The sequence below is a fragment of the Halichoerus grypus genome, chromosome 7 (genome assembly GCF_964656455.1).
Source record: "Halichoerus grypus chromosome 7, mHalGry1.hap1.1, whole genome shotgun sequence".
NCBI classification, from domain to species: domain Eukaryota; kingdom Metazoa; phylum Chordata; class Mammalia; order Carnivora; family Phocidae; genus Halichoerus; species Halichoerus grypus.
In genome coordinates this window covers 134,482,511-134,554,599 of record NC_135718.1, presented here as the reverse complement: position 1 = coordinate 134,554,599, position 72,089 = coordinate 134,482,511, and positions in this window count along the sequence as shown.

Below are 72,089 nucleotides of genomic sequence, written 5' to 3'. Positions count from 1 at the left end.
TTTGGAGAAAGGAAGCCAGAAGGAAAGGAAAGGAAACTCTTTTGGAATAAAAAAAAAAGAAAATTTCTTATAGGGTCAGTCCTTCTTACACGACATAGTTTTGCCACCACTCTGATTCTTTACTTTTTTATAGAGAAAATCATATCATGGTAGGCATGGTGGAGAAGAGGAACCAAAAAATAATGATCAAGGCAACTTCTAAATATTTTAAGAAGTTGAGGGAGGACAACAGACAAAATGTTAGTCTATTCAAATTCCTTAATAAAATTGAATTCTAATTTTAAAAAAATTATAAGATTGGATTTTATTTGTCCTACATACTTGAAATTTTTTGAAAAAACTTTACACAAAGATTATACTTTAAGGATGTGATTGAGAATATTTTCTAACATGTCTTTTGGGTGTGCAGTCTTGATGACATTTATAAGTTATTTATGTAAGGGTGAAGAACTATGTTATTGAAGAACTGTGAGTAGGAACTAAATTCATAGCTACTGTGTTTGGTTAGGGATATACCTTTCTAACAAATTAAAGATCTTCAGTGCCTGAATTGTTCTCATAAACATATAGGTATGTTTTCATATGCTTTTTGACCCACTAGGGATTTAAGCAGCAAAGACCATTCATGGCCTCCAAAAACATACTGTGTTTAATTGACATGTAAAATGCTACTTTCACAGTCAACTCTACAGGGTGGGATGGAGGGGCAGTTTTGCCAAAAACAGAGAATGATTAAAGTCAAAGAAAATTTTAAATGAGCCTATAAATCTGGCTTTTTCAGAAAAGATAAAAAATTTCAGACCTGTGTGTCAGGGAAAAACATAGGGGAAAACAGTCTACTTTTAAAAAAAGTTTTAAGACTCACTTTACAAATCGCTGAATATCAGATTTTTTTCCAGGAGATGTAATAGATATTTCATCTAACTGCAGTGGGTATTTGAGCAAAGAATGAATTGAAAGTTTTATTCAACTTGCTACAACATGTTGGTGTCCTGGGAGACTTTTCTACTTAGAGGAGAACCCATTAAAATATGCCTGGATGGAAAGCAAAAGAGGAAGGCAGAGTTAACTAAAAATCCATTTCTCATAATTTTGAAATTCAGAGGCTGCTTTTTTTTTCTCTCCTTTTCTTCCTCCTCCCCTTCTTCCTCCAGTTCTCTTTAACTTTTTACAAAATCAGTTCATTACATTCACTACAAATGCTCTAGATTTGATAGCTTGCTAAAACCATACTAACTTACAAGAAGATCCTTTTGTATCTTTGCAAAATTGGTGGTTCGTTGTGTCAGCAAATTGTTTTTCTCTCAATGGAAAAATATTATCACGTGGTAAGTTCTGAGTTTATAAAAATAATGATAAGTTATTTTTTCTTTTACTGCTCACTCTTTTATTTGCTCACTGGTGATCTTGCTCTAAACATTTCACATTTAGAATCCTAACTTTCCATCTTTAAAAATAAATGTGTTGGATGAATTTAAGTGATTCGTACTTAAAAAAAACTTTGCTATGCTTTTAAAATGTCACATGAAGCATGAATTATATTCAAGAGTTTGTTTAATTAAATTCATAATTAAATCTCTTGAAATATTCCTCATTATATCTGTATGCCTATTATATGCACACAAATAAAAAATGTCTGTGATTATAGTAGGTTACTGTCAATATTGAAAGTATACCTGCTTGTGTTTTTTTATACTAAATAATTTTAGTAAATAAAGTATAAGTATTGCAGATATGTTTGCGCACACAGACGTACCTTTGGTTTTGCTGATCTTTTCTATGTCCTTTGTGCTTTACCCACATGTGAAGTTTTTAATTTAACTTTTAGTTACTACATCTTGCCCTGCTTTAGGTTGTAAGCTTATCAAGGGCAAGGATTTTGTGCTATTCACATGTTATCACCAATGCCTAACAGTGTATCTGGCGCTTAGTAGGAGGTAATAAATGTCAAAGGAAAGCATGGATGTGGACTCTTGTGTAGACTGAGTATATCAGATCTTGTACCTAAGTTTGCTTAACACACATTGAGAAGGAAGTGAGCAATGTGATTTAGTCACACAAGGGAAAACCTGATCTTCTAGAAGCATGATAGCTGTCACATCCCATTTTCCCAAGGCAGCTTTGGTGAACTTCTGTCATCCAGTCCCAGATATCATAGGTCCTGGACAGCAGTGGTGTTTTATAGAACAGCTCTGTATTGTGCTTGCACATTAGGCTAGCTAGTATTTCTAACTGGTTGTATACAAGTCAAGTTGTCTGACCCTCTTGGAGATTCCTGAAGCTACCTAATATATTTTTATAACTCTTTTTTGTTAAGTTAGCTGCATTTATATTCTGTCATTTGAAAATATGAACACTAATCAATCCCTAGGAATGCAAGCATGTGATTATAGCACATCTCTATGTACTCTAAGCTATGAATTACTTTACTTTTCATTGGAAAATGTGGAAGATGATAGAGTATGTGTGAATGAGTGTGTCTGATTTATTTTTTCATAAATTCTGTGTCAAACAAATTTTAGTCTGGAGTACATATATGTTATTTTGATGTTCAGTCAGTATATTTTATTACAGAGTGTAAGTAGCAGTGCCTTATACTGTGCTGAATTTTCAACATTTCTCAAGTGCTTTTGTATGTTATTTCATTTGAAAATTATAAAAACCCTAAAAAGAGTAGGTATTGCCCATGATTTCCAGGAATATCAGAGGAAAATTCAGGCCTAGATATAAGTGTCTCATTCTTAATTCATGCTCTAAAAGTTATTCTCTGTATGCTTACTTGAACTATAGTTGACCTTAAGTATGTGGACAACCATGTGGCATCAACTTTTGTTCCAACTTTTATTTAAGGGTCAGAAATATTGAATGTGAGTATTTTCAGCTTGAATGACAGGAAGCCTCTATAAGTTGATTAAATTATTAACCGGATATGTCAAGTCATTATCTCTAATATGTGGAGGCTGCCATAGCATTAGACATTACTCTAATCTATATAGTTTTCAGTATATTCCTCAAAAATTAAGAACATATACTCTAATTATTTTCATTTAAACCATCTTATTTTATTGCATGTGAAAAATGATTTTTAAGTCTTGTCTGTTCATAAAGTCTCAAAAAACCCTGAATTCATTTTCCGCTAGTACTGTCATTAAGAAAAGTGGTGATGTGACATAAAATCTCCATTAATAAGATTTGCAGTCATCATTGCTACAAAATCATGATAATAAGATACAAGTGTGGTAATAGAATTCTGTGCTTACCTGTGTATTATGCTATTCCACGATAAATTCACAAGAGCTTTTCTTAAATTACAAGCTCTAATTTTACAAAGACATTTCTGTAATTTATGAAAATACTGTGTAAACAATGGAAATACAGAAAATAGCATATGTGGGCAGATAACAGATTCTAGTAAAACTTGGTGGTCATGTATATATTCACTAAGTCAAAAGGCATTTTTATGACTAGTTCAGATGATACTTGGAAAACATACCAGTGATTGATCTTTATTTCTCAAGATTTCAAAATTAAACTTTCAGCTTTGATCTGGGTGATGTTATTTCCAGAAAGAATACATTTGGTGATGCTGAAGTCATATATATAAATTTCTAGATCATGCTTCTGAGTAATTGGTTTGCCAGGTTAGTGAGAGACATTCGGAAACACATTAATATTCTCATGTCGCTAAGATGGGAATGATGCATTGTCATGGTAATTTCACAAATGATACCCCGGAGTGTTCAAAGAGCTAATGCCATCCAGACAGTAATTAATTACATCCAAGAGAATGTGAAATATTTCACTTGATTATAAAGTATTTTTTTAAAATATAATTACTTCTGGGAAACTATATGGAAAAATATGCCATTTATTTAAAAAGGCCTGAAGTCAGACATCCTGAATTGGCTTAATGTTAAATGATTTTGAAAAAAAATCTGCAAATGTTGGCAGCGGGTTTGTTATTGTTGATGTGAGTTTAATCTTTTCCAGAGACTTGTTCAAACTTTCAGTGGATAACTAAGAATTCTTACCTTTATACATGATAATATATAACATAGGTGATATAGGAAGATTTGTTTACTCATGAATTCTAGTCAAATACTCTATCATTTGCATATTTCAGAACATACAAGAGAAGAAAGTTGATGGTCCACTGATAATTTTAATTTTTGAAATGTTTTATTTCTCCTTATTTTCAAAGAACTAAATATAAGGGCTTATATCATACAACAAAAATTAAAGTTCTATGATGAGAGTGAGAGAAGCATTCCAACTATATCAGGCATTTTATTATAATCTTCTATCCCTTTGTATTATTGAAATCTAGTCTTGATTAGATTTATTTTTTAGAGAAGAACAACACCAAACAAAATAATGTTCACTGGCTCATGATGTGAGTAGTATATAGGATACTCTGGCCCAGTGAGGATGTTTGTAAGGTAATTGCTTACTCTCTCAGTTATATAGAAACAAATCTGGGTTGGGGGTTATCTTATAGGTAGATAAATTGGGGGTAGAATACCAGTAATGTTTTCAGGATCCTCATAAATTCTGAACTTCTGTGTTCACCTCCTCTCCCGTCATTCTATTACATGCCTAAAACACATCCACTTTTCTTACACGGTTCACTGATTTTTAAAAATTAATCGTTAAGGATATATCTAAAACCTTTGTTTTTCCTCATTAAGTAGGTATCATTGGTAAAAACAATTTTCTACTAGGCATTTTTACTTGCACTTTCATGAGGGTATCAGATACTGTTTTTTTTTTTTAAAGATTTTATTTCTTTATTTCACAGAGAGAGAGAGAGAGAGCACAAGTAGGCAAAGTGGAAGGCAGAGGGAGAGGGAGAAGCAGGCTCTCTGCCGAGCAGGACCCTGGGATCATGACCTGAGCCGAAGGCAGATGCTTAATCAACTGAGCCACCCCAAGGGTATCAGATACTTAAGTGATGATGTGATGTAGGAGGTCATTGTTTCTTCATTGGGAACAATGTTACTGGAGATAATAGTGTGAAGGATTTGAGGTCAAGAAATTAAAAAAAAAAAAAACAAAACATTGTGGGGAACAAAGAAATAATTCACAAGTCTGTCTAGAGCTATCTAGGAGGGAATGACATTTACGTATTCACTACAGAGTAAATGAGAATATCCCACCTGACTCAATATTTAGACTCAAATTGCTTAATAAAGTAAGACTAGGAGAATGGTAAATAATTGGAAAAGAAAAATAAAAAGGGAACTGCATAGGAAAATAAACAAATTAAATGGATTACATTTTAAAGAAAATCTCATTACCTTATTTATTAGCTATCAGAGGAAGTTGTAAAAGCATACAAAAAATAGAATTAAGATGGAAAATATGACAGTAATACAAGGAAACTTTTCTAAATAAGTAGTCAGGTATTGTATTCAATTCTTGTTCCTCCTTATAATGCTTGTATATCTTTTCAAAACTTAAGGAGCCAATGAAGAAGGAATAAATATTCAATATAACTAAGAACTTTTTTTTTTTTTTTTTTTTAAAGATTTTATTTATTTATTTGAGAGAGAGAATGAGATAGAGAGAGAGCATGAGAGTGGGGAGGGTCAGAGGGAGAAGCAGACTCCCTGCTGAGCAGGGAGCCCGATGCGGGACTCGATCCTGGGACTCCAGGATCATGACCTGAGCCGAAGGCAGTCGCTTAACCAACTGAGCCACCCAGGCGCCCTAACTAAGAACTTTTGACTCCTTGAGGCATTTTAAGAAAGACTTCTGACTCACTGATACATTCTAAAAAGAAGGTGAACTACAGCCTTGGCTTATGTTTTTTGTTTTTTTGTTTTTCCCCTCTACTAATTTTTAATGAATTCATTGTAAATCCATAAGGATGCTGAGACCCAGTTATATTTGTCAAAGAAAACTGCTAGCTAAATAATTCGTTGCTATTCACCTATACTTTTTCTTTTGCAACTCCTAAATCCTTTCTAACCTTTGAACATATTCTTTCTGAATTCATTAACTTTTAACTTTACTGTTATTTTTAGACAGTTCTGTAGTGCCTCTGTGAGATAGTTCTTTGTTTATAGAAAACATCTGTTCAGAGATTAATGTTCAGTGTGTAGCTTAATTAAGATTTAGCGTATATGATGAATTATTTCAGAATAAGGACTGTTGAAAAATAGTATCGTAGTGGACTTAAGTATCTCTTGATCATACAGAGAGATTAGTCTTATTAGAGACTTTAATAAAACCACCCAAACTGATAGACAACTAAACAAACAGACACTGTAAGATGTCAGAGAAACAAGTATCTTTAAAAGTGACAAGATCTATCATTATTTAGAATTTCTTCACCCTCTTTTGAGCTATTGAAGTCTAACATGATTTTTTAACGGTTACTTATTATATGCTCTTTCTTGTTAGGTTACTCATTTAAAAATGAAAACAGTGTATTTGTGGAATACAGTAGTAATGCTACATTTCTGTTTCTTAGCTATTATGGAGATAGTTCTCTTTAAATTTTAATTCTAGATATAAATGTATATTCCACCTGTTCTTAAAATAGAATATGTGGAAGTTGTGCTTACTAAGGACTAATTACCTTCAAGAATGTAGTAAGTAGTTCAAGCAAGTAATGATACCAAATAAGCAATTCTACAGCTTTTGCAAGTGTGATTAGCATGTTGTAAGAATATACATATTTAAAGCTGACTATGTCATCTCTTTTTCTCAAGCCTTTTGCTGTGATTATTTTTAATGTCATTTGAAATTGACTTGGCTCACTATTCTACTAGCTCAGGAATAAGTTTGAAAGTGTTTAATAAAGTTTCTTACTTTAGACCTCAGGAATATGTACTAATTAGATTTGTATCTGGAAGAAAGTAGCATAAAATGTTATAAAGCATCACAAAATAATTAGTGCGTTTTTGTTATTTGAAAAGCAATATATTTTGAAATATTAGACATGAAAAAATAAAGCCACCCTCAAAAATGACCATTTTATGACAAAACTGTGATTGCTTTTAGGAGAGCAGATTCATCTTGTTGTTAGGTTAGAAGTGTGAATTATTCTTCCCCAGTCGGTTTTTGTTTCAGAATGTTGCAAGTGGCTGATTTCAAGAAGTTTATATATAGCCCTGGGCTGGGAGTTATAGCCCAAGGATTTGAACTTAAATTTTAAAGAGACTTGACACTGAGTTCTTTAAGGATTTATGCAAATATCCACGAGACAAGGACTTACTATTAATTAAAGGATGATCAAATAGTTGGGTTTCTATATATAACTATGATGTATAGAACCTTTTGAATATCAAAATGAAGCAAATTAGTCCTCATTTTATCTCATAATACAAAAAAATCTGATCGAAAAAAAATATTTATTACATTCCATGTATCAGCCAGGCTCTGTGTCAAAGATTAGTATTAATCCAATCAACAAATATTTATCAGAAGCCTACCAGTTAATTATAGGCATTCTGTCCATACTGCAAATACCACAATAACCAAACTAGACAATGATTCTGAAACTTATGATGCTTAAGTAAAACAAAGCAACTAGAAATTATGATAAACATTTTAAAGGAAATGAAAAGGATGATGAGAGAGAAAAACAGAGTTTATAAGAGAAAGTTTCCCTGGGAGATGGTATTTAAGCTGAGATGTGGAAGATGAGAAACTAGAAAATAAGGATGAGCATTCCCCGGGGCATCATGTGGGAAAGGGCCATAAGGGTCTGAAACAAGCCAAGGTGTTGGACGGACTTAAGAGTGGAATGGCTGGAGATGGGATTTGAGAGGTGGGCCAGCTACTACAGCATTCAGACTTACTATTTACAGACCTTAACATACAGTTACCTCCTATATATTTCCCCATAGCTTTCCCACAGGCCCCTTAAACTCAAAATGTCCAAAACTTACTTAAATACTGTCATGCTCCTCCTCCTTTGTTATTATATCTGAAAACAGAATTGTATTCTACTTGGTGTTCTCAGCCCAAGACATTCTTGGAAGTTTCTTTGCCCTCTTTTTTTTTTTTTTTTTAATTTTTTTTATTGTTATGTTAATCCCCATACATTACATCATTAGTTTTAGATATAGTGTTCCATGATTCATTGTTTGTGCATAACACCCAGTGCTCCATGCAGAACGTGCCCTCCTCAATACCCATCACCAGGCTAACCCATCCTCCCACCCCCCTCCCCTCTAGAACCCTCAGTTTGTTTTTCAGAGTCCATCGTCTCTCATGGTTCTTCTCCCCCTCCGATTTCCCCCCCTCATTCTTCCCCTCCTGCTACATTCTTCTTCTTTTTTTCTTTCTTAACATATATTGCATTATTTGTTTCAGAGGTACAGATCTGAGATTCAACAGTCTTGCACAATTCACAGCGCTTACCAGAACACATACCCTCCCCAGTGTCCATCACCCAGTCACCCCATCCCTCCCACCCCACCCCCCACTCCAGCAACCCTCAGTTTGTTTCCTGAGATTAAGAATTCCTCATATCAGTGAGGTCATATGATACATGTCTTTCTCTGTTTGACTTATTTTGCTCAGCATAATACCCTCCAGTTCCATCCATCTCGTAGCAAATGGCAAGATCTTATTCCTTTTGATGGCTGCATAATATTCCATTGTATATATATACCACATCTTCTTTATCCATTCATCTGTTGATGGACATCTTGACTCTTTCCACAGTTTGGCTATTGTGGGCATTGCTGCTATAAACATCGGGGTTTCTTTCTATCCTATCTCATGAAGTTTTCTCTGTTTTGCTTCTTTAGCATCTCTGAACTCTGTCCTCTAATTAGCCCATCCTCTTTCATCATAGTTGCTTGGAACGCAGCAGCAGTCTCTTAGCTAGTTTTTGGTCACCTTGTGAAGGGTAGAATCAAACCCCAACTCAAACTTTGGTTAGAACGTAGAGACTGAACTCCCACACATGTGTCAAAAAGGTATGAAAAGGTGGTAACTCACATAATGAGGCTTTCTAAAGAGAGCAGGGCAGGTTCTCAAGTAGATACAAAATTGGCTTCAGAGAGCAGGGAAAGGAGACCTGACTTTATTGTCCTTAGGAGCTAGGGCTGGGGCAAGGGTTCTGTGCAGGAGTGCAGGCTTGCTTGTATGGTTTATGCCTCTGGTGGTGCCAAGGGAGTAGACGTGGACTTTCTAACCAGCCTCCCCAGAGGTGTGTGAGAAGAGGAAGAGAGAAAGGTGAGACTTGCAAGTTGTCAGCAGTCAAACATCAAAGATGAAGTCAAACACTTAATTACACTGGTCCTCATGACTTAGTATTGTTTTCCTAAATTTATTCCCATGCTTCAGTCTAAGTAACTGTTCTAAAATTTAGATTATTTAATATTTTTCTCTTTGCTTATTACTCCACTGTCAAATACAGGAGTCCCCAAGTTTCTTAATGTGGCATATGAGGGCCACCATTACTTGCATTCTGCTCACATTTTCAAGTTCCCTCACTCTTCTCACCTTCATACTGCATTTTCCAGCCACACTGGATAAGCTGAAGCATCATAATGTGCTTTGCTTTCACACTTTTGCATTTTTGTATGTGCTGTTTGTGATACCTGACAGATATTCCCTGTTCTGGCCCCATATACTTTTTCTTTTCTAATTTTTGATTTCTAGCTTGAGATATAATTTACATAAAACAAAATTTTTACCCTTTTAACTGTAGAGTTCAATGAAATCTGATGAACATGTAGAGTAATGTAACCATATAATCAAATATAGAGTGTCTCATCCACTATAAAATGTTCTCTTATGTCCCTTTTTTAGTCAAAGCACTCCTGTATTCCCAGCCCCTACTGATCTGATCTGTGTCCCTGTAAGTTTTGCCTTTCCCACGTTGTCTTGTAAATGGAATTATGAAGTAGGTATTGCTTTGTTTCTTTTTCAATTTAGCATAATGCTTTTGAGATTCATCAGCATATTTGAATATATTCAGTAGTTCCTTTTTATTTCTGAATAGGTATTATGGTATAGATATACTATAATGTGTTTATATGTCGATCAGTTGATAGACATATATATTATTTCCAGTTTAGGGCAATTACAAATAAATTAACTATGTTTATTTTTTATACAGGTTTAATGTTTATTGCTATACAGGTCTTTCTGTGTGGATATAAGTTTTCATTTTTTAGATAAATATGTTGGGAAGGAATTGCACATTCTATGATAAGTGTTTACTTTTATAAGAAATTGTAAAACTTTTCCAAATGTTTGTGCCATTTAAAATTTCTACCAGCAAAGTATGGAATCTCCTTTGCTCTTGTATTGATATTGTTAATTTCTTAAAAAAATATTCTAGGTGGCATGTAGTGTATGTTACTGCATTTTTTTAATGGCTAATGATGATGAGCGTCTCTTCCTGTGCCAGTTTGTCACTCATTCATCTTCTTTGATGAAGTATCTGTTCAAATATTTTTAACCACTAATATTAATTAGGTTGATGGTCTTATTATTATTGAATTGCAGGGCTTTTTATATTCTTAGCAAGATCCTTTTGCTCAGATGTGTTTGTAAATATATATATTTTTTTCCCTATGGCAGACAACTTTCATTTTTACTCTCTGCCCAGCAGCAATGGTCCTTTGCCTGGATCTGCTGCCTGCCCCACCCACCATCAGGAAGCTTTTGATTCTACTCCTCCATAAGAGGCAGTAGATTATTCTCTGGGACCAGGGCACATGAGTGTTCCTGCCTTTCCCCCAGTAGCTTACTGTTATTGCTTGGTATGCAAGAAGGAACAGTGGAATGTTGGGAATTTTGTGGTTTTGTATCATAAAGGACGGAGGCAGTCACTCTTAGGTCTTCTATTCTGCTCCCTGTATTTCTCATGAGCATTAGTGAAGCTCTTGTAAAGAGCTGGCAAATGACCATGGACACCTCTCATGTCCGGGCTCCTGAGAATTCCAAACTCTCACTCCAGCTTAAACTTAGCCTTTATGTATTTGTTAACAATTAATCGTTTTTCTTTCTCTGATACGCTGGTGGCTGCTTCTTTCTCCCTGACCATGCCAGAAGTAGAAAAAAAAACAAAAAACAAACAAACAAAAAAAACAAAAAATAACAAAAAAACTTGATATATGTTCTCTCTTCTCAGGGGGCCTTGCTTTCTTTCCAAATTCAGTTTCTAAGTTGCTTTGGTCTTGCATTTTTGGTCTCATAGAGTAGATCTTTTTGATGCCTCACAACAGAAAAGTCTTGTTGGTGGAAGAAAGGTAAACTGAGCAGATTAGGTTGCTCAGACAATCCTGTGGTTGTGGGTGGGAGAAGTAGGTCACAAGGAGAAACATGGCTTGTTTTTGTCTGTATAGATATCCTGATGCATATTTTTATATACTGATAACAAAGGAGGGAGACTGTAAAGGTCTTTGTATTATACCGAATCTCTGTTATTTTACTCAGGTAAATTCAGTTTTTTAAATTCTAAATGAAAAGTTTAAAATTTATTCACAGTTCACTAGCTACTCATTTAAATTCCAACAACTGAAAGCTAAGAAAAATAAAATGCCTAGTGAAACACTTTGTTCTGTTGATACCTCAGCAATTTAGCCGTTACTGTATTAACCAAATAAAATTATACTGAAAATTGAGTTTCCGTATTACATTCATATTGCATCATATATATTAAATTTATAGTTAGTAAATAGCATGTATTTATAATTATAGTCACAAATTCATTAAAATGATATATTGGGTTACTTTCTTAGTAAAGTCTGATAAAAATAAATGTATTCTAAATACTGAATCAAAAGTTTATTAAAAAATCCATCAACAGGGGCACCTGGGTGGCTCAGTCATTAAGCGTCTGCCTTCAGCTCAGGTCATGATCCCAGGGTCCTGGGATGGAGCCCCGCATCGGGCTCCCTGCTCAGTGGGGAGCCTGCTTCTCCCTCTCCCCCTGCTTGTGTTCCCTCTCTGTCTCTCTCTCTCTCTGTCAAATAAATAAATAAAATCTTAAAAAAAGAATCCATCAACAGTTCACTTCCACTCTTTTCCTATAATGCACAATTTTGAATCTTTCTGACTTCTAAGAATTCAGTCAATCATTAAAATGTCTGATAATTTTGAATACATTTGAGGGATTTCTTTTCTAAATTATGGACTTCCTCATAGAAGTTAGCCTCAAGTATATTTTGTTGCAGTCCACACAGATTTGTTCCTTGTTTACAAAGATGTAAAGACCAAGTAGAATTTATCAGCTTAGGGGTGCCTGGGTGGCTCTGTCCATTAGTGGTGTCCGACTTTTCGTTTTGGCTCAGGTCGCGATCTCAGGGTTGTGAGATCTAGCCCTCTGTTGGACTCCACACTCTGTGCAGAGTCTTCTTGGGATTCTTTCCCTCTCACTCCCCCACTGCCTCTCCCCCTGCTCACATGTGTTTTCTCTCTCTCTCTCAAAAAAATAAATAAAATCTTAAAAAAAAAAAAAAGAATTTTTAACTTAGACACAGGGAATAATAGTTACTACTACATATTATTATGTAATAGTTGATATATGACCTGGAAGAGAACAGAGATCAGAAAAGATGATCACCAAAGCAGCTATATAGCTCTCTAAATTTAGAAGGTGGATTATAAGTACTATCATGGAATCCCTCTTTTCATTCCAGCAACTCTCCTCTTCTTCTGGGTCCTTTCATCCTTTATGGATGGCAAGCATGGGCAGCATTGGAGTACTGGATGACAACAGTTTAATATCACAAGCCCTTTTCCACCCATCCCACTTTTCCTCATCTTGACTTGTGTGGGACTCCTGGACTGTAATGTTTGTTCCTCCATGAAGGCATCGACAGGTGACTGAATGTGGGCCAGGCCATGTTTGTTTTGATATACTTAATTCTTTATAATATCTCAGGTGTATTCAGTTTTGCCAAAAACTTGGGGGACAATTAAAAAATACAACTCAAAAGGGAGGATTTCTTTAGAGTGTATATTACATGTGAGTAGTTTAAGTGGAAACTTGGTAACCATTCATAGATTGTATCCTTCACAGGCATCTACTAGTTAAGGCTCATTTTTCCTCAAGTTTTCATCTTCACTTTGATCCAGGAGAAAAACCATGTCCCCAGCTTTGGGCTTTGTGTTATGATCCATCTTACTACTTCTTCCCAGCCACCAGTATTAAGTACTCGAAGGCCAGATGCTCAGTCATCTTACTCCATGGCAATGGGGTGGAGAGTGGGGAAAAAAGACTTGGGAGACTGTGCGAGGGAAGACTGGCCACAGCAGAACAATCCCCCAGTGAGGTGTAGCACTCCATGACCCAAAGAACATTCCAGGATGGTCTTTGTTATGCTAAGTTCAGTTCCGTGGGCTCCTGGGTGGCTCAGTCAGGTTAAGTGTCTGACTCTTGACTCTTGATTTCAGCTCAAGTCATGATTCAGGGTCCTGGGATCAAGCCCCTAATGGGGCTCTGCACTCAGCAGGGAGTTTGCTTGCGGATTCTCTCTCCCTCTGCCCCTCCCCCTGCTGTCATGCTCTCTCTCTCTCTGTCTCTCTCCCCTTTTCTCTCAAATAAATAAGTATAACTAAGTTCGGTTCCCTTCAATACCTGTGATGCCACCACTGTGAAGTAGAGAGTTGACATTCTTCCCAGTTCAAGTGGGACCCGTTTAATTAAACACACACACAGGTCCACATACACAAATGCCCTACATACAAACCTCTCCACACAAGAACTTTCGTCTCCAAAAGGAAACATTAATTATTTATAAGTATACAGTCTCATTCGTAGGTTTTAGTTGGAATAAACATAGCACAGTTAGTAGACAAAATAATTTTGGGTCCTATAACAAACATTTTCATTCTATTTTATTAAATATCCAGTATACTGTTTTTTTTTTCCAGCTTTGCAATATAATTGACATATAACGTTGTATAAGTTTAGAGTATACAATGTGATGATTTGATATACATATGTATTGTGAAATGATTATCACAATAAGGGAGCGGGGCTTTTTAATTTACATATACTGTTTTCTGGCCCAAATTAGTGCTGCGTCTCTTGTCTAGCTAAGAATGTATCCTGTACACCTACTCCAGCGTGTAGTATTGGGGCGAGGCCAACAAATAGAGGCCCTGCTCAGGTGGCCTCTCGTGGTGTCTTTGTGTGGCGTAGGCAGTGAGAGGTATGCCCATTTAGAGTAGAAAGAGCCTCACTTTAGCCATGAACTCAGTCACCCAACAGGCTCCCGTGCAGTTATAAAGGCTTCCTGGGTTTGTTAAGTGGGTGTGTTTTAAGTGCAGGAAAAGATTACTGAAGAATCAGATTTGTGGCTCAAATCCAGCAATTTCTCTATGTTAGATTTCTGGTTAGGATCAAAATTTTAAAGTAATATATTCTCGGGGCTCCTGGGTGGCTCAGTCGTTAAGCGTCTGCCTTCGGCTCGGGTCATGATCCCGGGGTCCTGGGATCGAGCCCCGCATCGGGCTCCCTGCTCGGCGGGAAGCCTGCTTCTCCCTCTCCCACTCCCCCTGCTTGTGTTCCCTCTCTATGTCTCTCGCTGTCAAATAAAATCTTTAAAAAAAAAAAAAAAAAAAAAAAAAAAAAAAAAAAAAGTAATATATTCTCGGTAATACAGGACTATCCACTTTAATAGAACTAAGGACTACCTTTAATAAAACTAAGGAAGTCCAAACAAATATAAATGTATTGCTGATTATAAACAGCTGCATTCTTCTCATTGAAAAAATAGTTTTTACAGAAATTGCTTTATTACTTTAGTTTCATTTTTATTTTTAATTTATGCTTTTTTTCGATGTAATAACTTTTTCTTTTCTGTGTATTTATGGAGATCTTCTATTTATTGTGAATGCTACCTGTTTTCCCTTTGTGGTTGTAATATTTGTCTTAATTGGTTCAAATACAAAAATGCTATTTAACTAAAAGTAGTAATTGAATACTAATATATGCAAATACATATATGACAAAATCTGAACGTTGTTTGAGAAATATATCAATTTGAAAAACCCTGGCTTTAGGTGGAGAAAGGTGCAACTGGGAGGTGGTATGAGTAGAATTCTAAGCACGTTGCCTGGTTATGCATGCCAGGTCATAAGGCTTCCCAGGCCTCTCTGAGTGTCAGACCTGCGACCCATTTCAGAACTATCAACCCACTGAAGTCTCCACAAGAGTCTGCAAAGTTTAACCATAACCAGTTCTCTGTAACTTGGGTCAAATCTCATTTCTAGCTAGGGCGTCTTAAAAATACTCTTCCACATGGTGTTGGGAGGAAGAGTCATTGTATAAATTGTGCATTTTCTTTGGAAAAGTCTGCATTTTAGAACAGAAAGAGTCAACTTTGAAACTAGTAGATTTGGTTTTGAATTTCAGAATTCCAGTTTCATGTCAATGTGGGGGAACTTGGGCAAGACTTTCAAACTCCCTGTGTTTTCCTGTGCTTCTTATGTGTCAAATTGCAATAGTAATTCCAAAGGTAGTTAGTATTAAATGAGTGTGTGTGTGTATATATATGTGTGTATGTGTGAGAATAAATGGGAATATGTAAGTACATATATATATATAATTGTAATACATATTTCATTATGATATGTGATGTATAGGTGTGTATGTATATAACACACACACACACATAATATATATCATCTTACTTTATTAACCTGAAGAACAAAGGGGTTGTTGACCTATTATTATTTTTGTGAAAATGCTCTTGAAATACACCTACACAGTCTTGGGGGAAAGAAAGGACTTCTTCCTTTGATTCATTAAGAAGAAGATCAAATAGAATAATTATTGTTTCTTTCAGTTTGGAAAGGATGACTTTACCACACTTAAGGTTGAACATGACCTAGGAAAAAGGAAAATATGATATGATAGAAATTCTTGAGGGAGAAATAATATGTGGAGAGCTCATTGCCCTCTAGCCAGGTGGATTCAGGGAAGGGATAAAGTAGCAATTTTGAGACAAAGCAGGCAAAGAGATGCATATGATACATCTCTAAGTCAAAGCTCTTTGAGTGGGGGGTCGGAAGTGAGGACCTTTAGTAACTTGAAGGGAAATCTGAAAGAAAGGGATTATGAGTGCTCTCTACATAGAATACTGGGGGATATGTGTCCTTTATTAACTTGACTGTTGTCTAGGTAGATATGACTGAGAAGGTTTTCCTGCTTTCCTGTGACAGCATGTGTTGGACATGAGATGTAGAATTTCCCCATGTGCCATTAAGCAGCTACAGAGCGGCTGGAATCAGGACAAAGAGGCTGCCTTCCTTGCTTGACTTTGTGACTAGAAGCAAATGCTACGTGCTATTGGAGTGATCTTAACTCACACTTAAAAGGGCATGGACTTTTTTATCTGAAGCAATCTGAATGATAATAGAAAACAATCATGTACAAAAAAGTAGAAGGTTCACAATGGTGGTTGGGGAAGATGCCAAAACTGAGCTTGGAGGGCATAGTCTCACAGCCTGTATTTCCCCAAATCATCCTTCCAGCAAGATGAAGTCTTTTATGGTGTACCTCCAGGAAGGGAACATAGAGTGTCTGGGTATTAGTCTCGTCCCTTATGATCTCATTTAGATTTATACACATTTTGAAGGCATATTGGAGTTTACAATTTTAAAAGAAGAAATGAATCACACTGGATGAAATTTATGGAAATGAAGCAGCCCAAGTTTCATTCACTTGTACTTTGCCAAAAAGAAAACCATAAATATCCCCATTCACACTTTAATATTAATAATGCTCATAAAAATTATCACTTTCCCTCTTAATTCCATTATTTTGAATTCTTTTGTATTTCCCGCTCTTCCTAACCTGGCCTGCAAAAAGCACTTAGCTAAGAGATTTATTCTGTATTTGTTTGGGAACATTTTGAGACAAGTTATAAGCAATCACTCTTGAAAGAAGTGGAGGGTGCAGCCATATGCTAAACGTTCTGTATTTCCCCATTAAGGAGAACAGAATGGCATTTCAGAGTCTTTCATTCTTTCCTCCATCTCAGAATTATGTGCTTCCACCCTAGGAGATTTAATGAGAATGCTAATTCAAGAGAATGTTTCTAGTTAAGCAGTTGAAGACAAGAAAACAATATAAAACACTTAAACTCTCTTTAAAGTCAACTTGTCATTTCTTCTTACTCTATACTTTTTTCATTGGGCTATTTTATGAATGCTCATGGCTTTGCCAGTTATTGAGAAATGGCTTATAAAATTATTTCTCTAGCCTACTGTTCTCCTTTAAGTCCCAAACTGGTATAGTTAGTCACTAAGTTTATTTCTCTTTTTAAAAGTTTTAAAAGTAATCAAGACACAGCATGTCTGAAATTGAACTTATTTCCATCTTCTTCCTATGACTGTATTCATTTATTTCTGCTAAACAGTTCAGGAAATTAAGGATTATCTGTGCTGAATCCTAATGTTTAATCCCTCATAGCTCATGTTTACCACCTATGTATCTCTCAAATCTGTTGACTTCTCTCCGTCCACACCATAGCTAGTGATCTGTTCAAAACTCTAATCATGTTACTACCATCCCCTTATTCCAAATATACTATGCTTAAAATATTCAATGTCATGCCAATGTTACCAGGACATAGGTCACTATCCTTAAAATTGCCTGGAAGTTACTTCAAGGTCTAGACTTGCACTGTCTGATATGGTGGCCACTAGCCGTATTTGTTTGAAATAGAACAAGTCTAAATTGAAATACACTGTTAATGTAAAATACACACTAATTTTCAAGACTTTGGATGAAGAAATAAAGCATTATTAAATATACCATCAATATTTTATTTAAATATTTATTTGACAGAGAGAGAGAGCACAAGTAGGCAGAGAGGCAGGCAGAGGGAGAAGGAGAAGCAGGCTCCCCACTGAGCAGGGAGCCCGATGCGGGGCTCGATCCCAGGACCCTGGGATCATGACCTGAGCCGAAGGCAGACGCTTAACCAACTGAACCATCCAGGCGCCCACCATCAATATTTTTTATACTGATTACATGTTAAAATGGTATTTAAGAAATACTGGTTTAAATATATTAGTAAAATTTATTATACTGATTCTTTTTTACTGTTTATTGTTTTTTTTTAAAGATTTTTAATTTTTTTTATTAGAGAGAGAGAGAGACAGCACAAGCGGGGGAGCGGCAGGCAGAGGGAGAGGGAGACACAGGCTTCCCACTGAGCAAGGAGCCCAATGCGGGACTCAATCCCAGGACCCTGGGATCATGACCTGAGCCGAAGGCAGATGCTTAACCATCTGAGCCACCCAGGCACCCCTCTTTTGTACCTTTTTAATGTAGCTATTAGAAAATTTAAAACTATAAAAATTTCTGTCATGGTATTTTATTTATTTTTTATTTTTTTTTATTATGTCATGTTAATCACCATACATTACATCATTAGTTTTTGATGTAGTGTTCCATGATTCATTGTTTGCATATAACACCCAGTGCTCCATGCAGTACGTGCCCTCTTTAATACCCATCACCAGGCTAACCCATCCCCCCACTCCCCTCCCCTCTAGAACCCTCAGTTTGTTTCTCAGAGTCCATAGTCTCTCATGGTTCGTCTCCCCCTCCGATTTCCCCCCCTTCATTTTTCCCTTCCTGCTATCTTCTTTTTTTTTTCTTTAACATATAATGTATTTTTTGTTTCAGGGGTACAGGTCTGTGATTCAACAGTCTTGCACAATTCATAGTGCTCACCATAGCACACACCCTCCCCAATGTCTATCACCCAGTCACCCCATCCTTCCCACCCCCCACCACTCCAGCAACCCTCACTTTGTTTCCTGAGATTAAGAATTCTTCATATCAGTGAGGTCATATGATACCTGTCTTACTCTGATTGACTTATTTCGCTCAGTCTAACACCCTCCAGTTTCATCCACGTTGTTGCAAATGGCAAAATTTCATTCCTTTGGAGGGCTGCATAATATTCCATTGTATATATATACCACATCTTCTTTATCCATTCATCTGTCGATGGACATCTTGGCTCGTTCCATAGTTTGGCTATTGTGGGCATTGCTGCTATAAACATTGGGGTGCACGTACTACATTTGTATCTTAGGAGTAAATACCCAGTAGTGCAATTGCTGGGTTATTTGGTAGCTCTATTTTCAACTTTTTGAGGAACCTCCATACTGTTTCCCAGAGTGGCTGCACCAGCTTGCATTCCCACCAACAGTGTAGGAGAATTCCCCTTTCTCTGCCTCCCTGCCAACATCTGTTGTTTCCTGACTTGTTAATTTTAGCCATTCTGACTGGTATGAGGTGGTATCTCATTGAGGTTTTGATTTGGATTTCCCTGATGCCGAGCGATGTTGAGCACTTTTTCATTTGTCTGTTGGCCATTTGAATGTCTTCTTTGGAAAAATGTCTGTTCATATCTTCTGCCCATTTCTCGATTGGATTCTTTGTTCTTTGGGTGTTGAGTTTAATAAGTTCTTTATAGATTTTGGATACTAGCCCTTTATCTGATATGTCATTTGCAAATATCTTCTCCCATTCTGTTGGTTGTCTTTTGGTTCTGTTGACTGTTTCTTTTGCTGTGCAAAAGCTTTTTATCTTGATGAAGTCCCAATAGTTCATTTTTGCCCTTGCTTCCCTTGCCTTTGGGGATGTTTCTAGGAAGAAGTTGCTGCAGCTGAGGTCGGAGAGGTTGCTGCCTGTGTTCTCCTTTAGGATGTTGATGGACTCCTGTCTCACATTTAGGTCTTCCAACCATTTTGAGTCTATTTTTGTGTGTGGTGTAAAGAAATGGTCCAGTTTCATTCTTCTGCATGTGGCTGTCCAATTTTCCCAACACCATTTGTTGAAGAGACTATTTTTCCATTGGACATTCTTTTCTGGCTTTGTCGAAGATTAGTTGACCATATTGTTGAGGGTCCATTTCTGGGCTCTCTATTCTGTTCCATTGATCTATGTGTCTGTTTTTGTGCCAGTACCATACTGTCTTGATGATGACAGCTTTGTAATAGAGCTTGAAGTCCGGAATTGTGATGCCACCAGCTTTGCTTTTCTTTTTCAACATTCCTCTGGCTATTCATGGTCTTTTCTGGTTCCATACAAATTTTAGGATTATTTGTTCCATTTCTTTGAAAAAAGTGGATGGTACTTTGATAGGGATTGCATTAAATTTGTATATTGCTCTAGGTAGCATTGACATCTTCACAATATTTGTTCTTCCAATCCATGAGCATGGAACGTTTTTCCATTCTTTGTGTCTTCCTCAATTTCTTTCATGAGTATTTTATAGTTTTCTGAGTACAGATCCTTTGCCTCTTTGGTTAGATTTATTCCTAGGTATCTTACGGTTTTGGGTGCAGTTGTAAATGGGATCGACTCCTTAATTTCTCTTTCTTCTGTCTTGTTGTTGGTGTATAGAAATGCCACTGATTTCTGTGCATTGATTTTATATCCTGCCACTTGACTGAATTCCTGTATGAGTTCTAGCAGTTTTGGGGTGGAGTCTTTTGGGTTTACCACATAAAGTATCATATCATCTGCAAAGAGTGAGAGTTTGACTTCTTCTTTGCCGATTTGGATGCCTTTTATTTCTTTTTGTTGCCTGATTGCTGTGGCTAGCGCTTCTAATACTATATTGAATAGCAGTGGTGATAGTGGACATCCCTGCCATATTCCTGACGTTAGGGGGAAAGCTCTCCATTTTTCCCCATTGAGAATGATATTCGCTGTGGGTTTTTCAGAGATGGCTTTTATGATACAGAGGTATGTACCCTCTATGCCTATACTGAACAGTTTTGATCAAGAAAGGATGCTGTACTTTGTCAAATGTTTTTTCTGCATCTATTGAGAGGATCATATGGTTCTTTTTCTTTCTCTGTTAATGTATTATATCACGTTGATTGATTTGTGGATGTTGAACCAACATTGCAGCCCAGGGATAAATCCCACTTGGTCGTGGTGAATAATCCTTTTAATGTACTGTTGGATCCTATTGGCTAGTATTTTGGTGAGAATTTTTGCATCCATGTTCATCAAGGATATTGGTCTGTAATTCTCCTTTTGGATGGGACCTTTGTCTGGTTTTGGGATCAAGGTAATGGTGGCCTCATAAAACGAGTTTGGAAGTTTTCCTTCCATTTCTATTTTTTGGAACACTTTCAGAAGAATAGGTATTAATTCTTCTTTAAATGTTTGGTAGAATTCCCCTGGGAAACCATCTGGCCCTGGGCTTTTGTTTTTGGGAGATTTTTGATGACTGCTTCAATTTCTTTAGTGGTTATAGGTCTGTTCAGGTTTTCTATTTCTTCCTGGTTCAGTTTTGGTAGTTGATACATCTCTAGGAATGCATCCATTTCTTCCAGGTTATCTAATTTGCTGGCATAGAGTTGCTCATAATATGTTCTTATAATTGTTTGTATTTCTTTGGTGTTGGTTGTGATCTCTCCTCTTTCATTCATGATTTTGTTGATTTGGGTCATTTCTGTTTTCTTTTTGATAAGTCTGGCCAGGGGTTTATCGATCTTGTTAATTCTTTCAAAGAACTAGCTTCTAGTTTCATTGACCTGTTCTACTGTTCTTTTGGTTACTATTTCATTGATTTCTGCTCTGATCTTTATTACTTCTGTTCTCCTGCTGGGTTTAGGCTTTATTTGCTGTTCTTTCTCCAGCTCCTTTAGGTGTAGGGTGAGGTTGTGTTCTTGAGAAAGGCTTGTATTGCTATATACTTTCCTCTTAGGACTACCTTTGCTGCATCCCAAAGATTTTGAAGAGTTGTGTTTTCATTTTCATTGGTTTCCATGAATTTTTTAAATTCTTCTTTAATTTCCTGGTTGACTCATTCATTCTTTAGTAGGATGCTCTTTAGCCTCCATGTATTTGAGTTCTTTCTGACTTTCCTCTTGTGATTGAGTTCTAGTTTCAAAGCATTGTGGCCTGATAATATGCAGGGAAATATTGCAGTCTTTTGGTACCGGTTGAGACCTGATTTGTGACCTAGGATGTGATCTATTCTGGAGAATGTTCTATGGCCACCAGAGAAGAATGTCTATTCTGTTGCTTTGGGATGGAATGTTCTGAATATATCTCTGAAATCCATTTGGTCCAGTGTGTCATTTAAAGTCTTTACTTCCTTGTTGATCTTTTGCTTAGATGATCTGTCCATTTCAGTGAGGGGGGTGTTAAAATCCCCACTATTATTGTATTGTTGTCGATGTGTTTCTTTGCTTTTGGTATTAATTGCCTTATATAATTGGCTGCTCCCATGTTAGGGGCATAGATATTTACAATTGTTAGATCTTGTTGGATAGACCCTTTAAGTAGGATGTGTGTCCTTCCTCATCTCTTATTATAGTCTTTGGTTTAAAATCTAATTTGTCTGATATAAAGATTGCCACCCCAGCTTTCTTTTGGTGTCCGTTAGCGTGGGAAATCGTTTTCCACCCCCTCACTTTCTATCTGGGGGTGTCTTTGGGTCTAAAATGAGTCTCTGGCAGACAGCATATCAATGGGTCTTGTTTTTTTAATCCAGTTTTATACCCTGTGTCTTTTGATTGGGGCATTTAGCCCATTTACATTCAGGGTAACTTTTGAAAGATATGAATTTAGTGCCATTGTATTGCCTGTAAGGTGACTGTTACTGTATATTGTCTGTGTGCCTTTCTGGTCTATGTTGCTTTTAGGCTCTCTCTTTGCTTAGAGGACCCCTTTCAATATTTCTTGTAGGGCTGGTTTTGTGTTTGCAAATTCCTTTAGTTTTTGTTTGTCCTGGAAGCTTTTTATCTCTCCTTCTATTTTCAATGACAGCCTAGCTGGATATAGTATTCTTGGCTGCATATTTTACTCATTTAGTGCTCTGAAAATATCATGCCAGTCCTTTCTGGCCTGCCAGGTCTCTGTGAATAGGTCTGTTGCCAGTCTAATGTTTCTACCATTTTAGGTTACAGATCTCTTGTCCCGAGCTGCTTTCAGGATTTTCTCTTTGTCTCTGAGACTCGTAAGTTTTACTATTAGATGTCAGGGTGTTGACCTATTTTTATTGATTTTGAGAGGGTTTCTCTGTGCCTCCTGGATTTCGATGCCTGTTTCCTTCCCCAAATTAGGGAAGTTCTCTGCTATAATTTGCTCCAGTATACCTTCTGCCCCTCTCTCTCTTTCTTCTTCTTCTGGGATCCCAATTATTCTAATATTGTTTCGTCTTATGGTATCACTTATCTCTCAAATTCTGCCCTTGTGATCCAGTAGTTGTTTATCTCTCTTTTTCTCAGCTTCTTTATTTTCCATAAGTTGGTCTCCTATATCACTAATTCTCTCTTCTGCCTCATTTATCCTAGCAGTTAGAGCCTCCATTTTTTTTATTATGTTATGTTAATCACCATAGAGTACATCATTAGTTTTTGATGTGGTGTTCCATGATTTGTTATTTGTGTATAACACCAGTGCTCCATGCAGAACGTGCCCTCTTTAATACCCGTCACCAGACTAACCCATCTTCCCACCCCCCTCCCCTCTAGAACCCTCAGTTTGTTTTTCAGAGTCCATCGTCTCATGGTTCATCTCCCTCCTCCGATATCATCCCTTCATTCTTCCCTTCCTGCTATCTTCTTCTTCTTCTTCTTTTTTTTTAGCATATATTGTATTATTTGTTGCAGAGGTACAGATCTGTGATTCAACAGTCTTGCACAATTCACAGCGCTCACCATAGCACATACCCTCCCCAATGTCTATTGATTGCACCTCATTAATAGCCTTTTTGATTTCGACTTGGTTAGATTTTAGTTCTTTTATTTGTCCAGAAAGGGTTTCTCTAATATCTTGCATGCTTTTTTCAAGCCCAGTTAGTATCTTTAAAATCGTCATTCTGAACTCTACTTCTGACATCTTACTAATGTCCGTATTGATTAGGTCCCTGGCAGTCGGTACTGCCTCTTGTTCTTTTTGTTGAGGTGATTTTTTCCGTCTTGTTGTTTTGTCCAGAGGAGAATAGATGAATGAGAGAACAAAATGCTAACAGGGTAACAACTTCCCCAGAAAATATACACTAAACAAATCAGAAGAGACCTGAAACCGGGGGAAAAGAAAGGGAAAGAAAGAAAAAGGAAAAAAAAAAAGAAAAAGAAAGGATAAAAACAAACAAACAAAAAAACAGAATATGATCAAATATGATCAGGCTGGTGCATAGATCAGTGCTACACACTAGGTTTTGGGCGTATTTTGGTCTGTTAGAAGAAAGTGCCTCCCAAAATTTTAAAGAAAGAAAAACTTATATATGTACAAAATTAAGGGTAAATACGATGAAGGGATGGGATATGACTGTAAAGATGAAAATTATAAAAGTTTTATAAAAGGATACGATAATAAGTTGTTTGAAAAAAGAAAGAAGAGTATTTTAAAAAAAAAAAGAGAGAATGTGATCAGGCAGGAGACTAGAACAAAGCCATACACTAGAGATTTAGGGTATATTTTGGTCTGTTAGAAGAAACTATCCCAAAATTTTAAAGAAAGAACAACTTATATATATGTACCAAAAATAAGGTTAACTGCTATGAAGAGATAGAGTATGACTGTAAAAATGAAAAATAAAAAATATTTTTTAAAAAAGGGATTGATAAGATGTTGGTTGAAAAAAGGAAACAGAAAAATTAATAATAAAAAAAAAAGTTAAAAAAAATTAACTTTGAAAGACTAACAATCATGGGGAAAAAGCTATGAATTCTGTGCAGTATTCCTCTAGCACTGGAGTTCTGCCATTCTCATTGATTGGTAAACTTGGTCTTGGCTGGCTGTTCTTGTTGATCTTCTGGGGGAGGGGCCTGTTGCCATGGTTCTCAGATGTCTTTGCTGGAGGTGGAATTGCCCCACCCTTGCCGGTCCGGGCTAAGTAATCAGCTTGGGTTTGCTCTTCGGAGCTTTTTTCCCCTGCAATCTTTCAGTACAGCTTTGGAGGACGAGAGTGAAAATGGTGGCCTCCCAATCTCTGCCCTGGAGGAGCCGAGAACTCGAGGCCCCGCTCCTCAGTGAGCCCCCAGAGAAAAGCAGTCAATCAGTCCCAACTTCCGGTCTCTGGCTGCACTCCATGCTCACCCAGCCTGTGACCGTGCATTTCTATCTCTGGCACCTGACCCCGGGTGGAGTCTCCAAACCCAGCAGATCCCTGTGGTGCACTCCCACACCTCTCCTCCCGGGGAAGAAGGTGAGTCTCCCCGGATCTGCCGCTTGTTGGGTCCCTGCTGGAGGAGCAGTGGCCCGACTGTGCCGGGGATCACGGTTTATGGCAACCCCGAGCTGAGAGCCCATTCCTCAGCTCTGTCTCTGCAGCCAGCTTCCCCGCTCCAATACCTGGGAGCTCTGCCGCACTCAGGCACCCCCGGTCCTTCTGTGACCCTGAGGGTCCTGAGACCACACTGTCCCAGCAAGGGTTCCACCCCCCGCTTAGCCACTGGATCGACGTCCCTCAGCGGAGCCGACTTCTAAAAGTTCAGATTTTGTGCTTTGCTTCTCTATCACTTGCCGGTAGCGGCTGACGGAGTCTCCCTCCCCCGCTGTCTGTCTTCCGGAATATCGCCTCAGATTCACTTCTCTGCACATCCTACCTTCCAGAAAGTGGTCGCTTTTCTGTTCAGAGAGTTGCTGCTATTCTTTTCTTAGATGTCCTGCTGAGTTCGTAGGTGTTCAGAATGGTTTGAATCCTATCTAGCTGAATTCCTGGGACCAGACAAAATTTAGGTCTCCTACTCCCTCGCCATCTTGCTCCTTATTCCTCTGTCATGGTATTTTAATTAGGCAGCACTTGTCTAAACCAGAATCCTGCTTTCACTTTTCTTCTCCAGTTTCACTGTACTTCTTTAAGTTCGTATAAGGTAAAATACTTGGCCACTGTATGTTTTTCTCCATGTTTTTGCAATGATCTATTCACGCCCTGTGCTCCTATAATTTCTTAAGGTCTCAGTTCAGTTATCACTTAGGAAAGATTCTTTATATCTCTGATTAGGTTAAATTCTTGCATTATAAGCTCGCATGGCACCAGCAATTTCTCTGTCATGGCATTGATCATGGTCAAAATTTTAGGAATTTCTGTATATTATTTTTGTGTTTTGCCCACTGCCTTAGTCTGTTTGGGCTGCTATAATAGAAATATCATAGACCAGGTGGCTCATAAACAACAGAGATTTATTTCTCATGGTTTTAGAGGCTGAGAAATCCAAGATCAAAACTCCAGTGTCTGGTGAGGACCCACAGCTGTCTTTTTGCTGTGTCCTCACATGGGAGATGGCAGAAAGGATCTCTCTGAGGCCCTAAGGGCACTGATCTTGTTAATGAAGGCTCTGCCCTCATGACCTAATCACCTCCCAAAGGCCCCATCTCCAAATACACTCACATTGGGGATTTTCAATGTATGAATTTTGGGGGACACAAACATTATATGCTCAGTTTCCAAAACAGTACCTGGTCACATGCTGAGAGATTAATAATATTTAGAAATGACAAAAATGGATCAAACCATTAATATGGAAATATGGGAAACCATCATGGCTATATATTCTGAAAGGATCTGGCAGAGATATAATGGACAAACTTAAAAGGAATTTCTTTTGCTACTTTGGATTACTGTTACAGCAAATATGCACCTCACTCCCCCTTCTGTGGTCACAGTATACTTCTGGGATCCTTGACTTTGAGGTCAGTCATGTGGCTTGTTTTGTTTAAAGGGGATTTAGGGAGACATTAGCATAAGCAGAAACTTGATTTGTGCAGCACAATGAACTAATCTTTGTACTTCCATCAGTTACATGTGGAAGACCTTCTAGATAGCTGCTGCCTCTTCAGCCTGGACCCAACTTTCAGGAATACTCAGCTTCAATCCAGTCTAAATCAACTAACTCATGAGCAAGAATAAGTTGTTTTAAGGCACTGAGTTTGGGGTGGTTAGTTACACAGTAAGAGAATTATTATGGCTCCCATCTCAGGAGCCTAAATGTAACTTAAGCAAAAACATAATATTTTGAATAATGGAGTATTTGGGATAGATCCCTGGATTTAATACTTACAAAGATGACCTTAATGTTCCCCTCAGCTTGACTGAACTTTAGGCAGGTTTCTTCCTAACTATAGGTCCCCAACTGCCCTTTTCTTAGAGTATTTACTTTAGAAAACTTTCAGTTATAAATGCTTTCCCTGCCCCTTTGCTGAAGTACTACAACCTAGGGATGTTTTTCACAGAGACCTGAGAACCATCCTTTTGAAATGTAATCATCAGGAAAGATAGGGCCCCATCTCCCAGTGTCTCTGAAAAGGTAGGAGTGGAACTGTCATAAGCACCAACTAGCAAGCACACATGGCTTAGTCACCTTGATCAACTTCCCCACTAATATCCTCCACTACTTTTCTACTAGTTCACTCAACACTCAAAAATATTCCTGCCTTTTATTTTGACAGAGTTGGGTTCAGTCTCTCCCTTATTGCAGTATCTTGAATAAAGTCTTCTTTGCCTGTTTCTCTCCACCTGATGCAATGTGCCTTTGATAAGACACCTGGAATTGTTTTCTAGGGAAAAATTTAGAAGGACAGGTATGGTTACGAATAACTTAAAAGTAGGTTCGCATGCTTTACAGGGAATATTCATTTTGTAATACATGTGATATCCATACTCTGACAAGTAATCTCTTTCATGTAATCATGAAAATAGCTAATAGTAATAGTGGCAGTAAAATCTATTGCAAATTTATATTAGATAGCATTTTAAGGGCTTTGCTGTATCTGGTTTTTAGAACTTTAAACAATATTTTGGTATAGTTAATATTATGTCCATTTTATAGACTGATAAAATGAGGCTCAACAAGGTTAAATATATCCTTCAGGTCACAGTTTATGCATAAAGATTTTCAAATTTTATTTTTTTTTAATTACCTTAGTTTCTACCTCCCTGTACAAAATGTCTTGCTTTCAACAACTATGAAAGTAAAGCATATGAAAAATCAAGAGAAAAGACTGTTTAGAGATATTTTACCGAACTAGACCTAGAAGTAACATAGGTAAAGAAACACAGTAAGAGAAAGGAAACAAGACTTGAAAGGGTTTATCTGTAGACTTGCAACAGTCACAGGGCAGGATCAATGAACTTAAAATAATCTGAAGAAATTGCCCAAACCAAAGTACAAAGTGGAAAAAAAAAAAAAAGAGCATTCAAGAGTTTTGGGAGAATATCAAACAACCTAATATTTATACATATATATTTCCAGGAAGAAAAGAAAGTAAACTGGGCAGGAGAAATATTTGAAGAAGTAATGGCCGGTAAGTTTCCAAGATTATTGATAGCCGCAAAAACTAATCGAGGAAGCTCAGAAAACACCAAACTGAATACATACAAAAACAATAACAAACAACACACACACCCTACACATATAATATTCAAACTTGTAAGAAAGACAAAGATCTTGAGACAGCATGAAGAAATGAACCATGACATAAAGAGGAAAAAAAAGATACAAATTATAGCATAGTTTGTCTTTTTCTGTCTGATTTATTTGACTTAGCATAATACCCTCAAGCTCCATCTGTGTTGTTGAAAATGGTAGGATGTCCTTTTTTTATGAATGAATGAATATTTCACTGTGTATATATACCACATTTATTTATCCATTGCTGGACATTTAGGGTTATGACCATGTCTTGACTATCGTAAATATTGTGCAGTGAACATGGAAGTACATATATATCTTTTTGCATTAGTATCTGATGATTTGTAATTTCTTTTTTTTCAAAGATTTTTTTTATTTACTTGTCAGAGAGAGAGAAGGTGGGGGGACAAGCCGGGGAAGCGGCAGGCAGAGGGAGAGGGAGAGGGAGAAGCAGGATCCCCACTGTGTAGGGAGCCTGATGCCGGACTCGATCCCAGGACCCTGGGATCATGACCTGAGCTGAAGGTAGATGCTTAACTGACTGAGCCACCAAGGTATCTCTGATTTGTAATTTCTGTAGAAGAAGAGGCCAGTTGAAAATGAGAAAAGTGAGGATTCAGAAATTTGAGAAGGGAGTCAATATGAGGTACACTTTTCATTAACCATCTTAATGCCAAAATAATCTAGTGAGATAAGTATTATTTTTAATCCAATTTCATAAATGAAGAAACTGACTTAGGTAAGTTAAGTAACATGCAAATACCCTGTATTTAGTGAAACCTGGACTGTCCCAAATGTATCAATTTGTAGATGTTAAATAGATACAGTATATTACATTTAGCCCAAATACTTCTTTCATCATACTCTAATATTTATTTAGAAGGAAGTTCCCTAGTTAAAAAGAAGAAGCAAGATCATTCAGATGCTTTAAAAAAAATAATTTCTCCTAAAGAAGAAGCACAAAATAAAACCAAAAGGAAATGGGAAAGGGCAAAAAGTGAAAGTACTCAGAAGGACTGCTCTTTGTTTTGACGACAGTGATTCTGTTAAATTTCACTTTCCTTTTTAAAATTTTTGGAGAGGATAGTATTAACGTTCGAATATGCCAGATAAAATTCAGTTTTGGATTTTTGGTTAGAAGGAAATTTAAACCTAAAAGGTACAAATAGCCAGTAAAATACTGCATGCCATAACCTGAGGTGTCATATGCAAATTTCCTTTTTTAATTTGATTTTTTCCCTCTAGCAAATAATTTTTATGGTGATCTGAGGTCATTCATCCAGAAAACAGAAATTGGAACTAATACTCACATGCCTAAATACTGGAATTTCTTTCTGACTTGCAATTTCACTTTTTAAATGAAGTTTTTTTCCTCCTAAATACCATGTCCTTTTCTCCCCCTCCTTTAGGAGGGTTGCCATGAGGTGTACAATGCTGTCTTAAATCTTTCATCTTGGATATAGATACATTTTAGGTGTACATTTATTTCATGTAGTTATTTTTTTCATACGTAATTTTTTGGCATTTTATATCAACCAGAAAAAAAGAAGAAACAATAGAAAATGAACAAATGATACAATGGGGCAGTTCACAGAGTGGAAAACCAAATTACTAACAGTGGTGAAAGGATGCTCAAATTCATACTCATTTAAAAAACTGCAAATTAAAACAAGAGTGGCCTATTCCTTTCCATCTATAAGATTGGCAAACCTTATAAAGCAGAACAACACTAAATGTTGGAAGAGATGTTGGATTGTAGTAATCCTCATGTATCCTATTGGGGATATAGACTAGAAAAGTCATTCTGGAGAATTGCCTGCCAGAACTGAGTGTAATAAATTAGGTGTATGTATACTCTGTGACCAACAGTCAGGCCTCTGGGTATATAGTCAAGGGAGATTCTCATACAGGTCCATATAAGTAATCCATGAGAGGAATTTCATCATAGAAGCAGGAAGTTGTAGGCAACCCTGGTGTCTGTCTCTGGTGGTGGTGATAAATATAATGTTGTGGATGCACACTTTGGAAGCAGTTAACTAGAAGCACACGAAGTAGCAATTATATATCTTAAAAACAATGCTCTTGGAAAAAAGAAAGGTCTGAGACACATATCATTTATGCAACTTAAATATATACAAAAACAATACACATAAAACAATATAGTGTTTTATAAAGACACAGAACAATAAAAAGGAAAAGTACAAAGGGCTTTAGACTAGTTCTGCAAGGGGTAAAGGAATAAACATGGGGAATTAGGACAAAAATTAAAATAAATTCAGTGAGAGAGGGTCTTTCGAGCACAGCCAGAGACTACAGAGTATCATGAACAAAGAAGAATAATTAACTGAACCTGTAAATTCAGTTTAAAAAACGGCAACAAACTGAAGTTAATTTCAGGATATTGCCTGGCTCCTACATGAAAATAAAAACATAAAGAATGTTTAAACCTTTGTTATTAATTGTAAAGATAGATTCTGGAGGATACACCATGGAAAATTAAACTAGTAAGGCAAGAAAAAGTTTGGGAAGAGTTCATTAATCAAAGAATTACAGGAGAAAATGTTCGAGATAACCTATCAGAATAAAAATTCTTATTAGTTGATTTAAAGGGATTAATGAATAAACAGACATAATTCTTGTATATTTTCTGAATTCTAAGAATGTTGTAAGAATAAAGGAACATATTACAATAAAAAATAGAATCCTAGGGTGCCTGGGTAGCCCAGTTGGTAAAGCGTCTGCCTTAGGCTCATGTCATGGTCCCAGGGTCCTGGGATTGAGCCCCAAATTGGGCTCCCTGCTCAGTGAGGAGTCTGCTTCTCCCTCTCCCTCTGCTGCTCCCCCTGCTTGTGCTCTCTCTCTCTCTGTCAGATAAATAAATAAAATCTTAAAAGAAAAGAAAAGAAAAAAGAAAAGAAAAGGAAAGAAAATCCTACCAGCTGTGGACTTTTCTTCTGCAACGTTGGAAACCAGAATAATGTTTTCAAACTTGACAGAATTGCAAGGAGAAAATGTTCTATTCCTCAACTCAAGAGAAGCAAATGTAAAACAATTTAGAAATGCAGTTTGAGAATTTTTACAAAGTATATATTGAATGACTCAAAGAACTGCCATATGAAAACTGAAACAAAAACAAGGCAAAAAAATAGCCAATTTGCTAAATAAAACAAAGACCTGGTTAATTTTTAACTGACAACATGGGAGGAATCATTGAAATCACGACCTAGAGAAAAAGAGAAGTGAACAGTGTAGTGTATTAGTTATGAAAGAAAAGGTGGAATCAGAGATGGTATAAATAGGACAGTGTGTCTGCTCGCCCTTGCTGAAGAATGTGAGAAGGCACTAAATAGGTGAGCTGACTCAGAGAGTTTCGGAAAATTTCAAGAGACACTTGAGCAAAAAAGGTTTCCTCTTGGTGCTTTGCTGGGAGAGTGGCATTTTGCCTACTGCTGTTCCTGCCGCCCACAAGGACAGAGCCCACAGGGTACCCTTCTCACCAGGCTACCGCTGCTTAGAGTGCTCTGGAAACTGGACCTGAAACCTGATGAACAGACAAAATAACATCCCAGTACACCTGAAAGAGTCCAGTAGTTAGAGAGAGGAGAATATTCAGGATAAAGGACACCCTTAGCAAAGCAGAAGGGATAGAGAAGTCAAATCTAAACATAAAGAATTTAAAAAAGAATTAAAACACACAGGAAGTCTTCCTAGAAGTAGCAAGTAAAATTTTCAAACTAATAACAGCAAAAGTCACTGTTGGGGTCCTAATTCGTGGCCTTGAAAAATCACATGAAAGGACTGTAAATATCATTAGTCATTAGGGAACTGCAAATTAAAACCACAGTGAGATACCACAGCACACCTCCTGGAAAGGCGAAATTAAATTAAAAAGACCATACCAAGTGTTGATAGCCATGTGGAGACACTGGAACTTACTATAGCACTGGTGTGGATGTAAAATGGTACAGCCATTTTACAGCTTCCCAATTTCTTAAATGTTAAGCATGCCTTACTATATAGACAGTGGAAAAGGCACCCCCTACTTTTTAAAGACTCCAGTCAAAAGTAACTTATGTGACTTCTCACATTCTGTGGGTGAGACCTAATCACATGGGAGGCAGGTGAGCCACACGGGGCGTGACATTTAAGATGGCACCCACTCTCAGGTTTGTGTAAGTGCAGGGTCAGCGCTAACAAGACCCTGAGAATAAGTGCATCCTTAAATTTTGCCTCACCCTTGTGCTCGCCCTGCACAGGGCCATACCTGAATGCAGGCAGGCTGGGGAATATAGTTCACACCTAGGCAGGTTTCTCCCAGGGCGGTGCCCCACTCCAGAAAGGAAAGCCTAAGTTCTCATGAAGGACTTGCCGTGTCTGCCTTGCCTAATACTTGAAGCCGGGCCTGTGTAATACCTGTCTTATCCTCTGGGCCCAAGATAGTGATCCTTGAAAAAAAAAAAAAATTATTTCCAGGGAAAAGAGAGAGAAAGAGAGGAACAGGGGCTGGGGGACACTTTTGCTCTGTCATTATGTAGTCAAACTGAAAGCTATTGTCAATGATAAAAATTTTATATATTACATGTATAAAAGCAGTCTTTCTTAAATTATTTCATTTGATTCTTAGAAAAATGTAAGAAAAAGCAAACATTTTACCATAATTTTACAAATAGGGAAGATTGGGATTGATTTCAGGCTAGTTCATTCTTCTGTCAGAAAATCTATGATTGTGAATTTACATTCCCTTGTCTGGGTTTAATAGCTCTATATAATTATATTTTTAAACAGTTGCAGTAATCGCCTTTTACATGCTATATATAATGAAAGGTAGCCCAATTTATGATTAAAAATTATCTTTTATCCTTGAAAATGCAATTATTAAATATTTTAAAAATGTTATCCCTATCATGAGCTTATTATTGTAAAGTAAGTTTTCTATAATGGACATTGATGTGTATTATCATCACACTTAGGATTTCTCCACATACTACATTACTTCAGTTTTTCTCAAATATTGAAAAAAAAAGTGATTTTAATTTTAATGAATTTTTTTTTTTTAAGATTTTATTTATTTATTTGACAGAGAGAGAGACAGCAAGAGCGGGAACACAAGCAGGGGGAGTGGGAGAGGGAGAAGCAGGCTTCCCGCTGAGCAGGGAGCCCGATGTGGGGCTCGATCCCAGGACCCTGGGATCATGACCCGAGCCGAAGGCAGACGCTTAATGACTGAGCCACCCAGGCGCCCAAAAAAGTGATTTTAATTTTACCTCTTTGGTTATAATTTAGATAATTAGATATAACATTTACATAATGATTATATTAGTTCTATCATTCAAATGATCAGCTTCCTTTAGTGCTGTGTAGATATAGAAACATATTCATTCAAAAGATAGGTGGCAGCGGGGCGCCTGGGTGGCTCAGTTGGTTAAGCGACTGCCTTTGGCTCAGGTCATAATCCTGGAGTCCCGGGATCGAGTCCCGCATCGGGCTCCCTGCTCAGCAGGGAGTCTGCTTCTCCCTCTGACCCTCCCCCCTCTCATGTGCTCTCTCTCTCTCATTCTCGCTCTCTCAAATAAATAAATAAATAAAATCTTAAAAATAATAAAAAATAAATAAAAACTCATCCATTCTTTAAAAAAAAAAAAAAAAAAAAGATAGGTGGCAGGTACTCTGTCCTTGTGGTCAAATGTATTTCATCTATTCTACATCCAAAATTATAAGACAGTCTCAAGCCTGCTATATGTCAGGACATTCCTATGCCTCCTTGAGTCCCATCTACTTTAACACAAAAGGTTTCATTTGTTTGCATTTTTATGTTTGTTTTTGCTTGGTTTAGAATAATAAGCATACTGGGAAAATGTGTATTTGCATATATTATGAAAAATAAATAATATAGACCTCATTATTAAAACTACAGCATTTAGATCACCTCTGCTTTGTGTTTATGAAGCTTTTCATACAAAATCTTTTACCAGCAATTTGACATCACTCTTCTAGTAACTTCTGTCCACTGTGGGGAATTTAATTGTTATTGTCCTCTCCAGTAATTTATTCATCAGTGGGAGACATTCTTCTAAGAATCTTGATTGAAAACCTGCTTATTTTCTTAGCTGGAATCTAGTAACTAAAATGTGTTTGTGGGGTATCTTAGGGAAAGACCAACAGGAGTGCCATTTCAGAAAACACTTGGTAAAGGAAGTAATTTCATGAACACTTAATTGTGGACTACCTGCTTTACTATATAAATAATTATTTATGACTGAACTGAAATGAGGGGAAGGAAAAAATCTTGAATATACACATTTGCTTTAAAACATATTCTGCTATACAGGACATTTCACAGAGATTACACATTACACATTAAAAGCAATAGGTGTGTGTGCATGCATGTGCCCATGTTTATGTGTATATATAACGCCTAATTACATGTGTTGCATAGTATGTATATATGTATGAAAAAAGACATTTTGTTAGGTGCTATGTAAAGATAAGTAAAGAGGTAAAACTATGCATGTGAGTAGTTTAAAATCTAAATAACATACATACAACTAAATGGTTACTAAGAGTAACCTAGGATACGTGCCAAATTTGTGGTGTGGACACCAGTAGTGCAAGGAGCTTTGAGAAAGCAGAGTTCACTCTAGGGTAAAGCAGGAGGGAGGTTGGGTTCAGTCTGAAAGGATTCACAGCACATGGGAAATGAGGAAGAGGCAACATGGTGGTCTCAGAGTAAATGCTGGGATGAGAATGCCGGGGACAGCCTCACGCAGCATGAGTGAAGCTACGTGGCCAGAGCAAGAGGTTTGCAAGAGATCACAGAGGTGAGCTGTGAGCATACTGTCGTTGAGTATAGTACCATCTGAACTCAAATGTCAGAAAATTACTTTGCCATGCTAGACGCTGTCCTCCCATTCGTGGTTCTTTACAGCATTGTGGCAACATGAAAGCCATCTGTGGATCACAGTACCTATTCCAAATTTTTCTTTGGAACACTTAATGTGCTTTGTTGTTAAATGGTTTCTCCAGCTCTCCTGTCTTTAGCTTCGCTCTTTGCTTTAGGTTTGATGTTTTGTTCTGGCCCTTGCCACTATCAGTGACTGATTTTAAATCCTTATCTGACTTCCGTCTGCCTCCTGCAAGGTCTAGGGAAGAGGAAATCTTGTTGGCCTTGGGCTCACAGATTTTTCACTAACTGGTTCCACGGGTGGGGAATCCATAATATCAGACACACAGAAGTGATAGTCTCACGTGTCTATAACTATAAATAACCGAATGAGTAAGGATTTATGCAATTCCCATTTAATATTTATTGAGCGAATAGAGGATGAAGCAGAGAAGAACCTTTGGCCATTTTTTAGTGCCAGCCCGGATACTTTTTCTGCCTTTCTTTTACTTTCCATTTTCTTGTTTTCTGCTCCCCCACACTGTGCTGCTGACAAGGTTACCTCCTTGCTACGGCTCCTGTTCCCGACCCCCTCCCATCCGAAGCCCTTTCACAAATCATCACCTCTCTCCAAATAGCTTCCTCAATCTTCTTTCCAAAAATATGTCACCAGCTCCTCCAAGAACTTACTGACTACTCCTCTTTCTTTCTGACAGTTTTTAAAAACCTTTCCAAAAAAGTTTGACTAACACTCCATTCATTCCAGAGAAGACTTTTACTGAAGCTATGCCCAATTCCCACAGCACCCTCCCCTCTGCCTGCTCCCTGTCTGAAGTTTGTCCATTTATCCAGCTTCAGTCCTCGCTCGCATCTGTCTTCACGGACCTACCTGACCACCCCAGCCTGAAGTGATCCCTCCCTCTTCTGAACTCTTGTAAAATTTATTTATTTTTTTAAGATTTTTTATTTATTTATTTGACAGAGAGAGACACAGCGAGAGAAGGAACACAAACAGGGGGAGTGAGAGAGGGAGAAGCAGGCTCCCCGCGGAGCAAGGAGCCCGATGTGGGACTCGATCCCAGGACCGTGGGATCATGACCTGAGCTGAAGGCAGCCGCTTAACCGACTGAGCCACCCAGGCGCCCCTCTTGTAAAATTTATTGTCTGAATAATTCATCTGGCAATGAATCATGTTCTGCCTGTGACATCTCTTTTATAACTGTCTGGTGCTGTTATTTAAATATTTTGTTTTTTGTTTTTTTCGTCTTCACAGGGTTGTGTGTTTTCTCACAAGGCAGCATTTATAGTTTATATTTTCTACAGCTCCTAGCTCACAGCCTTGAAATGTAGGCCATTTAGTAAATATCTATTGATTTGAGTTGATTTCCAATTTTATTAAAGCTTAGTCAGGTCATTCTGATCATTTTTCACTCTGCCCCCCATCCTTGCTTTTTTATTTTACTTAAGGATTGTGGCTGATTAATCTGGTCTCTCAATGAGCTCTTTCTGTTTGAATCTATCCCATTTACAAACGGCATGATTTTTGAAGAAAATAACATCAGTGAACTCAGGGTTACATTAACAATAGTGAAGTTTCTCAGTGTAGTTGGGTCAAGTAACGAGGTAAAGAGATAGGGTGATAGTTATGAGGTCATATGATTAGTAATATAATGAAAATCCACTTGAAAAAAATATATAAGCAAAAAAAGATACAACAGAAATTTTAAAAGTCTCGGTGATTAGAAAATAAAGATTCTATCCAAAGTTGCACGATTGTTTTAACAGCGAGTAGTTTTAGGCTTTTATAGTATAGATGAAGAACAAAATCAAGACTTGTCATTCTGATGTTTTTTCATATTGGACAAGGAGTGGTCAGTCATAGAAGTGTAGCAGGCAAGGTACATGTCAATGCTAGCTTCACATCACTGAGTATGAGGTCGACACAGATGGGAAGGATAGCAGCACAATTAGGCGGTTTCATGATAGTGGCAAATTGTACCCAAAGTGCCTACTGATGAATCCGTGTTAGCCTGGATGGAGAATTGTGGAGACTTTATATAAGTCTCCTTTATAGCCTTTATACTCGTTACCATTTATTCAGTGACTTGCCCATCCTGAAAGAAAGTCTGTGATTAGCTAGAAGCAAGGAGAGGTTGAAAATAGGGGTCCAACAGTTGGCACTTGTGGTCTAATTTTTAGAGAAAGAAATTATATATATGTATATGTGTATATATGTGTATGTATATATATGTATGCACATATATGTGTATGTATATATATGTATGCACATGTATGTGTATATGTGTGTGTGTACGTGTGTGTGTGTGTGTGTATATGTACATTCATAGTGGGGATCTCGCTCTCTCTCTGACACATACTATCTCAGTGCATCTAGTTCCCTAGTACAAGTTGCACAAAGGATGGAGAACAAGAGGATGGAGGCTATGATGGGGCTATCTAGAAAAAAGATGGCGTTTTAGTTACTCAAGTTCAGTAGGAACTGGACTGCTGTCTTAAGTTTTACTCACTGCATTGAAAATTGTTATTTTCCTTCGTTTTGTTGTAATTTGAATTTTTTATTTTTCTTTTAATTTGAATTTACTTATGGGAAATCCACTAGAATATTGAGAAGACTTAAAACTGGTCAAGTGGGAGGGAAAGAAGCGCGGGAGTTTGTTTAAAAGGAGCAGACTCTGGAGGCCTGCACTAGCTGCCTTCAGATACTTGAAAAAAAAAATGGTACAGAGAAGAGGGGTTACATCCATTGTGCTGAAGCTCTGGAGGGCAGAGCAGTAATCCACGAATGAGAGTTATCAGGAAATGCATTTAGGTTAAATATAAGGAAGAACTAACATTTAGAGCCAAAATCAGATGAGGCAGCCAGCAGAAGTTCTTACATTCACTGAGGGGTATTGTCTAGGGAATCCGTTCAACAAAACCTATCAGGTGAAATGATTCTTCTGGTTCCTTCTATGTTTGAGCCCAATCCTAGGACCTTTCCGGTTTTCAAATGCATGTTGGATAGTATCCTCTTTTAATTACGAGCCTTACTACATGAAAACCCGGCAAACCAGTCACATACCTAGTGAGGGTGTCCTTTTTCTGTATCACGGAGGCTCCCTACAGATTATGCGAGAAATGTGTCTACTTGGTGATTTTACTTTAAAATTGCTTCTATGTCTTCTCTAAAATACGATTGTTTGTAGTATTTATAATGATTTATTTCAAAATACAAATATGAAACTAGGAGTAAGGTAATCTCTGTGAATTGTCTTCAGGAAAATTTTCTGTTCAATTTTAAGGCTCTGGTCCCCGGTATATTTTCGGAGATGATTATTGAAGCTCAGCGCCTTGAATGTTGGATGCCCTCCTAACTGCTCCTTCTATGTAGCTGAGGGCCTCATTACTTCCTACGCACACTGTTAGTTTTCTAGTAATGGCTTGACTTCAGTTGTGCCTTCCTAAAATGACCTTCTTTATGACGAGCCTACTGATGGTCATTTAAATAGTACTACAGAATAAATCACCCAAAATGAGTGACTTAAAATAACAACCCCTTTTTCTCATGAGTCTACCAGTTGGCAAGGTTGCTGGTTGGAGACCAGGACTGGTCTGCGAGTGACTCACTCTTGTGTCTTTGATCAGTTTAGGGCCAGGTAGGTAGCTCTGTTGATCTTTGCTGGGCTCTATCACGTGGACAACTGGACTGACGTGGCTGTGCTCAATGTGGCCTCCCATTCCTCAGTAGGCAAAATTGGATTTATTCTCATGGGGGTGTCAGGGTTCAAGAGAGACAGTGGAAGTATGGAAAAGCATGCTGTCACTTCCTTTGCATTTTACTGGCTACAACAAGTCAAAAGGCTAGCCCATATTCACATCACATTGTAAAGAGTATAGTTATAGCAAAGGGGTGGAGAATTGGGGACATTTTTGTAAGCAATTTGCCATATGGATCTCTTGAGAATATACCAATTTTAGAGTAAAGAATTCAGACACTGACAAATGCCTATTGCCTATTTGACAAATCAAATCCAAACTTTCCAACCTGGCACCAAGGACTTCTACATTCCTACCTAGCCTTCTCTCACAAGTCTCAACAGTAAGAATGCTCTGCCTCTAGAAATGTGATGTGGTTTGGCAGGAAGAGGAGGATCTATGGACTTAGAAAAACTGACTGTAAACTGGGGATCATGTTAAACATTATAGCCGTGATTTATAATTTGTACCTTAGAACTATATCATATCTTTCCTTTTTCATTTTGTAGTTTTGCTGTATGTCTTCTTTACTAAATTGAAATGCATGGTAGGAAAGCTTCTAAGATGCCCCTAAGGTGTCTGCCTGCCTAGGCTTACATGACTTTGTGTAATCCCCTCCCCTTGAATTACTTGCTTCTAGCCAGTAGAACGCAACAGTAGTGATGGATGCCACGTCAATGATTAGGTTAGAAAATAGAAGAAAGATTGTGACATCCACCTCGCTCCACTAAGTGAGACAGCCTCCTTTTCAGTCCAAGAGGCAGGGGGCTAGTGGGAAGCAAGGAAGGGAGGATTTATTTAACAGGTCCTGCCCTACTGGTCTAGGTTTTGCCTTGTGGAGCACGAACTCACTCACCCCTTCCATTTGCACATCACATGTGAGTACTGGGAATCCTGTGGTCTCTGAACTTAGGCACCAGCAAAGCAAGCCTCAGGGCTGGAGGCAAAAGGTGAGAAGCATAAAGGTAGTCAGAAGCCCTGCCAGAAGAGATAACCTCATCTGCAGTTTGGGACTGAAGATCGCAGAGCTGACAGGACCCGGAACATAACAATATACATGTGGATAGAGAAGAAGAGAGTTTAGGAGGACAAGTTTCTGAAAGATATGTGCTATAGACTGAATAGTTGTGTCTCCCCAAAGTTTCTTTGTTGAAACCGAATCCTCAGTATGATGGTATTAAGAGGTGGGATCTTCAGGAGGTGATTAGGTCTTGAATTAGATTAGTGCCCTTATATAAGAGACTCCTGATAGCTTTTTAGCTTGTCTGCCGTGTGAGGACACTATGAGGAGACCATGAACCAGGAAGCAGTCTCTCAACAAGACACCAGATCTGCTAGATGCCTTCATCTTGGACTTCCAGCCTCCAGAAGTATGAGAAATAAATTTTTGTTGTTTATAAGCCACCCAGCCTATGGGATTTGTTATAGCAGCCCAAACAGACAGAAAGAGGTTGTTAACCCAGTTGGAGGTAAAAGGAAGCAAGGATAAATTATAGAAAGACCGCAAAGACGAAGATAGGATTTTGCTAAAGATTAGGTAACAAAGTGAAAAGTGAAACATCAATCCCCATTAAGATTAGGGGCCAAAGAGATCAGAGGTATGAAAATTACATACTCTAAAACCCAGAGAAGCACTTTGTGTGTAGGGGAGCAAAACATCTTGGAAGAGGAGGAAAATTTGACACAAATCTGGGAAATAATACAAAATTAAATATACATAGCCTTCTCAGCTAAAATTAATGAGGGACATAACTGCTTCTAATATCTGAAGGGTGTTAACAGGAAGAAGGGAGCATAATTACTTAGCACCATACCAGTAAACATAATTAGGAATAATGGTATGCAATTAAGAAAAGAAAAATTTAGTCACAACATCATGAAAGTTCCCCTGTGCTAGTGACATCTATTAAACCATGGCATCGTTTTCCAAAGCAATTGGGAGGAGTCCTGTTCCCCGAAGCCTGCAGAATAAATGAAATTAGGCTGCAAAAAGAACACCTCGTAGTGTCAAAAAAAAAAAAAAAATGCTGTGGAAACATGAATAGGTCTGAATCACTGATTTTATTTCTCTGAACTGGGGACTTAGGAGAATAAAGTACCAGGGTTTCTTTTTTATCTCACGTTGTTACTTGCTGCGCAGGGCCTTACTGTGCGTGTACCTATGAAAACCAAAGCATTGGCCCAACAGTCATTCCCAAGGCTGTGCAGGGCTTTGAGGTGTTTCCTGCACTTCTAAGGTGAAAACTGGCAGTGGAAATAGCACTTTTAGGGCAATTAGAGTGTTTAGTATTCTTTTCTTCCATCTGAAACGTTTTGGTGAACTCCTTTTAAAAATAGATGGGGATTAAGTAGCGATCGGTTGCTGGATAAAAGAAGGGCAAATAAGGGTGACTGGTCTCGGCGTCAAGATTCCAAAGTGGTTACCGCACAAGTGGCAGAAAGTACAGGAATGAAAGGCCTATTAGAGAGACCTCAGGTTGTTAAACGGGAAACTCATGGTAGGGAGAAAAGGGTAAAGGGAATTGAATGGTAATTTTTTATAGTCTACTTTTAAAAATGCCAACGTTCCAATTTAGTCTTGATGCTTTAATAACTCATAAGACATTGAGGCTTTTGCAGTGAGCCTGCACATTGAAGGAAGAGCAGTTGGCTGCAATGTAAATATTCTCTGACTGATTTGTATGAAAATGGCCCGTCCTCCCCACTTTCCTTTGTGATGTTGACAAGAAAGTGACCTGATAGCTGCATGAATTATGTATTTTCAGAAGACAGAGCTGCTAGAAATTGAAGAAGAAAACGCTTACTTTATATTGTTTTGTGCTTTTCCTACAGAGGGTATCTGTGTAAATTGGCTCTGGTTAATTTATGAGGGAGGCCATCTCTGTTTAATATCCAGGGTGCAGAAATTTGTTCTTCACACATTTATTTCCAGAGAGTTTAGGGTATTTCTGGTAAGCCAGCTGATCTGTGCCTCTTCAAAGGAGTAAAACGCAATCAGAATTGGTTATGAGTTGGGTAAAACTGGAAGGTGTATTTCCCACTCAAATGGTTTTCCCATCCAGAATGTGATAATTCTACATCTTAAATTCAGTTATTTTTGTGAAGGCATAATTTACTAATGCACCCTTTTAATATCTAAATAGTTTGTGGCTTATGATAATATTTATCTCATGGGATTCTTGTAAGGATTAAATTGGATGACTTAATGCCTATAAAGTGCTTAGCATAGTGCTTGGTGCATAGTAAAGATCCAATAAACCCTGGTTATTTTATTATGAGTATTATGATTATGATTATGACTATAGTTATTACATTACCTGCGTAAAGTAACAACCTCACAGTGTTAATGCAACAACAATCATTGACTTGTGACTTCTTTAGCAGACAATAGGGCCCTGAGAAATAGGACACAAGGTAGGAATATTTTTGTAAGGATCTGAGATGACCAATTTGGATAGCCCTAAAGGCTGTTTCCTCCTCACTTTGCCAGGTTAGCCAAGAGCTGACCCAGCAGTGGTGTTAGCTCAACAACAACAACAACAAAATCTAAGCTAATTCCAGCTATTGGGTTGCATGACTCTACCTTTTAAATAAGGACATTTCCTGTTGTTACTTTGTAGTATAAATGTTTCCCGCCTCCCACCTTACCCCCTCCCCCCACATCTGTTCCAGTAAATATATAGACCATTACAAGTTTGGGACCTCTCTCTACAGGATTGTTGGCCATGATGATTTCAGACCATCTGTGCCCAGCCTAAGGTGTAAGATAATGAGAAGTTAGGGGACCACATATGTTCTGCTCCTCTGCTTGTGAGTTTTGCTCCAGTTAACCTTATATCTGTACCGCATGGCATTAGTAGTGGGGATCCATAGATGCTTTGTAGAACAGGTTGGGTTCATTAAGGAAGGAATACAAGCTCTTGGGTTTCTCAAGAACACTGTACCCTGTAGAAAAAGAGTGGACAGTGGAAAGGACTCAATAAATGGAAATTATTTTTTTTTTTTTTTTAAGATTTTATTTATTTATTTGAGAGAGAGAGAGAGAATGAGAGAGAGCACATGAGAGGGGTTAGGGTCAGAGGGAGAAGCAGACTCCCCGCCGAGCAGGGAGCCCGATGCGGGACTCGATCCCGGGACTCCAGGATCATGACCTGAGCCGAAGGCAGTAGCCTAACCAACTGAGCCACCCAGGCGCCCAATAAATGGAAATTATTAAGTCAGCATAAAGTTCACAGTTTTACCTAGTCCCTGTTACAAGTAACATTAGTGCTAATACAATAGCATTTTCCAAGGAAAATTGATGTGTGAAATCCTAACTCAGTTTCTCTTTTTCTCTGGTCTCTCTGCCCTGAAGCAGTTTATTCATTTCCATCCCCTTTAATTCAGTTGTCATCAAAGAGGACATTAAAAAGTTGGATTAATAATTAATTCTTCTGATCAAATTGTTATAGTCATTTAAAATATTATACACAGAGGCATATATTACTGTTATCTATTTCAAATTAGAAATTGTCTACCACTAATTAGAAATGAAAGACACACTATTAAATAAGGGATTAAATATTATGAAGTCATATTAAATAAGAAATAAGAAAATGCCAAAAGAAGCCCCCAACCAAAAAAAAAAAAAGTTAAAAGAAAAAAGAATCAATATGATCTGATACCTTAAAGTGTGCTGAAATAGAGGGAAGAAATATTTCCTTCTAAAGATCACTAAAACAGAAAATAGAGAGAGAAATAAAACCACTCCCAACTGACATTGAAGAATGCCCATCTCTTAACAGCAAGTATGAAAAATAAGTAGGTCATAAAGATGAGAATGTAAAATGGTATGATATTGGCTCCTTATCTTTAAATGAAATTCTAATTTGACTCTAGCACAAGGAAGGGAAAGGAATATGGTATGTTTTCCCATGCGAGCTGTCAGAATGATAAAACGGGATATGCTCTAAATCAGCTTTTCCATGGACAGCTGGTTCATCATCATTAGTATGTATATCCTTATTAATATCTAGGCCACTCAACTATATAAAAACTAGATTGCTGTTCTTTGAAATTTAGCACTGCTCTAATCAATTGCAAAGGGCTGTATACAAATATGCTATAATGAACAAAGAAATATCATTTATTCCTGCTGGTTTCTTCTACAAAGGAAAATATTTTGCTACACCATTCAGCTTTAAAAATATTCTAATGGTTCCTTTTAATGGTATAGAATATGCCTGTTTCAAGCCTGAATATCTGTGTATTTCTTATCCCCTCACCTCCATGAGGAGCTCAACATGCCGCGGGTCAGAATGCTTTTTCAGCTGGCTGAAGTGGCTTGCCAGGGAGCAGAGGTCCTTTAAATTTCAAGTGAACTGGATTAAAATAATTGACCATAAGATGTGAGTTCCTATCTAGAAGTTGAGTCATATTTTTGTGGTCATTATCAAACTGTGTTTGGAAGTACAAAAATCATGTAAAAGAGCTTAAATGATCAATTCCAACATTCATTAGAAGTGCAGAAATTGAAACAAAGACAATTAAATGAATTACAGCACAGGATACAGCACAGATCTAGGCCAAGAATTAAGATGAAACTTCCGGGACTCTTCCCTAGTATCATATTGGATTGAGGAATATGAAGATGTTTCCTGTGGTTCTTATCAGAATGGCCATATGATTTGCCCAGTGTTGCTATAGATTTTCTGGTATCTGGACTCTAAGAATATACAGTGGCTTAGGCACAATAGAAAATTTCCATCCTTCCTCCCTCCCTCCCTCCCTCCCTGCCTCCTTCCCTCCCTCCCTCCCTCCCTCCTATTTTTTTTATCAACTAAATGGTGGTTGAGGCCATTCGAATAGGCTATCCCTCATGTGTGCCTGGCGAACACTCCACTGTGGTGAAAACTGCTAGCTATTCACCAAAATCCATGTTCTCTGATAAACTTTAAAATCAAAGGGATTTTTTTTTTATTCAAATGCTCTCTCAGTCTTATTTCCTATTTCTAGGTTGCAGTTTACTTTTCAAGTTTTAAAAATCCTGAAATACAAGACTCTGTTCACTTGCATTTCTGCTGTCAAACCAGGAACTCTTTCCTGACATCACCTCTTTATTGTATTATGTAAATATAAGGAGCAAGGAGTACATTAAACACATAATGTTCTAGCTCTTTCTAACTACCTCCTAAAGTAATTGATCTGTAAGGGTGTTCTCTCCTTCCATTGTTATATTTCAAAGATAGGATTCTTAGGTCTTTTTTTTTTTTTTTTTAAAGATTTTATTTATTTATTTGAGAGAGAGAGAGAGAGTGAGAGAGAGAGCGCAAGAGGGGGTAGGGTTAGAGGGAGAAGCAGACTCCCCGCTGAGCAGGGAGCCCGATGTGGGACTCAATCCCGGGACTCCGGGATCATGACCTGAGCCAAAGGCAGTCGCTTAACCAACTGAGCCACCCAGGCGCCCAAGGATTCTTAGGTCTTTAAGAAAGATATTTTGTGAGTCCTAAAACTGGAAAGAACCTGGGAGAAGATTTACATACATTTCAAAGAGGCAGGAGAAGAATTTACACAGCTTCCAAGGTCAAGCTTCAGTATCAGCTGAAGGAGAAAGAGCAGAGAGAATGGTATTACAAGATGTATATTGGCCAGAGTCGAGCATAATAGCACTTTTGCTCATGGTCTTCTCACAATAGTTCCAGCATGTGGCTCTTTTATCTTCAAAGGCAGCTAGCTATTGTGGTCTTGCTCTGGTGTGAGGGAAGAGAGAACATGGATTTTGGTGAATAGCTAGCAGTTTTCACCACAATGGAGTGTTCGCCAGGCTCTATGCCAAATCAACAACTAGATATATGATATTATTTAAATACTGAGACAACAACCTCAGCATTAAGTATTTGCATCCTCATTGTGTAAAGGAGTTCTAAGGCTTAGAGTGATTAGTAACTTGTTCAAGTTTCACTTGAATAATCAATAGCAGAGTAAATATCCAAATTGTATCTTTATGACTAAACAATCCGTGACCTTCACCACTCTGTTATACACACACACATAGAGACACAGAAAAACAGAATGTGTATGTGTGAGGATGTGTGTAGAGTGAAAGAGAACAGATGAGGTTTAGTTGTGCCTCATAGTAGATAACTATGTAGTACAGTATGAATGGCATTAAGATCAATCCCAAATATTCTGTTATAGATTTCTTTCAATTCCCAACACAATTCTACCTCCCTAAAATGCCTGCCCACCTCTACCCCCATTCTCTCAGGGTACTTCATCTCAGATTATCCAAACTTGATTTGAATAGTGCCACTTTTCAACTCAAAGTAATAAACCTTCAGTAAATCAGGCATGTACAAAACACAAAAGGGATATAATTTTTGGAGCATGAATATCAAGCTTGCCTATTTAATCTGTTTTTCTCAAAAGGTTTACACCACTGCAAAATAATGGAAGAAGACATAGAAAAAGGACAGAAGGGAAAGAAAAAGGAAGAAGAATTTTAAAAGCCAGGGTAGAAAGGAATCCAAAAGGCAGAACAAGAAAGTTATGAATTAGATGAAGAGAATACCAAAAAGGGAGAACTCATCTTCAGTTTGGACTAGACTATATATCTCCAGTAACTTAAAAATTTGAAAATGAAAATAAATGCAATTTTTTGAGGATTTTTAAACTTTTTAAACAACAGTGAAAGATGTTGAGTTACTCAAAGGAGGGAAAGAGGCTTACTTTCTAATTTTTCCTTGTTGAACTTGACCTTGGGTGTATCTTATGTAATAGACCAGAGTGTATGCAGTCAAAGTGTATGAAGGACCTTTCTAAGTTACATGTGGTGGTTATATGCCACAGAGTAATGATGTACAGTGGGACTCAAGATAAGGTCCACTTTTTATGTCAAACCACAAGCATTGCTCAAGTTTTCTGCCTCTGGGACTTTTATATATGGTTCAGAGATGCTTGCGCTAAACTGCTAAGGATAAGCAGAAGAAGAAGCTGTTGTTAATTTAAATCAGAGGCTATAACCATATATCTATATATATCTGTCTATACACTTACACACTTTCTCAGTTATTTCTAATTCTGATTCTTTCTATGGAATGTAGGTTTGCTTTTAGCAATAATGTGAGTCTGTATTTACAGAAATCCCAAGCAATGGAATATTGTGAAGGTATGTTTTAATGGCAACTTAAATTAAACATCAGTAAAAACATCTAGAATTGCCATGTGATAATACTTCACAAAGAAATTATGTTTTGTAAATATGTATAGGCATTCATGCAAAAGTAATTATTGATTAAGCCCTGTTCTAGATGATGAGGAAGCAGTGGAGACCAGAACAGACAAAATTTTCATAGAACTTTTATCGTAGCCCACGTATAATTATATGCCTGTGCTTAAAAAAAACACATTTATTTAAGAGAAAAATATTAAATTTGGTAATTTATATGAATATGTTTTGTGCCTTATAAAAACTACAGTGAAATAAGAAATAACAGGAAAGACAGCAAAGGAGTTTATTTTATTTTTTTAAGATTTAAGAGTGAGAGAGAGCACGATTGGGGGGGGACAGGGCAGAGGGAGAAGAAGACTCCCCGCTGAGTGGGGAGCTCAGTGCAGGGTTCAATCCCAGGACCCTGAGATCATGACTTGAGCCAAAGTCAGATGCTTAACCAACTGAGCCACCCAGACACCCCAACAACAAAGGAGTTTAAATCTCAGTATTTTCCAAAAGGATAGAGGAATGGTATTTGAATGAAGTAAAAACGTATGTGTTGTCTGGGTCAGAGGTTGGACACATAGACCCTACAGGTGGGGGGAAATGTTCCTGCAGAGTTCCTGAAGGATTCTGTGCTTAGAAGTAACAAGTAGTACAGAAGGTGCAAGGGACGAAGAGCACTGAAGACAGGTGACTACTCGGAAGTCTGTCAACAGAAACCTTGGATTTCCAGCGCTCTCCCTTTTCCATGCAGCCAAGCAATTGCTCCAACCCATGCCCCAGGAGGTGAGAGGAGCTTTATTCTTTGGAGAAATTGGAGAAGAGGTATTCTCAGCTTATGGGCACCAGACATGGTAGTGTTACCAGACAGAGAAGTGGTTCCAAACTCAGATCCAGCTACTCACCGCTTGAAAATCAGTATTTGAGAGACAAGCGATGGTGGGAGAGGAAAGTTGGCTTGATTCAGGAAGCTGGAAGCCTGAGAAGATGGTGGACTGATGTTTCAAAGACCATCTTTCCCATCCAGGCAAACCTGGAGAGTTTTAAAGGCCAGGCCTGGGGGCCCTACATGCAGGAGAAGCAGGTGCCCAGGCGGTGAGTCAGCTGTGGTTCACCCTGTACAGATGTGCTGGCGTCTGCTGCAGTATTTTCACGTGGAATCAGGCCCTATCTTCTGGGAGAGTTTGATTCTTCACTCCTTAGGGCCGTGGTCTATAATTTCTCAAAGAAAGTTAGTTCTGCTGCAGATCAAGGGACTTAGGTCCCCAAGCAAGTAGTCCATAGCAAGTTAACACGTAAAAATGGCTGGAGTGCTGTTACAGTAGAAGGCAGGAGTGAAACCAACAGTGGAAATAGAAATCAGTTGGAGGGTGCCTGGGTGGCTCAGTCGGTTTTGAAGCTTCTGGGTGGCTCAGTCAGTTAAGCATCTGACTTCAGCTCAGGTCATGATCTTGGGGTCCCGGGCTCGAGCCCCATGTTGGGTTCCCTGCTCAGTGGAGAATCTGCTTGTCCCTCTTCCTCAGCCCCTCTGCCTGCTCATGTTTTTGTGTTTTCTCGCTCTCTCTCAAAAAATATATTAAAAAAAAAAGAAAATGGAAATAAGTTGAAATCCATAAGCACTACTATGGGATCCTCAGCCTTCCCTGTTTTTGCTTTCCAGAGTAAAGGTGGCCAGCTATAAGGTACTTTTCCATTTCCCTACAAGAGTAAATGCTTCTTCTCTGATGAATCGTAATTGCTTGGTAAAAAGACCCTTGGCTTCTATGTTGCTTTCAGGCTCTCTCTTTGCTTAGAGGACCCCTTTCAATATTTCTTGTAGGGCTGGTTTTGTGTTTGCAAATTCCTTTAGTTTTTGTTTGTCCTGGAAGCTTTTTATCTCTCCTTCTATTTTCAATGACAACCTAGCTGGATATAGTATTCTTGGCTGCATATTTTTCTCATTTAGTGCTCTGAATCTATCATGCCAGTCCTTTCTGGCCTGCCAGGTCTCTGTGGATAGGTCTGTTGCCAGTCTAATGTTTCTACCATTGTAGGTTACAGATCTGTTATGCTGAGTGAAATAATCAGAGAAAGACATGTATCATATGACCTCACTGATAGAGGAATTCTTAATCTCCGGAAACAAACTGAGGGTTGCTGGAGTGGAGGGGCATGGGAGGGATGTGGTGGCTGGGTGATAGACATTGGGTAGGGTGTGTGCTATGGTGAGCACTGTGAATTGTGTAAGACTGTTGAATCACAGACCTGTACCTCTGAAACAAATAATACATTTTATGTTAAAAAAAAGACCTATGGCGTTTGTGGGTCTCTTAGTTTTTAAGGGCTGTTCAGAATCTGGTTTTGGGGGTAGGAATCAGGGTCAGGTTCTTCTACGCTCTGCTACACTTATTTTTGTAATGGAGATGTGGGCTGGAAATTCTCTAAGATATCTTCTGGATCTTAAATTTTATAATTCCAAGTTTTCTGAATAGAGAGTGAGCATACAAAGACATTGTGCATAAAAATTGAAAAATTCTGTATTCTTCCTCAACTGCCATCTACCAATTAAACTAGAATTTAAGATTCAACTTTTATTCCAGGCATTTACCTTCAGAATTGGAATAGACAGACATCTTCAAAGAAATAATTTTAAAGATGTCTTGCCTCTTTATAAACTCTCCACATACAGAGTTCTGAAGACTCATCATGAAGGTCTGTGGGATAGAGTAAAACGTAACATACAGCTGCCCCTGATTTCAAAGTGCAGAAGACGAGAGAATCAAAGATTAAAAAAATACTTTTGTTACTTGACCAGATGTTTTGTTTAAAGGTTTTTTTCCTTTTCTTTTCTGGATATTTAAATGTTTCTCTGAACACTCTATTAAAATGCAAATGATGGATTTCTTTTCCCATTAGTTTCTTTTTTCTTTTATCCCCCAGGCATATAGTGTATTATTAGTTAAAAATATTTTGATTAAAGCAAAAAGCAATTTTCACAGAAAATTCCATAAAGGTTGTCACTGAAAAAAAAAGTAGGTTTCTTTCCAAAATCTTATGAATAGTCTTCTCCTAACTAGTGCGTTTTCCAATTATGACAGAATAAGTGTAGTTTTCAAAGCTTAAATACTTAACCCTTAATTTTTTCCAATTTTGTTGAAAATCATAGAGAGGGAAAACTCTTGTATAATGTACTGCTGTAAAAGATAAGCTCTTAGTTTTAGCTTTTTGGACATTTTAATTGACACCCATTTTATTCACAACTGTCATAAACTCGCAACTATTAGAATCTTATCTAATTAGAGATTTTCTGGTTGGCTCCATTACCTTATCTGAGCACATCATGTAATTTATCAACTCTTTTGAAAGCTGCTTTTAATAAGACTCTATGGCAAAAAATTGTCATTCTGATGTAAACAAATTCTGCATATGATGACTCAAATACAGTCACGAGATGGTATGTCCTGTTCTTTTTAATTTCATAAAAAAAAAAAGCCTCAACCTAGCAGATGGTTAATAACAGAATCCTTAATTGTTTTGCAAAGAGACATGACATAGAAGATGTTACTTTGATCTACTAAAACTTCTGTTTCTGATCATTGCTTTAAATACAATCTTACACTCTTTTTCAAATGCTAGTATAGAACTTCTATTTGTAGGAGACTTTCATTTAGCACATTTCTATTATTTTATTAATTCCAGGCTTTGATAAGTAATGTTCAATAAGGCTAGGGTACAATTGTATTATTTGGCCTATTTTTTGTATTTCTTTTTTCTAGAGCCTAATTTTATACATAATCATATTTTTCTTGAAATAATCCATTTTAATGGGTGATTTCTTGGTTTGTATATTTATCTGCATACCATTTTTCAAGATTCATATCGTTTTTCTCTTGCTTTGTGTACATGGTTAAAATTGAAACACATTCTTCAGTCCTGATCCATTTTTAAAAATTCTTCAAGAATCCCGTTAAATAATCCATGCTATTATCTTTCACCTAAATGTGATTTTTCAGAGGTCTCTGTGTTTAGCTAAATTTAGGTGGATATTAAAAGCATGGTTCAAGGAGTTACCTGAGCTAGGGCAGATAGGGTGATAGCAGACCTGGGAAACTGACTGATTTATCACCAGTTTCTTGGAGAGCAGGAGGGATAGGATGAGTTATATAGCCAATAGGCCAAGGATAGTTAGGAGAAAAGAGGGAATAAAACCAGTGAGGATAGCAGGTGGAGGGTGCATCTTGGGATCTTGGAATCATCACCTTGATCAGGTGTATCACTACAGGGATGCATGGTGACACACGATCCATTTATTTATGGATATAAACAACTTCAATACTCTACTAAATATTATGGGTTAAATGGAAATCTCATTTGTCCATTATGCATGGACATAAGTTTTTAATGCAAATGGAGGGGAAGAAAGAACTTATCTAGTATAAATATATTTGGAATGTTAGCTGACTATATTCACTTTGCTTTTACCATGATGTAAGAGGCACTCAGGTGACTTACTTTACCCTTTCTGATAATCATTTCCTTGTGTGTTTCCTTGCATATTTCCTACCCTACTTTCCTTAATTTATGTTTTCAAGTATTAGATAAATGGTATTTGGCTTTTAGTAAACTACTTTTGATTTGATTTTTTCTGATGGTAAAATTCAGTAAAAAGTAAATAAAGCTTAGAATTAATGGAAGAGAATAACAACAAATAAAATTATTTCATGGAAACCTCAAAAGTTAACATATTTCTATTTTTTGAATGGCCCAAGACTGTAGGTTTTTTTCCCCCCAGTTCATCCATATCACTTAGGTTTCTGAAGTAGAATATGGTAGTGATTCATTGTATTTTAAATATGAACTACTCTTTTACCCTCTCCCTTTGTCCTCATTCATTCCTGTTTTTAAATATATCTTGGTTACTGTTTTTAACAGAGTCCTAGGAAAAACTTGCAGTTATTGTAGTGCTCCATGATGTGCATTTACTTTCCTACAAATAAAATGGACAGAAATTATTTTCATTATTTGGTTGCTAAATTGATGCACAAAAAACTTGGGGAGAGGTATGCACTTACCTGAAGATCAGGTACTTATGTAGGATCAGGGAGTTGAAGTCAGTGAATTATTTAATTTTAAAATTCTTTTGGCAAGAACATCCCTATTATGAGGTGGATGAAATGAGTGCTGTTTAACACCTTTTGCACTCATTTCAAAATAAAAACCAGAAGGTACTCTTAAATAGTTCTTTTGCCTGTTTGCACTTGTCCTAATTGTATGATTATAAAATCTTTTTTTTCCCCTTATCCAATGTCGGTGTTCCTTTAGGGAGGGAATGCTTTGATCGTTAGTATTCTAATACTTTTCATTTTATATTTTCATTCTGATTTTATATTTACTTTAAGTATATATACTTAAATATAAAATATATGTATTTTATATTTCATTCTGATTTTATCAACTTGGTTAATGGATCTTCTCTGGGTGTGTTAACAAGTAAGGTTTCTCATATAAAAGTTTAGGAACAGATATTGTAACAGGGCAAGTTTATCAAGGTCTTGAGTGCTAGTGTGAGAAGCCAGATGGGTCATTTATTACATCGTAATCATCCCAACATGGGCATATGCATTCATGCATATGTATTTCGAATTTTTAGAGAAATTTAAGATGAGGTCAAACAGTAGTAATATACTGTATTTCTGTTCCTCTGGCTCTTACTTGCTCTTTGTAGGTTCTAACATTGGGTGCTCAAAATATCCTTTCAAAGTCCTCCACCCCACATTACTGAGAGAAGTTCCCACCGGGAATACATAAGCTTTAAACACATCCTATCAACTGCCATGTTCTGCCTTTTTATTTGTTTGTCTTTCCTGCATCTTCCACTGTAACTCAGGCCCTCTTTGTAGACACTTGACCATGAAGATCCTTTGTTTGGGCAATCCTATGGATATCTTGAATTTATTGGTAACATTTTCATTTTATCTACCACCCCCTTCTATTTGCTCTTCTTTTTAAATCTGGAGTCCATGATTTGTGATGATTATTAGTACTTATTACTGCCACTTATTACTCCTTTGCAAATATTCTGAAATGTCTTTCCTTTTCCTTCTCTTAACTCAGCAGGCTTCCATGAGCCCAAACCTGTGCCTTCTCTATGCTCGCACCTGTATTGCTAAATATTGTTGGAGAAAACAAAACAGTAAACGCACACACACACACACACAACCATGTTGAAGTCATTATAAATGCATAATTGTCAATTTCGAAACAAGACTAACTTTCTCTGTAAGCTCATGAACATCCTATTCTTTCATAACTTATCAAACTTCTTACTCTATATGTAATTTCAGCTGATGCTTTTTCCTTCCTGGGGAAAATAGAACCTCTCATTTGTAAAGGCTCTCACCTTGTTATCAGCAGATTATTCATCTGTAAACCCCTGTGTGCATCTTCTCCTACAGTCTTGAAGAAGAGCACGTGTCCCTCTTCTTATCAAGGCCAGTGTATTCTCACTCAGTTCTAACCAGATCCACTTTCTTCTTTTTAAGGACTTTTCTCTTCCAGCCATTTCCACTCTGCCCTGCATCATCTTTTTCTCCCTCCTGAATGAATGGTCATCCTCAGAGTCCGTATATGCTCCAGCATCCACCAATATAAATTCATTTTTTTCATTCAATCCTCACTTTTTATGAAAACGTTATTTGTACTTGCAGTCTCCACTTCCTCAGATTTCCTTACACACTGTCTCCATCTAGCTCCATCTTGAAACCCATTTCTGATCTTTCATGGGTAGTCATCAAGGACCCCATGTTGCCAAAATCAATAAATTACCACAAACTTAGTGGCTGGAGTGACAGAAATTCATTCTCTTACAGTTTTAAAGATCAGAAATCCAAAATGAGACTTACAGGACTAAAATCAAAGTGTCAGCAGTTCTGGCTTCTTCTAGAGGTTCTAGGGTAGAATCCACTCCTAGCATTTTCCATTTCATTCCCTGATCATGGTCCCACATTACTTTCCTTTTTCTTCCTCTCATTCCATCATTACAATGCCCTCTGCTCTGACTCTGTGTCCTCTTGTGTCCCTCTTAGGATCATTGTGATTACCTTGGGCCCACCCAGATAAATAGGCTAATGCTGCATTTCAAGATCCTTAATCTTATCTGGAAAGTCCATTTTGTAATATAAGCTAAAATTCACAGGTTCATGGGATTAGTGCCTGACATATTTGGGGGGATCATTATTCAGCCTACCAGAGTCTTCTTGATGAGGTATTTTCCCTTTAAGTGGTGATTCAGAAATTCAGGGGGTCTTTCTTTTTCTCTTTCTGCCTCTGCTATTTTAAACATGAATATCCCAAACTTGTCATTATTTTCTTGCATCAAATAGGAAGGGGAAAGAGCATGGAAGCTCACAAATGGGAAGTGTTAAGGGATGAGGCCTCTAAGTGACAGTTTTCACTCCCTCTCACATTCTATTGATTAGAAATATTTTATATATCCAAATATAACTGAAAAATCAAGAACGAAAACAAAAATGGGAAAACAAAAATGGGAAATTGTGCCCAAAAAGAAGAATAAGCAGATTTGTTGATGTGCTTGAAATCTCTGCTATATTATTTTATATAATATTTTTTACTATGAAATGAGAGTTTTTAATTTCTACCACCCTGCCCTGCCCCCCTGATTGTGAGCATGTGGACTCAGACCTATTTATTGTTTCTTCTATTCCTTTTAACATATTGTAGTTACCATTATTCATTCATTTACTTATTCATGCAAAAACACTGATCACTTATTAAATATCAGGTACTATAGTAGAAACACAAGTATTGATTTGGTGTTTATGTCTAAAGAATAATGTTGGTGTAATGTAAAGATAGGATTAGAGAAAAGAAAGACCATATGCATATCAATTAAAGAGTGTTTCAGTAATCCAGAGAAGACATGATGGTATTTTGGGCTACGGTGGTATATGGAGGAAAATTTGAAGGATTTGAGGTGATATGGCATCATACCAGAATGAATGTGTGATCGGGGGAGAAGGAGTCATCAGCAAAGTTTCTCCTATTATTTAAAAATCAAGTAAGCGGTGATTATATTTCCTGAGAAATAAGAATGTCAGGATTTGGTGGAAAGAGGATGATGAGTTTATTTTTGGATGCACTGAGAACAAGAAAACTGGAAAACATTCAGATCGATGCGTCCCAAAGAGTGTTGGACATGGGGGTCTGAAGGTAAGGGGAGAGGTCTGGCCTGCAGGTGCAGGCTTGTGAGTTGGAAGTACTGAAGTGGTTAGAGTAGATTAAATGATGAGGGAGGGTATACAGAAGAAGAAGAGAGGAAGGCTCAGGACAAAACTGAGGAATGATAATCATGAAGAGCAGGACCAGTACATTTTTTTCTGCACAGGGCTAGACAGGAAATGTTTTAAAATTTTGCAGGCCATATGGTTTCTGTTGTAACTACTCAGTTCTACCATTGCAACGTGAATGCAGCCATAGATAATATGTTAACATATAAACAGGGCTGTTCGTTTTTTAAAATGAAACTTTTTTTTTTTTTTTCAACAAAAACAGGCCAGGTTTACACAGTTACTAGCCATTGGTCAAGAAGATAGGAAAGAACTGGTGAAGAAAGGAAAGCCAAGAGGGTGTGATGTAGCAGAATACCAGGGGAAAGAGTGCTTTAAGAAGGAGAATAGTCTAGAATTTTAAATATAATAACAGAAGGTGTTAAGACTTTCAGATCAGTGTAACGTTCTTTGCCTAGTAGGGGACTTTAATCGCATTACATCCAATAAGAAATCAAGAACTTTTGGCTGTCCTTTATAGAAAATTGGAAACCTAATTATCCCTAAACTTCCATTTTGTAAAACTTAATTATATAGATTATTAGGTACATTTAAAAATTGTTTTTGTTCTTTTTTTAAAAATCCTTTTTTATCTTTTGCATTAAAAAAGAAAGCATTCGGGGCTCCTGGGTGGCTCAGTCGTTAAGCGTCTGCCTTCGGCTCAGGTCATGATCCTAGGGTCCTGGGATCGAGCCCCGCATCGGGCTCCCTGCTCTGCGGGAAGCCTGCTTCTCCCTCTTCCACTCCCCCTGCTTGTGTTCCTTCTCTCGCTGTGTCTCTCTCTGTCAAATAAATAAATAAAATCTTTAAAAAAAAAAAAAGAAAAAAAAAAAGAAAGCATTCACAGTGTCTATTTAGAGATACTTTGTATTTTAGCTTAAGAGTTAACAATATCCTCTTTGGTTTGTCAGCTCCCCAGCAATTCTTGCAAAAATATAGAAGATAATACATTTTGCAAGATTTGAAGTTGTTATTCATCACTTATCTATGCCGAGCCACGAGGGCTACCTAAGTACTACCTAAGTCTATCTGGAGCACTCTGGGAACAATGTGCACCCCGGTCCAGTCCACATACACAAAACATTCCCAATATTGCAGACATGTATGGTTCCTTCTGTAATCAAGCACAATTACCACAGATTTCTTTTGTGAGGAAATGGCATGGATAGCAACATGTCTTTGGGTGTCCTCTGTATTCAATTTGAGCATTCTGCCTCCTTTAGGACTTTGGGGTTCAGATATTTTCTCAAGCTGTCATTGGTTTCTCCTATCTTATTGTCATTAATGTTTTGTTCTAAAAGTACACATCCTCATCTCATTTCTTTTACTTCTTTTTCTTTCTTTCCCTAACTAAAAAAATACTTTAATGGTATAGATGATTAGTCTTTTAAAATCTATTATTTGATTCATTTCAAGATAGACAAGAGTGTCTGTAAGTAATTTTCATAGAGTCGGTGCAGAGCATATTTTCTGAACCTTTATGTATCAGTGAATATAATTCCAGTATCTTCACAGAAAAATGATAGCTTCAGTGAGTATATATATATTTTTTATTTTCTCCATACTTTTTTCTGTCCCTGTTAACCATCATTCAATTGTTGTTTTTTTTCATTTGGATATAGTATTAGATGTTTATAAGGCCTAATTTTCATTCCTTTGTAAATAGCCCATCTGTTTTCTCTTTTTTTGGTCCCTGTAGAAATTTATTCTTTAAACATGCAACTCGAAAAAGATTTACCATCATGTTTTTCTTTCAGCTTAGTGAGGTTTTCTCTTATGCATTTATAGTTAGTTTTGTTGACTTTTCTAATTTTAAAATGCTTACTTTGTTCCATCATTTAAATCTCATTATCCATTTTGCTCTGCATAACTGATTGTATTTTCTGTGATGAGATTCCAATTCTTTAAAACTTTCAATAAGTAGATTGAAATCTAATTTAAAATTTAGTTTCTTTGTGATTCCAGCTTATTTCAGTCAGCTCTCCTTGCATCTCATTTTATGTACCAGTCTGGCACTCGGCATTTCATATTTTATTTTCTGCGTCTTACAGTCCAGTTTTTTATTTATATTTTTCTGATAGCTTATACAAATGATTTAGATGTTTTCTTTAGGTTTTGGTATTAAATCTTTTAAAAAATATTATTTTCTCATATATATAGGATTGCCAAAACTTTTTTTCATACTCCCCCTTTTGTTTTCTGTTTGGTCACCCTTGATTGTATTCTCACACTCAATTTGAGTGTTAACACACATTTTTTCACATTTTAAGGTAGGTGTCAGGTTTATATGTAAGCCGCTGTTTCAGTTAGGGTTAAGCCTACGCTGATAAAACAAAGACCCCAAAATACAGTTGCTTAAATAATATAGAAATTTAGTTCTTCTTCCATAACAGTTTGGAAGTTAGTTAGACCGACAGGGGCTCGACCTTATGAGACCATTCAGAAACCCAGTTTCCTTCGATCTGTTCATCTCAAAGAATGTTTTCCTTATCAAGTCAGAGCTAGACTACTACCACACCATGTTTCAGTCTGAGAGAAAGGGTAAGTGAGGAAGGGAAGGTCAGGTAATTTCCTTCCTTCCTTCTTTGGAAGGAAGGAAGATATTTATTTATTTGAGGGAGAGAGACAGCAAGCAAGCATGGGCAGGGGGAGGGGCAGAGGGAAAAGGGGAGAAAGAATCCAAGCAGACTCCATGCTGAGCACAGAGTGGGGCTTGATCTCACGATGGTGATATCATGACCTGAGCCAAAATCAAGAGTCTGATGCTTAACTGACTGAGCCACCCAGGCGTCTCAGGTAATTTTCTTTTAAGCAAATTACTCAAATTACAAGCATCATCTCCCCTCACATACCATTGTTTAAAACTTTATTACATCCCCACCAGTAGCTGAAAGAGAAGCTACATTAACTAGATAACTATCTGATCAGTTAAGGCCTTATTGCTATGGAATAAGGAGAAATAGAATTGGATGGAAAATGGTGCCAACTCTAGTGATTCTGTCCACAATTCTTGCTTTTCTTTTTATTCTGTAAGAAGAAAGTTTTCCTAAATAATATGTATCAACTGTCAATCTACTTTTTTTGGGAGCACTAGAGTAAATGTTGCCCTAAGTTCTACCTGTCTCTTACTTAACTTACTGTTGACTTAACATCTCAGAATATAATGCCTTACTTTCTGTCTCCTTGCACTGTGCCCTGTCTTATTGTATTCCCTGAATGCTCATGAAAAGGAAAGGCTGATAGAATGAAATTGTCTTGAGCCCATAAAAAGAATCACTGAAAAATTTGCAGCAGGTACAATGGAAAGTGGGATATGGGAGCAAAGGGCATCTGCTTCTGTGTATTGAATGATGGCAAAATGACACTGTACACAATAGCAAAAGATACTATAGATTAGATGGAAAAAAGTCAGCCTCCTTTCTACTAGAGATGAAACCACATTATTGGAGTCACTAGGGGAAAACAAGGAACAAGATCAAAACTTCGTAACTTAGCATTCAGGAAGTGAAGTATTTTCTTACACCATACCTGATCAGTCACTCACCAATTATTTTTCTGTGTTTAGAGGACATTTACTGCAATGGGGCCTTTCAGAGTTACACATTTTGTTTCTGAAACTCTTAGAGCTACAGTTGGTAGTTAATTTATTTTCTTAGGAGGCAGTTTACAGAGAGAAGATTGTGCTAACCTTCTCAGCCTACATGACAGAGGGCTTCATATGTTGAAACAAAAAAATCACAAAAATTTCTTTGTGTTTTTTATTTAGAATATATTACTACCCCAAAGGTCTTGGGAGATACAAAGATTTATAAAGTGCAAAAGTAAAGATACTAATTTTGGTTTTCTTTATAAACATGCCGGTATATGTATGGTTGCATAAAAGAAATTTCATCTACAAAGTAATTTGCTAAGGACAATTTAGTACAGATAATTCCAATAATACTATTATTTTTAAAATAGCATTTTAGAAGGGCGCCTGGGTGGCTTAGTCATTAGGCGTCTGCCTTTGGCTCAGGTCATGATCCCAGGGTCCTGGGATCGAGCCCCACATTGGGCTCCTTGCTCAATGGGAAGCCTACTTCTCCCTCTCCTACTCCCCCTGCTTTTGTTCCCTCTCTTGCTGTGTCTCTCTCTGTCAAATAAATAAATAAAATCTTAAAAAAAAATAAAATAGCGTTTTAGAACTTTTTGGAATTAGGTTTTGCATAGGAAGCATATAACTTCTCTAAAGATAACTCATCCTTCTTTTTCTTGGTGGTGGTGGTGGGTTTAATTTTGTTCAATTTCCAAAACGATATTTTCCAATTTTATTAAATATGATATTCAAGTGCATTTAATAATACTATTTAGAGTTATATGTGAAGTGATGACAACATGAAAAAACTGGCTTTACTTCATTGAATGCATGGAGACAACTCCAATAATTGATGCTCCAGGTTAGGAAAACAAAACATGTTAAATATGTCAGTCTTTTTTAATTAGTTAATAAAAATTCAAAGTAGTGCTTTTTCTTAAGCTTGACAATTATACACTATTTATCTGGGTGAATAAATTGCCACGTAATTTTTTGAAAAAAGGATAACAATGACTGGGAACTAATTTAATTACTATGAAATTTTATATAAACATATATTAATAAGCCAGTTGCAGATATAAATAAATCTGGTAGTACAGAATGAAAAGTATGGAAATAGAGCCACGCATGTATGAGAATTTATTAAATGACAATTAGAATTACAGAAAAAGATTTTAGATTCTTATTTCATACTACATAAAAATAAATCCCTAAGAGGTCTACTTCTGAGCTTTTAATTATTTAGTTAAATTTTTCTTTTAAAATGTTGGGATGTTTGTGTAGATGTAAAAGGCTTTCTTTATTCCAAATTATGCTCTATTATTCCATGTTTTCTGTATTTTTATAGTTTTTAAAATGTTTATTTCTCCTTTGTGAATAGTATAATAAAATTTTAAAAATGAAATTATAAAGTTGAAAGAAAACATGGGAAATAGATGCAACATATATTTACAGAAAATGAATTAATATTCATGATGTTAAAATATTTTTTATAAAGGGAGAAAATAAATTAAGGAAAATATATGTACCTGTAGCTTTTAATAGTATTTATTTATTGCTTATTCAAATTAAATTATTTCCTATTAACACTATATTCAATCTAGATTTCATTCTTTTTTTTTTTTTACAAATAGATTAGAAGAAAATTGGATCAGTTTCCTTTTTCTATAGTAGATAATCTGATTTGTGTATTGACTCTCCTCTTACTGAAATAAAAAAAAATAGACTTTACATATTTAAGTGTACAATTTGCTGAGCTTTAATATGGTGTACACTCATGAAACCGTTACCATATTCAAGATAGTGAATATATCTGTCATCCTAAAAACTTTCCTTACACTATTTTGTTATCCCTCCCTCCCATTCCATACTCTCCCTACGTATCCTACCTGGGTAACCACAGTCTGCTTTCTGTTCTAATGGATTAATTTGCTTTCTCTAGAATTTTAAGTAAATGAAATTATATGCTATGTATTTGTGTGTGTGTATGGCTCCTTTCACTCAGCAGACTTATTTTAAAATTCATCTGTGTTGTTGATATATGGGCAGTTTATTCCTTTCTACTGCTAAATAGTTTTTCATTGTATGGATATACTGAAATTTGTTTTTCTATTTACTGCTTGATGGACACTTGGGTTTTTTCCTATTTAGGATATTAACAGTTCTCCTGGGTAACTACCTTAGAGTGGAATGGATAGATTGTATGGTAGATGTATGGTTTAACTTTAAGGAAACTGCCAGCCTCTTTTCCAAAACATTTATACAATTTTACGTTTCTCTCAGCAGTGTATGCGAGTTTCTGTTCCTCCATAACTTCACCAATATTTCTTTTTTTTTTTTTAAGTTTTATTTATTTATTTTGACAGAGAGCACAAGCGGGGGGGGGGGGCGGCAGGCAGAGGTAGAGGGAGAAGCAGGCTCCCCACTGAACAGAGAGTCCGATGTGGGGCTGGATCCCAGGACACCGGTATCATGACCTGAGCCGAAGGCAGATGCTTAACTGACTGAACCACCCAGGCGCCCTTCACCAATATTTCAAATAGTCAGTGTTTTCACTTTTAAACATCCTAGTAGATGTATAGTGGTACTTCATTCTGGTTTTAATTTGCATTTTTCCAGTGTCTACTGATGTTGAGGATCTTTTCTATGTTGGCATTTCTCTTCTGTTTATCTTCTTTCATGAAGTGTCTGTCCACATCTTTTGTCTATTCTTCCCCTCCCCAGTTGGGTTTGTTTTCTTATTCCTGAATTTTGAGAGTTCTTATCAAATATGTCCCTTTATCAAATATGTCCCTTTATCAAATATGTCCCTTACAAATATTTTATCACTGCCTTCACTTGTCTTTCATATTTTTAGTGTCTTTTGGGGACCAGAAGCTTTTAATTTTGATGAAGTCTAATTTATAAATTTGTTCTTTTATGGACTATGTTGTGGTGTCATAGCTAAGAAATTTTGCCTAATTGAAGTAAACATATCTAATATATATCTACCGTGTTTTCTTCTGAAGTTTTAGAGTTTTAATTTTATACTTAGGTATGAAATTCATTTTCAACTAATTTTTGTATTTGGTATGAAGTATGGATTAAAATTCTTTTTTTTCCTTTTGAATATTGGAAATCCAGTTCTAGCACCTTTTTTGAAAAAATATTCTCTGATTTATTTTTAAACTTTGTCAAAAAATCTGTTCATTTGTATATGAGTTTGTTAATCTATTTGGCCTATCTGTGTGCAAACACAAAATTGTTTGCTTTTTTTTAAGAAAAATAAATTATTCCTGCTATTCTTCAGCTGTTCTAGGTGCTTTGCATTATCTTATCAATTTTAGTTCTAGTTTTCCAATTTCTACAAAAAAAAAAAATCTGCTGAGATTTGGATTGGGATTACATTGAATCAAGGAATCAATAAGGGAAAAATTGACACCATATCAATATTGAGTCTTCTGACCCACAACAAAAGTGTATCTCCCTCTTTAGTTTAGGCCTTCTTTAACTTCTCTTAGCAGTGTTTTTTAGTTGTCAATGTGTGGGTTTCTTACATCTTTTTTCATATTTACCCCCATGGATTTCATATTTTTGTTGCTATGAAAATGATACTGTTTTATCCATGTACCCCTGTGTATATCTTTTTCTATCATTTTACTTTTAACGTATTTATGTCTTTATATTTAATATGTGTTTTGTGTAAGCACTCCAGACTTCTTATACTTACTGTTGCATGTTATGTATTTTCCCCATTATTTATTTTTATCCTGTTTCTTTATATTTGAGTTTCCTAAATAGCATATAATTGGTTCATGTATCTATTTCCACAAGCTTTGCCATTCAATTAGAGTACTTATGCCGTTGATAATTAAATTATTGATATGTTTGGATTGTAATCTGTAATTTCACTATTTTCTCTATTTGTACCCTTTGCTTGAGTTTCCCTGTTCCTCTTTCCCCTTCTAACTTTGATTTATTTGAATATTTATAGAGTTTTATTTTACATATGTATGGCTTTAAGCCATACCGCTTTACTTTTTGTTTTTGGGGGGTTGCCTGTTTATTACTTTTATATTGTTTATAAATCTAGTAATCTTTGTATAAACAGTAGCACAATCACTTTTTCTTGATCCTTGATTAATGTTTGATTAAAATTGGGCTGATTTAATAAGTAGTCTTATTCATAATCTTGAGTAATTAAATTGCCTCTAACACTTAAAAGTTCCATTACACATTTAATGATTTCAATTTTCTTTTTTAGTACTTCAAATGCCAAACAGGTCCTTACAAGGAAACTTTACCTAAACATTCAAGCAAGTCTTTTAAATGGAATAAATTAAACTTAGGACATTAAATTCTAAGTATTCTGATACTATTTACAAAATTAGACACATTATCTTACCTCTTTCAACATCAAATAAGAAATATAAAGTCATTTCCATACTTCAAGTAAGAGTCACAAGTCTAATCTCGCAGATGCCCTAATACTCCAGATTTGTTTTAATTTTGCCACACTGTGCCTAAATACACATATATTATTCTTATTCTTACATGGAAATATCTGCATTATGGACTTGATATACTCTTTCATCTTTATATTTAAGTCTTTATCTTTTCAGGTTGCAAAGATATGAAAGAATGAGTGGGAGGCAATGAGTTACTAACTCAACTAGTAGGACTAATTTTATTATCTCAGATGGAGGATGGGGTTAAAGATCTGGTTTGGTATATGATTGTGTACTGGGTATAGATTTTATGTAAGGGCACAGGATCTAGACACCATATGATTTCAGGAAGATCCTACCTCACCAGAAGGTATATATGATGACTCTTCTATTTTCTTAATACCTGCTCTGTAAACAGTTAAACTCTAATATATTTCCTTCCATTGAGATAGGTTTCTCAATGCTTCCCTGGTTACTATTAAAGTTGCAAGGCTTGATTGGATGCAATAGATCTCTTTAGGCTTTATTGAAATTTAATAGCATCATATTTTTGACATATTATTTTTTAATGACATTCCATTTTGATTTTACATTTCTATTCTGTATTCTCAGAGCTGCATGACCTTGAGCAATTATTTAATTTCTCTCAATCTCATTTTCTTCATATATAAAATGAAGATGGTAACAGAACAGGTTCAGAAAACTGTTATGAGCATTAAATGAGGCAATACATGTAGAGTGCTTAGCTCAAGGCTGACAGATAATGCATAATTTTAGCTAAAAAGGTTATTGTTACAAAAATTCTGCTAGTGACCTTCTTCATATTAAGGCAAGGACTTTGAGGTGTTTTTTTTTTTTTTCCTAATGAGGGGACTAGATTTGTGATGATGTCAAGTCTTCCTGAGATCAACAACGTATTTATAGTGACTTTCTTGTTAAGTTGTGTCACTTCTTGGGTAGATTGCCCTGACATGATCTGAAAACACCATGTTGCACATGTGTTTTAGTACACTTCATTCACTGAATCTCTGTCATATGTCTACATTTGCTTTTACGGCTTACTACTAGATGTTGTTTATACACAGATAAAGTAAAAATGACCATATGTGCTTGTTTGGTTTGACTTTTTGAGATAATTTAGCCAACACTGGCACTTCCAAGCATCATTAGTTAAAGTAGTAAAGGAGTGTGATGTGATGTATAGTGTTTGGTAGCACCAAAGCAACAGGTAAAGAGGTTGAATTAGTGAAATGACAAGGGCTGTTATATTATAGGTTTTCTTTGTAAGAAGCCCCACATACAAACAAATAATAGCTACCCTAAAATCATTTTTAACTTTGGTGTTTTATTCTTCATAACCTGAAGTAAATAAAATATTTGATTAAAGTTTCATTTAAAATAATAGTTAGTGGGGCACCTGGGTGGCTCAGTCGGTTAAGCGTCTACCTTTGGCTCAGGTCATGATCTCAGGGTCCTGGGATCGACGTGGGTTCTTTGCTCAGCAGGGAGTCTGCTTCTCCCTCTGCCTTTGCCTCCCACTCATTCTCTCTCTCTCTCTCTCTCAAATAAATAAAATCTTTAAAAAAATAAAAATCAAATAAAATAATAATTAATTCTTCATGCTAGCATAGTCTTCACATTCATTAGAAACTTTAGTAATTCTCAGGGCACTGCAAAATTGGTCCATGGCTATATGTATGAGATGCCAAATGTTTAACTTGTTAAAGGTACAGAATCGGGGACTTTTGTGACTGGACAGGACATTTGACTCCCAAACCAAACACTTTGCTTTTCACAGGAGCTAAAGGGAGATAACCTATTCAAACTAGCTTAATAATGAAAATTCTACTACAAAGAAGTGTTCATTAATTTAAAAACTTTTCCAGCACAGACTGTTATTAATTCTATGGGTAGCAGTAGGGTGGAATACTTGTAAGACTTTTACCAATTTTTTAATTAGCATACTTCTTAAAATAAAATGATTATTTAATTCACAAACTATAGCAGTTCAGAATATCAATGGAACTTTATATTTAGATAACTCAGTTCATGTTTCTTCGCATTTTAGGCTTCACTGGAGCAGAGCAGTGAAAGGATTTTCTACATTTATGCCGTGTTTTTCTGTCCCCAGGTTACATTAGCTTCTGCTTTAGAGTTTCACATTTTTAGTTTGTTTTAAAGTTATTCTTTTAATACTCACTTAACATACTGAATCTAATTAAATGTAGTCATGAGAATCTATATGTGAGTAAAGACAATGGAATTAAGCTCACAGTTGAAATTTAATTTTATTCCAATCATTTTACAAACAAAGCAGTAAAACTTCCAGGTCATTATAAAACTTGGCAAATATACCTATATATAATATGCACTGTGTCATTTTGAAGTATAATATTTCTTTTGGAATTAAAATTTTAAAAGGATTGTTTATCATTTATTATAAAAAACATAAAATATAATGATACAGAAGCCCTCTTCCAGTTCTTTTATCACTGTTATTTTGCTACTTGTATACCTTACTTTTATTTTGTATGTACCTTTTATTTTAATATCTTTGAATCCTTAACAATTTATAATGCTATTTAAGCTTAAAGGGACATTTTTATTATAAGTCCAATTAATTTTGACTAAGTATATAGTATCTTTTCCCAAGGGTGGCTAATCAATTTTCATTTAAAAATAGAATCAACTAATAATGAATTCTCTAGAGTCTATCATCCTCAGGCAGAGAATTTACCACTAAGGTTGCATTTCCACTGAAACAGAGTTATGCATTCACAAAGATTCATCAATGCAAGTGATTGATTGCAACAAAGTCTTAATTGTTTTGGAAATATAATTTTTCTGCCAAGTGATTTCTGTAACTGCTTTAAGGAATATCCTTCCACCATCCCATGGTAGAAGCAGCATCCCAGTGATTTTATGTTAATCTTGTGAAAACAAAAACTATTTTAACTCATGGTTTCTTCAGAAAATATCTTTACATGCTATACTGATGAACACATTGAGGACAGACCATGCAAATTCTTAGTTCAGATCCCATGTATGAACTTTCATAAAGGTATATATGATTTCCACATAGTCACACCATTCCCTGATTTACATTGTAAATCCCATGTTAGTTCATCCCCTTACCCATCCCTAAGACATATTCCATTAAAGCATTCTCAGGTTTTTTTTTCTTTTTTTAATCAAGAGATAAAAAGGAAGAGCAAGCCCAGTTTGGAGATGCTGAACTTATTTTCTCTATTTTAGTCTAGCAAACCTTTTCTGTAGGCTTTTGGTATCTCATGGCACACAGATGTGCACATGAACAACTTTATCTATAAAATAAGAAAACAATAAAATTATGCAGCTTAAACAAAACTGTGCTTCTCATGCTGCATGAATATGAATTGACCTCAATCATACTGTTTTGTTGGTAGCTATTTTCAGAGTTATATCTCAACATTTTCTGCCTTTATAAGGATCTATTTTATCTAGTTCCAAGCTTCTTGACTGATAGCCTCTTAGCACATTTCAGGTCCACTGTTTAGATTTACTTGTATTGCTTTTCAAATCTGCAATTCAATTATGTCTTTTGAGATGGTGTCAGTAGCAAATAATCTTGACTCAAACTGGCTTAAATGATAAGGAAATTTATTCTTTTTTTTCCAAGATTTTATTTAAATGCAAGGTAGTTCACATATAGTGTAGTATTAGTTTTGAGGGTAGAATTTAATGATTCATCAGTTGCATATAATACTCAGTGCTCATTACATCCAAGTGCCCCCCTTTAACGCCCATTACCAAGTTACCCCATCCCCCTACTCTAAGGAAATTTATTCTTTTTCATCAGCAGTAGTTCTTACGTCTTCTTTGTGTTCCCATCCTGTTTGTTAACTTCATCCTCAGAGGGTTTTCGAGGGGATAATACCTATCATTTCTGGACATAGGAACATCCTTAGGAAGATGGGGCTGAGGCTACTTTCCCCTATATCTTAGGAACGATGGATACTTTCTCAGAAGTCTCACCCAAACAGGCTTTCTCTCATGTCTAATTGGCCAGAAATGGTTCATAAGCTCATTGTTTAACTGATCACCATCCAGGGAAATGGAGTCCTGTGATTGAGATTCATAATTAGAGAAATCAATTTGTCAAATTCCTGTCACCCACTTCCAAGAATACAAAAGCATGGAAGGAGCAATTGCAATTTAATTCATATATTAATTTGGGAAGAACTGTTATTTTAATAATATTAGGTCTTCACATAATGGAAGTTGACCCATTCCTCTATATTTTTGGTCCTGTTTTGCCATTTAACATAATTGGGTAGTGATCCCACAGAGTTTTGTTTTGTTTTGTTTTTAATTCTGTGACATTTTATAATTTTGCTGATTTTAGCAACTTCCATCTCTCTGGTTAGTGATATCAAAAAGAAAATTATTTATAGTTGGATTCTAATTATTCTGATATCTTTAGTTGAGTCCTTTAGGTTTCTACTGATATAATCTCATCTTTTCTCAAAAAAAAAAAAAAAAAAAAAAAAAGATGTTGCCCTCTCCTTTTGTCCAGGATTTTGTAATTTAATTTCAAGGCCGTCTCTCACTGCATTTAGTTAGAAACTCCACATCACTGTTCAGTATGAGAACAAATAGTGAGAGTGCTTGCCTGTTTCCTGATTTTAATGAAACTGCCCTTAATAATTGTATATTAAAATTACATATTAAAATATTAGAAGTATATTATAACACTTTGATGGGGTGTCTGGGTGGCTTAGTTGGTTAAGCATCTGCCTTCCACTTAGGTCATGATCCCGGAGTCCCAGGATTGAGCTCCCTGCTCAGCAGGATGTCTACTTCTCCCTCTGGCCCTCCCCCATCTTGTGCTTGCTCTCTCTCAAATAAATAAATAAAATCTTTTTTAATAAAAGTACACTTTGACTTTTGGTTTCTTCCTCAATACTATTTGGGCTTGGAAACTTTCTACTCTGTCATGCTTAAAGATTGCTTAGGTATGGCTGCTAAATCAAGTTCTTTCTAATGGTTCTTCATAAAGTTAATTCTTAAATATTTTAATAAAAGGAATTTTGTTGATAGATATTTTAATGATTGAATCATCTTTTCATTTATGGAGTAAGTCCTAATTTGTCTCTGCATTATTCTTTTAAATGCTTGTGGGTTTTTGTTGTTGTTAATCATGCATTTTTAATTTATCATTCTTTTAAAATAAAATTGAGATTTTTATTTCCTTTATCAGCTTGTGATAATAAGTGTAAGCCAGCATTGCAAAATGAAGTGGGAGGCAATCTGCCTTATACTGTGATGTATTTTTCATACCCAAGGAGTTACCTACCACTTGAAAATTAAGCATGATTAATCACCTTGCATTTATTAAATAATTTATAATAAAAAAGTGGTCTTTTGTTGAAACTTTCAGATATTTTTGTTTCTCTTAGTAAATCCCTTTGTATTCTTAAAGAATATAATTCTTTACTTTTTTATTTAATGAGGTTAAATATTCTGGCATCTTCCATGGAAGATGAGTGTTTAGTATGCTTTCACTATCACCCCCTACTTTCATTTCTTCTATAACCACAATATATCCTGTATCATGTGTCTTCTTTCCTGCTTATGTTTATTTAATAAATTGATAGGACCATGTAATAAAAGTCCTTACATATTTTTATATAAGAAGAATGGATTTTATTCTATATGAAATATGGAGCAACTAGAATTTTTGTAGAGGAATGGCATAAACTGATTTTATTTTTAAAAGATCATTTCTTGGGGCACCTGGGTGGCTCAGTTAGTTAAACGACTGCCTTTGGCTCAGGTTATGATCCTGGAGTCCCATGATTGAGTCCTGCATCCGGCTCCCCCCTCAGTGGGGAGTCTGCTTCTCTCTCTGACACTCCCCACTCTTATGCTCTCTCTCTCAAATAAATAAAATCTTAAAAAAAATAAAAGATCATTTCTTTTACTGTGTAGATATATATAAGGAAAGCAAAAATGAGGGGCACCTGGGTGGCTCAGTCGGTTAAGTTTCTTTTTATAGAGATTTTATTTATTTATTTGAGAGAGAGAGAGAGCATAAGCAGGGGGAAGGGGCAAAGGGAGAAGCAGACTCCCTGCTGTGCAGGGAGGCCAATGTGGGGCTTGATCCCAGGACCCTGAGATCATGACTTGAGCCGAAGGCACATGCTTAACCAGCTCAGCCACCCAGGCGCCCCTCTTGTACAATTTTTGACTTAAAGTTTATTTCATCTGATATTAGAATAACTATGTAAGCTCTCCTTTGGTTACTAATTTGCATGGGATTTAATTTTACATTTTTTTCCCTTTTATTTGTGTCTTTGGATCTAAAGCAAGTATCTTACAGAGAGCATATCGTTGGATAATATTTTTTTTTCTTTTTAAATTCTATTCTGCCAAATCTCTACCTTTTGACTGGGGGGTTTAAACCATTTACATATAAAGCAATGACCTATATATACTTATATATACTTAGGTATAAAGTAATTACTGATAAGGAAGGACTTCTGCCATTTTCTTTTTTTTCCCTGTATATTTTATCTAATTACTCTTCTTTTTTTTCCTCCATTACTGCCTTTTTGTGTTTAATTACTTTTTTTATAGGGCACCATTTGGATTTTCCTCTCATTTCTTTTTCTGTATATTTTTGAAGTCTTTTTCTTAATGGTTAACATGGGGATATGGTCAACATCTATACTTATAAGAAGTTAGTTTGAATTAGTTCCTACTTAAATTTGACAGTATAAGGTATCTCTGCTCTTATGCAGCTCCATCTCTCCCTCTCTTCTGTGTGTAATTACCATTATTACATCTTTATACATTATATGCCCATTAACATAGGTTTATAATTATTATTTATTCATTTATTTTTAATTAATATAAGAAACAAAGTGATTACAAACTGAATATACATTAATACTGATTTTTTATATTTACCTATACATGTTCTTTTACTGGTGTTCTTTATTTCTTCATATGGGTTGGGTTCACTCTCTAGTGTTCTTTGATTTGCTTAAAGGATCCCTTTAGCACTTCTCATCAGGCAGGTTTACTGCCAACACTTTCCTCTGCTTTTGTTTTTCTGTGAATGTCTTTATTTCTCCTTCATTCTTGAAGCTTAGTTTTGCTGGATACAGAATTCTTATTGACAGTTTTTTCTCAATACTTTAACTATGGTATTCCATTTCCTTCTGACCTCCATGGTTTCTGATTAGAAATTGGCCACTAATCTTACTGAGGATTCTTTGGACACGATGAGTCATTTTTTCTTGTTGCTTTTAAAACTCTTTTGTTGTCTTTCAATAGTTTGATTATAGTTCTTGGTGTGGATATTTTTTACTTTATACCACTTGGAGTTCTTTGAGTTTCTTGGATGTGTAGATTTATGTATTTCATCAGATTTTGGAAGTTTTAAGCTATTTTCTTCAAATTTTTTTCTCTCTCCTTCAATGCTTAGCCAGACCATTTACAATCTTGCCTTAGCCTTCATGACTTCTTGCTTACCTAGGGACTAAAATACAGCTAGTGGAGGAAACGTGTGGTCGTCTTAGATCTTTTCTGAGTGTGTGCTTGGCCTTCTGGAATCCCTGGTGTAGGAATTCTTTAAAACCTTTATTTCCTAGTGTATCTCCTTCCCTAGGTCCTTCATCCCTAGGCTTTCTGGTCTGTCCGCTGCTTGTCCTATCTCTGTATCTTGTGCCAGGTGGCAATAGGTATTATATGCCTTTCAGTGCTTTCAGCAAATGCCGCAGAGAGATCACTCCAGCCCTGAGAGAGTTTCCAAAGAAGATGAAATAAGTACAAGCCCCTGAGCAGATTCATTAGGGAGTGACAAGACTGGGCCCAATGCATAATCATAATTACTTGAGAACAAGGTCTCTGTTCTTGTTCTGACTTTCAAAGATAACCAAGAAGCGTCACAAAGAAAAGGAGCTGCCATCCCTATGGCCATCTCTAAGCTACATAATGGGGGATGGTAGGCACATAAGCAAAATGCCACAACATGCTCTTTCCAAAATCTAGCAGATTCTTTTTTCATTAAGCACTCCCCTGATTGTTTTAAGATTCTTATAAATTCCCAGTGTCCTGCAAAAGTTGATTCAGTTTTTGCCAGATTAGTCATTATTTTAGTTGAAGAATGGAACTCCAGTGCTCCCTAAACTTCCATTGTTAGTGACATCACCCTATTGCCATTTTTAACTAACAGTATTATTTACATGAATGGTATTTATTTATTTATTTATTTATTTATTTATTTATTTATTATTTGAGAGGCAGGGAGGAAACAGAGGGAGAGGGAGAGAGAAACTCAAGCAGACTCTGTGCTCAGTGCAGAGCCAAAAACGGGGCTGTAGCTCACGACCCTGACATCACGACCTGAGTCAAAACCAAGAGTCAGACACTTAAGCGACTGCACCACCCAGGCACCCCATGCTCATTTATGTTAATTGACTAATAGACAGTCACTTTCAAAATGCTTAGAATGCATTGAACTTGGCCAGTACCCTCAGATTCTCAAGATACTTCCATGTAATTGCCATATTAAGAGCAAAATATAATGTAAAGAGGGGGTTTCTAAAGAGGTTAAGCT